The sequence below is a fragment of the Typopeltis vanoorti genome, chromosome 1, assembly GCF_054136105.1.
Source record: "Typopeltis vanoorti isolate ZY-2024b chromosome 1, IOZ_Tvanoo_1.0, whole genome shotgun sequence".
NCBI classification, from domain to species: Eukaryota; Metazoa; Arthropoda; class Arachnida; order Uropygi; family Thelyphonidae; genus Typopeltis; species Typopeltis vanoorti.
The window spans coordinates 37,474,904-37,546,992 of record NC_143549.1 but is presented as its reverse complement, the minus strand read 5'-3'; the positions used below and the strand labels follow the sequence as shown (position 1 = coordinate 37,546,992).

At 35.6% G+C, this 72,089-nt stretch overlaps 1 protein-coding gene and 1 pseudogene across 1 annotated transcript; both read right to left on the bottom strand.

Moving 5' to 3' along the window:
• Nucleotides 1-36,006: 36,006 nt before the first annotated feature.
• On the bottom strand, nucleotides 36,007-59,058 carry LOC150109900 (chorion peroxidase-like). Its single transcript, XM_090396508.1, has 10 exons — nucleotides 58,937-59,058; nucleotides 56,939-57,180; nucleotides 56,041-56,214; nucleotides 54,414-54,572; nucleotides 53,614-53,718; nucleotides 45,867-45,983; nucleotides 42,012-42,147; nucleotides 39,562-40,131; nucleotides 37,611-37,780; nucleotides 36,007-36,113 (listed from the first exon to the last, which is right to left on the bottom strand). The coding sequence occupies exons 1-10, from the start codon at nucleotides 59,056-59,058 to the stop codon at nucleotides 36,007-36,009; spliced, it is 1,902 nt and encodes a 633-aa protein (XP_090252634.1).
• On the bottom strand, nucleotides 57,563-57,742 carry LOC150109901 (U2 spliceosomal RNA; annotated as a pseudogene).
• Nucleotides 59,059-72,089: the final 13,031 nt, after the last annotated feature.

Sequence of the window (72,089 nt, the reverse complement as noted above, 5' to 3'; positions counted from 1 at the left end):
GACTAAATTTCAATTGAAGGTAAATAAGTTCAGTCTTAAAAACGATTCTCACATCCTAAACGGAATTCGAATCAGATTTTTTAAAGTGATGAATCGTTCTCATCATCCGTGATAAATATCACTTAGCCTCCACCTTTCCTTTAACGTTTAGGCTTAATGGTTTATCACGATCTAGTGATAAACCATTAAGAACATTTATAGTGTAGGTTTAACAAAAATTTACAACATTAATCTCTGTTGCGATAGTTAGTCTTATCTAAATCTATATTTTCTCTATTCTCTCAAATTGCGTGTTCTCTGGCCGATTTTTCTATCTTGTGGGATAAAAAACTAACTGGAATTTTCGGAAGGGAAACTTTGCTACCTCCAACTCATCTTTATCTTTCAAAATCCTCTCTGCGTAAAGAGATTATCAGGAAATTTGGCCAAATACTGTAACAGAATGAGAAATTCACGATGTGTACTGAAATATATGGCGTATCAGATATTGCACGGTATGATTAATACAAGGTCAAAATTTCCCTAACTGAATTCTGTTTGCTGAGTATTGTTTAGGAGCTCTCTCTCTCTCTCTCTCTCTCTCTTTGTGTGCGTGTGCGTGTGTGTGTTTCTGTATGTTCTGTATTCTTGTAAGCATAGAAGGAAACAGGAAACGCTGTGCAGCTACCCAACACTATTGTAGTGATGAAATACTATAAATTCATGACGTCAAAAAACGAAGAAGATATTTCATGTAAATATAGTCAGTGGTTGCAATTGCTATATCATGTCATACCTTTACTTGTCGAGGGAGAAAGCAAAACACCATTTTTGTTCATATTTTCTAATACAACCTTTGAAGGAAAGTAGCCGTGTTGCTCTCCTATACAAAACTTTAAACGTTTTGCTACTAATTCTGAAGTATTTTAAATGACATTTTTGTTGCTGCCATATTCTTTGTTTAATTCCAATTCTTGATGTATTTCCAAGTGGAAAACACGTGACATTTATTGGAATATGGTTTTTTCATATTTCATTTTTGAACGCATCAATAACTAATCTTGAGTGGACCAGTCCTCAGAGTGAGCGAGGGATGTTAGGTGAAATAAAGTAGGTGTGTGAGTGGGTAGGCCGAACGTAAAATTATTGATGAATAGGACACAAGCTAAGGAAAATATAATACTGGAGAAAATGTAAGTGACTGAGTGAAGAAAATATGTTATGTTTACTTACAAATGCTAGAAGCGCTAGAAATAAGAGGAAGAATTGTGAAGTCTGTGCAAAATTACTAGCATGACTGAGAGAGTTGACATAGGAGAATGTATTAATATAGCATTTACAAAAAAAAAAAAAAAATAGAAATGACAAGGGAAAAGAGAGATGGTTGGTATTTTACAGAAGATATTCACACCTATAACTCTCATCCTTCTTCCTCTTAATCATCCTCTAGAAACTGAAGTAGAAGACCTTATGAAGACTTTCCGATATCCAACTTCCTCCTTCTCCTTCTTTTAAAATAATAAATGCAGTTACTTACAGCAGAAAAGCCACTCGAAAAAGTAGCTTATTAATGTACTGCATTTATTGTTTCATTGCTGCCTTATTTTCCATTAGCAATTATATACTTGATTTAATCCTTTATCCAGGAGTAAGCAAACAAAGTTTGCGCTTGAAGTATTTTCAGGACTGGGGCAACTCGTGGTAAAGGTGGTATAAGTTCTCACTTGCCTTAGTACCCCATAATGCAAAGCACATCTCCTTGCGGACATGTATTATGCTATGCATTAAGGGAAGGGTCACTACCCAGACCGGTTTCGATCTTTATTGCCATATTTAAAGGTAAAGCCGTCTCTAAAAATTCGGACGATCCCTAGGCCACTCAATCGTGGGCGAAAGCCCGTCTATCTCAGCGTTGGCTCCACTCAGTGATGGCCTTCCAGCCACCACTACCACCGAGCAGAGCCACTCAAATTCCGAAGAAAAGCATTCACCGACAAAGCCCCTCAGCGGGCCGTGCCGGAGAACACTTTCCCCGGAGACTCAAATTGCTCCCTTAAGGCAAAAACCTTAAGAGAGCGAACTCAAAACTCTCGAATCTCTGCGCCCCAGGGGGGTAACAGCAACAGCCGAGCCTCAGTTAAACTTCATTGGTACAGCATTGCCATCCATTACCCTCCAAGGGTCTGAATTTCTGAAGTCCTTATAAGGACTGGCTTAAAGGGGCGAAGCAAGAATGCTTTTCATCTTCCCCGTTATCTGTAGAGGACTGTGTAGGGATAAAGTGTTATTGAGCAATTAAAGCTCTGATCATGGCAGGAGGGTAACAGCAATAGCCGAGCCTCAGTTAGAACTTCATTGGCTACAGCATTGCGATCCATTACCCTCCAAGGGTATTGGATTGAATCGCCGAACCGCTGAACTCTGAATTTCTGAAGGTGAAAGTAATGGAGAAGTCATATTTCCATATACGTGTTGCCAAAAGGTGTCACACCGTATTATTAAATTCTCTGAATTCGAGATAGGTTGATGGAAGTTTTTTTCACTTGGCTATGCTACGAATTATGTATTTGGTTTAATCCTTTATCCAAGTGTAAGCAAACAAAGTTTGCGCCTGAAGTATTTTCAGGCCTGTGGAAACTCGTGGAAAAGGTGGTATAACTTCTCATCAGTTGCCATTTTTTCCCATTAGTTTCTCATTGAATCGTACACAGATTGAAGAATGAAGCGTGGAGAAGAAGAAGCAGAATGAAAAAAAAATAGCATAAAAATGAGAAAAACATTTCATAGACGAAAGAATGCTACCTCCACCGTGAGAAATCACTTAACAAGAAAATAAACAGACTTGGGGGGGGGGAGTTGCCGATGCCGCTAAAAATAAGAGAAAATTAATCCATTGGAAGTAAACATAAGGTAATGGTGTGCTGGTAATGGATTTTGGTATGAAGGGAAGCGAATAAATCACATTTTATGGTGGTATATTGTTATAGTGCTGGGTGCTGATGAGGATGAAATTTGCACAGCTTAGAATTACATAATTCAAAAGTAATTTTAAGCTGTGCAATTGAGGTGCTTGGTGAAACATCCGGAAAGTTTAGAGAGCAGAAGGAGGGTTGGTGGTGGAATAATAATGTACAAGAAGCAGTGAAGGCTAAGAGGAAGGCAAAGCAGAAGTGGGACGAGCCAAGAGTGGAAGAGGATAGACAGGAGTACAGAGAGAAAAAGCGAGAATCCAAGAGAGTTGTTGCATAGGCGAAGGCCATGGCATATCAAGACCTTTATGATCAATTAGAAACAAAGGAAGGACAGAGAAAGATTTATCGATTGGCAAAATGTAGAAATAAGGCACCAAAGGACATCGCACATGTGAGGCAGATCATGTGAGGAGGAAGGGTATTAAGGAGGGATGTGGATATAAGAAACAGATGCAGAATATACTTTGGAGGGCTTTTGAATGAAGAAAATGCAAGGAGTCACAGAGAAGATGGGGAGCCTTATGAAGGGATGGTGCAGAACATTAGTAGAGTGGAAGTGAAGGAAGCCATAAAGAGGATGAAGAATGGAAAATTGGTGGGCCCTGACAGGATCCCAGTGGAAGCATGGAAGGTACTGGGGGAAGAAGGAATTGACCTGCTGTGGGGCCTGTTAATTAAAGTTTGTCAACAGGAAAATATACCTGAGGAATGGAGGGAAAGTACTCTTGTCTCCAATTACAAGAGTAAAGGGTATGCACAAGATTGTAAGAATTACAGAGGAATAAAGTTGATGGACCGGACAATAAAAATCTTATAGAGGGTTCTCGATAGAAGACTGAGGAATGAGGTGGAGATTGCAAAGGAGAAATTTGGTTTCATGCCTGGTCGATCGACGACAGATGCTATCTTTGGGTTACGACACATGATGGAAAAGTTTTGAGAGAAGCAACGGGAGCTACATCTGGTATTTATTGATCTGGAGAAAGCGTATGATAGAGTGCCAAGGCAAGAAGTATGGCGGTGTCTGAATGAGAAGTTACCGGAGAAATATGTCAGGTTGGTGCAGGAGATGTACAGAAATTTGAAGACAAGCGTTCGAACCTGCCTGAGAGAGAGAGAGAGAACGTTTTCCAGTGACAGTTGGCTTGCATCAAGGGTCAGAATTAATTCCAGGTCTGTTTAATATTGTGATGGAGGTGGACGGAGGAGGTGAGAGAAGACGCGCCGTGGACTATGTTGTATGCAGATGATATCGTGCTCTGTGTGTAGAGTCAAGAGAAGAAGTGGCAGCTAAACTGTAAAGTTGGAGGAAAAGACTGGAAGTGAGAGGTATGAGATTGAGCAGAAGTAAGGCAGAGTATATGTGTTGCAAAGTTGATGGCAGCCAGGAGACAGATCTGTAGCTGGAAGAAAATGTCATCGTCATCAGGAAGGTCAGTAACTTTAGATACTTAGGTTCAACAATGAAAGACGATGGTGAGGCAGAGAAGGAAATGGGATGCAGGATACAAGTAGGATGGAGGAAATGGAGAGAGAGAGAGATGGCTGGAGTGCTATGCGATAAGAGGGTGCCGATCAATCTGAAAGGCAAAATCTACAAGATAGTAGTGAGACCAGCTATGACGCATGGTATGGAAACTGTGGCCCTGAGAGAAAATAACATCAGCAGGATGGAGGTAGCGGAGATGAGAATGCTTAGGTGGATGTGCGGTGTGACCAGAAATGATCGTTTGAGAAATGACTATGTAAGGGGAATGGTGAAAGTTACGAACTTAGGAGCAAAGGTGCAGGAGGCAAGGTTGAGATGGTTTGGTCATGTGATGAGGAGGGAGGAAGAGTATGTGGGAAGAAAGGTCGTGCAGGTGGATGTGCAGGGGAGGAGGAAGCGCAGACGGCCAAAGATGAGACGGAGGAGGAGGAGGACTTGTGGATGAAGAACTTGGATGTGGCTACAGCCCAAGACAGGAGGTTGTGGAGGAGACTCGCCATAAACAGTGACGCTACTTAAGCGGGAAAAGCTGCAGAAGAAGAAGAAGAAGATTTGAAAGAATAATTCTACTGATTGCAGTTGGTATGCAAGTGACTGATTGTTCAACTAATGAGCAGACATATCTATGTGTTTGTGTTGCAAGAATCCAATAATATTTTGCTTCATTTTTATAGCACTGAAAAATAATCAACAACTGAACAACTGATGCCATTTTTATTAGGCTTATTCAATTGAAGCGAAGGAAGATCTAGGAAGATGGGTAATTGCATATTTTCTTTCATCTCGAAAGAAAATTGTCTATTCATAGTTTAGAATTATCATGCCAATTAACAATATGCAACAAGGGGGTATTCAAAAATACCCCCCCCCCCCCCTGGAAGTCGGGCTCTGCGACAAGTCGTTTGGGATCGCTCGCGTAAATTCGCATCATGTAAAAAGGCCGATCCCAAATAGATGGGATAAGGCACAAGAGGAAGAAGACTAAAACTAGCTGCATGCAAGACAGGGTACAAGCCAATTTGTGAAAACTGGTTTGACTTCATCAAAGAATAGAGACCAGACGCTGTTTTCTTTTCACTAAGATAATCATAGACCAATTGTAGGGTTCTCCCCCCCCTCTTTTTATTCCCTCATCTTCAAAAAATCTTATTTCCTTTTTAATCACACTTTCTAGATTTTGAATTATTATTATTATTATGGAAAAGAGTAGTTAAAAGTCTTTAAGTGCCCATTTAATTTATCTTTTAATGACTGAATATAATCAGACTCAGGTAGTTTCTTATTTTGGAAAGAATTTGAGGAACACTAATGTTCTGTTCTTCCATGTTGGTCTCTTATCATTGATTTCTGATCGTTATTTTCGGAAGAATAAGAAACACGTTTTATTGAGCGAAGTATAATTCTCATTAGCGTGATATCTATCATCTATCATCTTCTGTTTCTCGCTATGAATACTGAAGAACTAGTGATAAATTTGTACTGCGGTATGGAATAGTTTCAAAGCCTTATGCAATTCCCTGGCTATTTCAGCATTTTGATTGATACGGCTCAGATTAAAGATTTTCCTCTTTGCTTCATAGCGCATCTACTGCCACTGGATTCAATCAAGTACATGAATCTCTTTATAGACACGAGTGCAGATATACACTTATGTCTATAAGGGTCTTATTTTTGTTACAAGAGGAGATGAGCAGTTGTGATTCAGATCATGAGAAACTGTACCTGTAGGAGAATTTTCTCTAATTACACCACTGTAATTAGAGAAAATTACTGTTACGAATTGCAAACCAGTTTTGAGTTTCATAACATTTCTGGTTTTTCATATTTGTATTGCGTACAACAATTTATCACTCGCAAATTCAATAATAGTAATGATTTGTTCCTCTTGATTTTATACCCTTTATGTGAATAAATTATACACAAGTATTATTACTTTTAAATTAATAATGAAAATCCCGAATATTCAAATATCAATACGATATTGGACCTCTAGAAAAAAATTACGGGAATATTTGTATTTGAGATCCTTGAAACGTCTCCGTATTTTAATCCCTACCAAAGGGTTAAAGGCGTGAATAACATAAACACCAGATACCGATTAACATTATTGCGTTTAATAATATCATTGTATGTATATTATTAAATCGTATTAAAGTTAAAATGAATATACTCAGCTTTGTGCACGCTTGTACGCTATAAAATATATAAAAATAACGTGTGTGTGCGTGTGCGCACGCCCCCGCGCGAGTGCTTGAATATAATGTATTAGTATTACTGCAGAGTTCCGCAAGGTAACATAAATCCTTCGAGAATACCAACTGTGAGGCTGAGGAACGCTATCCTACAACCACAATCGGAGATCAGCTATCTCAATGCTGAAAAAACAAATTAGGTGGATCATGTAGTCACTATATTCATCACATGAACTAATAACCATTGTGGCCAACCCGCACGAAATTCGCCATGTTCATATACTGCGGTTTCCAAAAGCTAAGGGTGAACGACATTTTTACCTGTAGATGAAAACCTTTTCATGACTACATATATATATTTCATGACTATATATATATATACACATTTGTTTAAAAACTGAAATGACTAGAAACCGAGAAAAGTGAAAATAAAGTTTATAGCACAACTAGTTTCAGCTTGTATCATCTTTCTTCAGGTGCACATTAAAAAAGAAATAGCCAGTAATAACATAAAGGAAATCAAATACCACGAAACGCTAGTGTGTATATTTCAACGTCGAAGCGTTGAAATCTGTGCATTCAAAACTGTTCTCTCGTTGGCTTCATTGTTGGACATATGCATGCGTATAGCATCTCGCGAACGCCAGTATTTGTTCGTAACATAATCACAATCAAAAAGGTTGTAACTCAGGTTGTTGTTGAGATATGGGAGGGGGGGGTTGAGAATGATTTCTTTAGATTCTATTATCTTCCTTTCTGATTTCGTTGCTACGATGAATTAGAAAGAAAGGGACATGGACTGGTTATTACTAACACAATGTTCCAACATAAAAATGTGCACAAATTCACATGGAGAGAAGAAACAAGGAACAAGAAACGTCTCATTGACTTATGTTATTGTTGATAGTGATGTTTTCCCACTGGTGCAGGACAAGAGTGTACGGAGGATTTCAAATTGGAAGTGATCACCATTTAGTCTTGAGTAGAATAAAATTGAATTTCATGTTGAAACGGAACTTGTAAGAAAGTTTTAAAACATATAAAAGTTGAGCAGCTCTCAGACGTGAACTGTAGACTAAAATACACAAACATTATTCAAGAAAAAATGAAAGAGTTTCAGAACAGGAATCAAACCTTGGAGATTCAGTGGCAAACTCTGAAGTAAACATTGATTGATTGATTCAGTCAGAGAGGCATGTGGTGAGGTTGTCTGCAAAGATAGAAAAATCAGAAACTCCATGGTGTACACTGGAAGTTAAAAAGGCAGTGAAGGAAAAGAAGAAAGCATGTTCTTGGAGAATAAGTCAGCATGTACTCTTAGAGAATACAGAGACAAAAGTAAGAAAGTCAAACTGTAAAACTAGCTACGTCATGGGAAGACTTTGGTAAGAACATGGAAAATAAATATCAAGAAGGTGGCAAAATATTCCAGACGTTGTTGAAAACGTTGAAAAAATTTGATATGAAAACTGGATAAAAAGATATCCTTGCTGTATAGAGTAATTACTTCGACAAATTGCTAAACGAAAGAATCAGTGACAGCACAGTAAAAACACTCAACAGGTATGCAATCGGGAATATATATCCATATTTGAAATAGAAAAAGCCATCAAAAGCCTGAAATGTGGAAAGGCAACTGGAGTAGATGATATTCAACCAGAAATGCTCAGGTATGGAGGTATAAAAGAGTTACAGTGGCTGCGCTCCATAGTTCAGAAAGCCTGGACAGAGGGACGAATTCCAGACGATTGGAGTAGAGCTCTCATAGTACACATATATAAAAAGGGTAACAAAACTGAATGTGAGAATTATAGACGTATTTCCCTACTGAGTGTTCCTGGTAAGATTTATGCAAGTGTTCTTAAGAAACGGAAGCTTGTTGAAGAACAAACTGGATTCAGACCAAATAGAGGCTGTCAGGATCAAATTTTCACTTTACGACAAATAGCTGAACAATCATGGGAATATAACAAAGATCTGTATTTTAGTTTTGTAGATCTGGAAAAGGCATATGACAAGGTGCCAAAAAAGCTGTTCAAAATGCTACAGTTGTATGGTGTCAAGGGGAGCATTATATAAAACAATACTTTGTCTTTATTTGAGTCGTAAGTGCAGTTAGAATTGAAGGATGAAAATGGGTTTATGTTAAATCTGGCATCAGACAAGGATGTACATTATCGCCCTCTGTTATTTATTATCTATACGGATCACATTATGAAGGAAAGTGGTATTAAACCTGATGTGGTCTGCGCATTCAAAACTGTTCTCGCGTTGGCTTCATTGTTGGGCGAACGCCAGCATTTGTTCGTAGCACAATCACAATCACAAAGGTTGTAACTCAGGTTATTATTGAGATGTAGGGGGGGTTGAGAATGATTTCTTTAGATTCTATTATCTCCCTTTCTATTGCTACGATGAATTAGAAAGGAAGGGACATGGACTGGTTATTACTAACACAATGTTCCAACATAAAAATGTGCACAAATTCACATGGAGAGAAGAAACAAGGAACAAGAAAAGTCTCATTAAAGTAAAGAGCTGAGATGTTAATCTCAGCTCTTTACTTTTTGCGGATGATGTTATACTTAAAATAAAACCAGCAGAAGTCTGCAAGGTTCCCTGACTAAAGTGAATAACTGTTGTAATAGATGTGGTACAAAGGTCAGCATTAAAAAGACATAGACAAGAAAATGGGCAGAAACATTGAAAATATCATCTGCATTGTGAATGGAGAACTTATAGAACAAATCTCTCAGGGGACCCTGTAACCCTACAGACCACGTCCCCTGGGTGGCGGATAGGGGAGCCCACCATGTGTGTGTGTGTGTACATGTGCGTGCGTGTGTGTATATATATATATATATATATGGTGGGGTGGTCCGAATATACTGAATAAGGACTCGTGGACGAACAGGGCCATAAGGGGCAATCATCTTGATTGTAAGGGAAGCGGCACTCCCATGGACCCCTAGCTGGATCTATCCTCTCCTTCTTCTACTTTGAGGAAGACCCACTTACTTTAATCTTTCCTATAAGGCCTTATCAGCCAACTCTTCTTACTTTATGACCCTTGTGCTATTAGAGTACTCGAGGGCCATGAGGTCTTTTCATTTCTGGCCTTACAACTATGTCCTCTCTATAAACCTTACTATATTTCTTCTATAATCTACTCTTTCCCCTTCAATATACCCTATTCCTCCTATGGGTTTAAATTCGGAAGAAGGCGAGTTCAGAAGCCTTAAGGTAGCAGCCCTACCACTGAACTATTCCATCGTCAGGCTAGTCCCTGACATGGAGAACATAACCATACTTGTAAGCTGACAGAAAAAGATAATCGGATTGAATCTATGGGAAACGACCCTGGAATGGAAAAGGGAAAACGAAAATGGAAACGACAAAATATAATACACATAGCAAACTGGAATGTAAGAGGAATAGCATATAAAGAAATAGAATTAGACCAGTTATTAAATGAAAGAAATTTTAAAATAGCAGTAATCACTGAAACAAAAAAGAAATTAAAAGGAACTATGAGAACCGAAAATTTTAATGTGATATACAGTGGAGTCGACAGAGACCAAAGAGCACAAGCAGGAGTCATGATTTGGATACATAACTCCCTTTCAAAACAGTTAAAACATTATAAATTATGGAATGAAAGAATAATAGAAGCTAGAATAAAAATAAATAGAGGCTATTTAACAATAATTGGTTTATATGCCCCAGAAGAAGGAAGAGAACAGGATAATATTGATTTTTATAATCAGCTACAAAACATATATAATAAAATAAATAAAAATGATATTACATAATTTTAGCAGGAGACTTAAATGCAAGAATTGGAAACACGAAAATTAATAATAATATAGGAATACATGGAGAACACACTTCTTCTTCTTCTTCTTCTTCGCGTTATTCCCGCTTCCTATGCAGGGTCCACGTGTTACTTAGATGCGACTCCCTGTTAGTACTACTCCCAACCGACCCGTCGCCTGGTCTGCCGCTGGGGGGATATATTTTTGACTGTAGAGGTGTATGTTCACGGGGCCGGTTTGCCTGTTTGCGGGATGAAAAACGCCAGATAAACTGGCGGAAAAAACCCTACTGACCGCGCCCAAGACCGGCTAACTTGGCTATGCCTGAGGAAGATCCTCAAATTCCTCACGTCTACAACGAGAATCGAACCTGGGACACTCCTTCCCCAGGCATATGGTTGCGAAGCGCAAAGCCACTAGGCTAACCGCGCGGTGGAGAACACACTCTAAACAGAAATGGTAAAAAAATTGATTGACTTTGTAGTTTATAATAACCTAAAAATAATGAATTCCTTCTATAAACATAAAGACATACATAAATATACTTGGGCAGCAAGAGGAGGGAAATCAATATTAGATTACTTCATATTAAATGAAAAGACATCAAAATTTTCACTAGATGTTAGAGTTCACAGAGGATATGAAATAAGCAGTGACCACTTCCTTGTTAAAATAAAATTAAGATTACCACCTAAATGGCTACAAGTAACAAGAACAGAAAGAAAAATTGAAACATTTGTTTATAAAACTAGACTATTGAATGACACAAATGTACAATGGCTATATGAACAAAGAATTAACCAGTATCTAGATAAAATAAAACAAAATGAAGAAATAAAATAGAATGGCTTAATATAAAAACGATACTAAATGCAGCAGCAAATGAAAGCTTAGGAAAGACCAAAAAATTCAATAAAAGAAAAAAACTGAAGATCTGGGATGATACAATCAAAGAAATAATCAAAAAGAAAAAAGAAGCCTATCGCAAATGGTTAAGCAGTAAAAGATTAGAAGATGAAATAGAATATAAAAGAATAAGAGCCATAGCTAAAAGAGAAGTCAGAAAAAGACATAGAAAATCATGGAATAAATTTGTTTCTAATTTAGAACATGATTTATATAAAATAAGACCCAATGTATATAAGATGTTGAAACACCTAAATGCAGATACCAAAGAAAACATAAAATTAAACACTGAATTGAAATTAGAAGAATTTCTAAATTACTACACAGAACTGTGGACAGACAAATATTTTAAAAAAGACAACTGGCAAACAATTAACGAAAATGAAAAGGAAATAACTGAAGAAGAATTAGAAATCAGCCTGAAAGAAACAAGAAACGGAAAATCACCTGGAGAAGATACGCTAGGTTCAGAACTATATAAATACGCAGGAACAAGATTCAAAGGAAGACTCTTATTATTTTTAAATAAAATTTACTCAACTGGTATCCCCCCAATAGAATGGAAAAAATCAATTGTGATTCCTATCTTTAAGAAAGGTAATAGAGATGACCCTAAAAACTATAGAGGTATCAGTATACTAAATTCATGTTACAAAATATACAGCAGAATCTTAAATAACAAACTAATGAAATATTCCGAAAACTTTATTCTAGAGGTACAAAATGGATTTAGAAAAGGACGATCATGTATAGACCCAGCCTTCTGCCTAAAATTAATAATAGAGAAAAGAAGAGAATATAATTTAGAAACACATATTGCATTTATTGACTTTGAAAACGCATTTGACAAAGTTAAAAGAAACATATCATTTAACATATTAAAAGAAAGACAAATACCAAATAATATCCGAAAAGCTGTCACAAGTATATATGAAAATAATCAAATACAAATAAGATTAAATCATGAGCTATCATATACAAGAGAGATAAACCAAGGGGTCCAACAGGGATGTCCCCTCTCAGCAACTCTTTTTAATATCTACTTAAATGAAATAATAATAAAATGGAGTAAAAATTTACATCAAGGAATTAAACTTTCACCTACAGTTAACTTAAACACGCTCCTCTTTGCAGACGACCAAATAATAATTACAAATTCTGAAGATAACTTACAGAAAGCTATTTTAAATCTAAATGAGATATCCAAAGATTATGGTATGATAATATCAACGGAAAAATCAAAAACTATGGCCTTTAAAGGACAAGATCCAGCAAGAACTAAAATAGTATTAGATAACAAGATCTTAGAACAAGTGAATTCATTTAACTACCCAGGATGTATGATCACTTATGAAAATGAAAAAGATATAAACATAAAAATTGCAAAATATTTAAAAATAACAGGAGTAATTAACTCTATATTTAAACCAAACCTAGTTCAAAAACAAACCAGGCTAAAAGTATACAATACATTAGCCCTACCGGTCTTAATGTATGGAAGCGAAATCTGGACAATAAAACAAAAAGACAAACAAAGATTAACAACAGCAGAAATGAAGTTTATGAGAAAAACTGCAAAGTATACTCTATTTGATCACAAAAGAAACGAAGATATTATGAAAGAATTAAACCAAGAACCAGTAATTGAAAAAATTAAAAAATATAAACATAAATGGATGGAACACGTTCAAAGAATGAAAACAGAAAGATTACCAAAACAAGCCTTAAAGTACAAGCCATTAGGAAAAAGAAAACCTCTTAAACGATTCAACGATGACTTCTAAGGCCGGAACAGGCCATACTAGGCCTAAATCCTTGATACGTATGATGATGATGATAGAACAAGTTAAACATTTTCGCTACTTGAGCACAATTTTGAATGAAGATAGTAAATTAAATATGGAAATAAACAACAGAATCAACAAAACGGGTATGGCAGGAAGTCAATTGAATAAATATATATGGAATAAGAAAGAAATTAGTTAGGACACTAAATTAGCTGCATACAAGATAGTGTTCAAACCAATTTTAACTTATGAATCTGAGAGCTGGGCTAGAAATAGATATATTTCTAGCCCAGCTTGAAAAAACTTGACCAAAGACTAGAGAAAACAGAATATGAGAGTCCTGAGAAAGATTAAGGTAGTGAACAGATGACATCAATGGTAATATCATATTTAAAACGAGGATAGTAGGAAAGAACTCGACATTGTTAGCATCCAGTAATATGTTAGCAAGCCAATCTCAGGTGGTATGGTCACTTAAACAGAATGGGCGAGGAAAGATTAGCAAAAAACAAGAGTTCTCTGCTAGGTTGGAAGGAAAAATATCCAGAGAAAGGCCAAGATATAGGTGGATTGATACAATAGAAAGTGAATAGATATCATCTAAGGAAGTGCCTTAGACAATAGAAATATAAGATCTGATAATGTTAGAGTCTCTTGACAGGTAACAGATTGATTTGGAGAAAATTGTTGATAAGAAGTTAGTAATGGTGTAAGTTTTTCATGTAGTACTATCATATTCTGTACACCCATAAATGCTATGTCAGGAATTTGATGATGATGATGATCGAGTCGTAGTATTCATCACACCCACTTTCCGGTTTTATAACAGGAAAGGGATGGTTAATTCTTGTTTATTAACAATTTCTAAATTCTTTTTCAGTTATTTTTCCGATCGATGACCTCAAGAGTTTGTCAGTTAGCATTGCTCAGTTATTAATAAGACAATGCAATTAGAAAATAAAATATTCTAAACATTTAAAAATTAGTAGCAAAAGCTTCTAATTTAATGCTGACTTTTTCTAATAATAGTATCGAAAATGTTGTAGTCTCATAGCGGTCATGCTCGTTGTGATAATTTTTTTCTTGTTGCAAATTAGAGAGAGAGAGATGAATTAGTGACATCATATTTATAATACGAAGTCATTTGAATGTCGAAGGAACATATTTCGAAAGACATACGAAATATGTTCCATTAAAATTGGTTTCATTTTAACTGACTTTCCCTGTTTTATTATCATTATTATTGCAAAAACAGAAATAGACTGAATGAATTAATAAATGATACTTCATTTAAAGTGGACAGCTTACTGATGCAACCTTCTGACAATCAAATAAAAGAAAGTGGAGGTACCGTAGAGGACTTCCAAGGAGAGTAAAAAATGTTTATGGAATTATCTATACAAAGTTCATGAGTAAACTCTACGGGGGGAGTCGTCGAGAGAGAAAGAGAGAGAGATTTATATAAATTAAGTACTCAAATAACATAGATATCCCACTTGTTCTCTAGAAGCGGACAACTCCTGCATTCATTCATGTTTTAGTAATTTACATGAATTTTCTTAAAACGAAGAAGAGCTTCTCCTATACGCTAATAAAGCAAAATGTCACCTGAAGCAGGAAATGTATATTTATAGACTGAACACGGAGGATGGATTTAATAACGGTAAAAATGGAGGTGGGGATAATAAAGATTAACATTAGTTATTATAGGAAGAGAATCATGTGATATTATTTAGATGTAGATATACTTATGGCCAAAGCACTTGTGGCGACGAGAACAATGTGTCATGTCTCCTGTTCCGTTTATTCCATGGTCACCAACCACCTCCTCACCTTCAGTAAAAATGTCTTTATAGAGATACTTCGTTCCGTAGGCTGGATTCGAGCGAATGCCTTTTTTTTTTAACCAACGAAGATGTATTTTCTCATTACTCAAGAAGTACTATATTATGTAAATTTATAATAGTTAAGAAAATATTCAAAGAATTTAAATATATGGAGGGACACTCGAATATGGTTTATAGTGTATTAAAGCTTTTTTCTATATGATTATACACACACGCGCGGCGCGAAATACTTCAAGCTTATCGTACATTTCTTACTGTGGAGGGGCTAAATGGAAAACAATTCAAGAACTTTGGTCTCGATAGTAACATGATACTTTTAAAGTCACTTTAAGCTTTCAATAAGTAACCACAGTGGGATTCGAATGTCCAGCTTGTTAGTGGGTTGGATAAGAGTGTATTCTAATCACCCGTTACTGGGTCACTCATGGGAATTACTCCATATACTATTGCCAGGAAAGCAGAATTCCCCGCTTTTTGTTATAATGTTCCAGCATTTTTGGTACTTTGTAAATATTCTGTTCAAGACTTCCAAAAACATACAAATAAAATGTATTTTTTCAAACCATTATCTATCTACGACTTAAATTAGACTACAGTCGATTGAGAGGATGGAAAATGTGATATCGACGAGGAATTTGCGACGAGGTATTTGCATATTTTCAAAAGTTTTTTTTTAATTAGCATAACTAACTTCAATTAGTTATTAATTAATTAATTTTATTTTTACACTATAAATTATACTATACATCATTACGATTGCTTTAGGAAGATGCGATGAGTTATGAAATGAAGATCGATGGAATAATCATTCGTAAAAAATGTAAACATTACAAATAGAAAAACAAATGCAAGCACCTATTGCGGTTTGAAATCCTTTGAAACGTTAAGCAGCCTGCCTAAGCGTAACAACAACATACATTGTTGCAGTCCCTTTTTTGTTTTTATGAAAGATGAACAGTCCAATCAACAGATGCGTTATTAATTCTGAACAATATGATGACTAACTGACGTCATCGTTTTGAGTATTACGTTGCGTATAGTTTCAAAGGTTTACTCCTAACAGAATCAGTTGATGGCCAAAGGTTCGAGCTGGTGATTGGGTATAGAGTGAAATCATAGTCGACCATTGAATGATCTCTTCGCTTCGCTTGCACTTTGACCCAGAACATCGGAACACCTTATTGGGTAACCGTTTAAGGACCGTTAGGGATGTGGCGAGGGGGTCGGTCCTTAAGTGGCTTGGAACGCTTGTTGGTGTGGAGTGGGAATGGCGGGAAAAGCTACACTCACCGAGGTCAGCCGATGCATCATCGAGTTCGAATCCAGTCATCGACTCGCGTTTTAATTCCACTGACCGAGTTAGTCGGTCTCAGTCAGTGGGTGTGAGGTTTTCCTCTGGGCGCTCCAGTTTTCCCTCACGAACAAGAAAATCGACCCAAGAACACACACACTTTTTACAAACAGTTACACCTATCAGATGTAATTGTTTTTGTTAAATAAATCCAATTGTTTCATTAGATTATCACTTGTGTGTTGTGTCTAATTTCTTTTAAGTGCAATTGTACACTTTTGTTTAATATTAGAAAGATGTAATTAGTATTCGTAGTTTAAGATGGAAGGGAAAAAACGACTTTCAGTTAAATCAAATTGCGAATTATTCCATCTGTCGGCATAAAAGATCGGTATGTACTTCTGTCAACGGTAAGTTCTTTCAGCTGGTTTTCTTGATATGCTTAATCAACGTTACATGATAGTGTTTGTAACAGGATTAAACTTAAAAGTTTGAAACGGTTATTGAATTAAATGTATAGAAATTGAATTTTATTTGAATTTTGAATTTCAAACGGTGCGATGAATTAAATGTATAAAATTGTTCCACATGTACTGACTTAGCTCTAATAATCGCATGCTAATATTCTAGAGCAGTGGATCTCAATCTTCTTCAGACTTGTTGGACTCTTGTATAATTAATCATATATTTATCGTAATATACAGCTTAAACTGGATTGGCTATATTCAAATTCTCTTCGAATATATATTATAATAAGAAATTATTATTTAAATTAAGGAGATATTAAATCCCACATTATTTTAAAACCTAATGAGAAACTCAGAGATTGGAATCAGAGAGTATAATTTATTATACTATATTCGGCATGAAAGTCTCTGATTCCAATCTCTGAGTTTCTCATTCGGTTTTAAAACAATGTGGGATTTAATATCCCCTTAATTTAAATAATGTTTATATCACCGAAATGAAGCCTATTGGCTCTTTATATTTAAGTAACTTAATGGGTGCACCTCTTTGACAACTCGTATCGCAGAGTATATAAGTTCTTTTCGCTATACCCTTTGGTATTAATTTGGTCTAGCTACTCACTGATGAAGCCTCAATAAAGGCTGAAACCGGTGAGATTGCTAATATGAGTTCGCTCTCTTAAGGAATTTGCCTTAAGGGAGCAATTTGAGTCTCCGGGGAAAGAGTTTTCCGGCACGGCCCGGTGAGGGGCTTTGTCGGTGAATGCTTTTCTTCGGAATATGAGCGGTTCTGCTCTGTGGTGGTGGTGGTGGTGGTGGTGGGTGGAAGGCCATCACTGAGTGGAGCCAACGCTGAGATGGACGGTCTTTCTCCCACTATTGAGTGGTCTAGGGATCGTCCGAATTTTTAGAGACGGCTTTACTTACACAAAAGGCTCAAACCGGTAAGATTACAAATATGAGTTCGCTCTCTTAAGGTTTTTGCCTTAAGGGAGCAATTTGAGTCTCCGAGAAAAATGTTTTCTGGCACGGCCCGGTGAGCACCTGAGCGGCTTTGTCGGTGAATGCTTTTCTTCGGAACATGAGCGGTTCTGCTCTGTGGTGGTGGTGATGGTGGGTGGAAGGCCATCACTGAGTGGAGCCAACTCTGAGATGGACGGTCTTTCTCCCACTATTGAGTGGTCTAGGGATCGTCCGAATTTTTAGAGACGGCTTTACTTATTCATAAGGCTGAAACCCGTCTGGGTAGTGACCTCCCACGTAATGTAATAACAGCATACATTTCCTAGGAAATGTGTTTGACATTATGGAAAATACCAAAAATAGCGATCAGAACTTTACCACCTTTGCTGCGAGTTGCCCGAGTTTGTACTACGTACTTGGACTACTTGCATTAGCTCACGCTAGTAGTGCCAATACTTTTATAGTTTTTTATACTATATTCGGCATGAAACTCTCTGATTACAATCTTTTGGTTTCTTATTCGGTTTTAAAACAATGTGGGATTTAAAACCCCTTAATTTAAATAATTTAAATAATGTTTAAATCGCCGAAATGAAGCCTATTGGCTCTTTATATTTAAGAAATTATTATCATTAGTAGTAGTAGTAGTAGTATCCATTCACAACAACGCAAATGTCGCTTAAATAATTATGCAACATGACATTGATCAAATCACTAACTAGTTAACCGAAAACGGGATATATATAAACCCTGAAAAAACAAAGCTAATGATATCCAAAAACTCCCAAACCATGCCAATAGAAATGAAATACCTCACTATCCGACATTAATCCTCCTATACACAAAGCACTGAACCTAAAATCACAACGATCACACAGGTGAAAACAACACGCTATCTCGGACTTCACTTCGATGCTGATCAAAGTTGGAATAGCCATACAAACTACCTACACACCAAGTTTAGGATAATAGCAAGCAAACTATACCGATAAAAAAAATTGCCCCAAAACACATAAAAATACTAATCTATAAAGCATTATGTGCAAATATTTTAAGATACGCAATCACATCACATGCATTCAGCGCAGACTACAGACTTAACAGGTTACAATGATTGCAAGATAAAATAGTAAAACTGATATTCTGGGAACAACTCACACTTATGCAGGCAGCACGGACAAAACACAAAATATTTAAAGTGAAACACTTATGCCATTACACAGTCATGTTAAAACATTACTACAGCCCAATCTATAGAGTAACCAGAACAACGTATCAGATAACAAGACCACAGTCAACAAACAACATAACATATAAGTCTACATCACAACGGCAAAGCCACCTGAAACTTCTGTGTACCAGACATGATAAACAAACTGCCATTCGATGACAGAAACTTAGGGACATCCAGAGAGCTGAAACAGGCGCTATATAAATATTATAGCGAGAGTGAAAAGTAGAGAAATTCCTGTTACCCTCTCTCTCTCTCTCTCCCTCCTTCACACACACACACACACACACACACACACACACACACACACACACACACACACACACACACACACACACACACACACACACACACACACACACACACACACACACACACACACACGCACGCACGCGCACGCGCACACACGCGCACGCACACACACACACACGCACGCACGCACGCACGCACACGCGCACAGCACACACACACACACGCACACACACACACACACACACACACACACACACACACACACACACACACACACACACACACACACACTATGACAAATCCCGCTCAAAAAATACTACCAGCACAAGGACACAAACAAACACACCATGTCCAAATCCAACCCCACTTGCAAAAAAAAAAGTAAAACTGTGTAATAGCAGTTGAAGAGTCCCAAGCACATACTAACAAACAGTAAAATCAACACCTGGCTTACAACGGTATAGAAATATAACCACGAAACTACTATCATCTATTATCTTCCTCAGATAAGCTCTGTAAAGCTTCGAGGAAGAAATCAAGAAAGCCTCCCAAAGAAACAGAAGAAACAATTGTTATTTAATTATTATTATTATTATTATTATTATTATTATTATTATTATTATTATTATTATTATTATTAATTGTGTATATGTATATAAGCTGTATAAAAAAAATCACTGTGTTCTACATTTTGAACAGAACAGAAAGTGTAATAGTACGCTTTATTGTTTGTATGTAAATACCCTGTATTATGATAAATAAAATGTTATTACAGTTAAGAAAAAATTATTGAAATTAAACATATTAATATATTATTCACATGAATGATCATATTATGTATGTATACGATCATATTTTGTCAAATTATGAAAAGAAAAAAAACCTTGAAATTTTAACATGCAATGTTACAGTTTTACATTGCAATATTAACTTTAACAATAGTACACGTAAATTATGGTGATATTATAATTGTAACTAATAACACAAGAATTATTCTGTTATAGCATTGCACATTATACAAATTATAATTAGAAATTGCCCTTGAATCACAAGAAAGAAAATGTAGTATCATTGCTTAAATTCTATATCATATGTATGCAGTTTATCAGACAAAACTAAAGTATTATTATTATTAAAACATTTATTATTAGTAGTAAAATATTTATTATTATTATTATTATTATTAATATTATTATTATTATTATTATTATTATTATAAAAAATATTATTATTAATATTATTATTATTATTATTATTATTATTATAAACCTCCAGGGATTCAGTACTCATTGAGGGAGACCTGTACTACACACACACACACACACCAGCTATCTCACCTATTCTTGAACTCATTCACGTTAATTGCGCTCACAACTTCCAATGGCAATCCATTCCAATCACGCGCCAACATATGAGAGAAAAATCTAACCCTCACCTTCTTCTTAGCGGCATTCATTCTCATCTTCCAAGGATAACTCCTCTCATCCTTTACCCTCTCTCCATAAACTGAAAAATTCCATCAGTTGAAATCCTGTATGATCCTTTGAGAAGTTCGTAAGTCTCAATCATATCACCTCTCTTTCTCTTGTTTGCCAGTGTCTTCAGTCTACAAATTCTCAATCTGTCTTCATAATCAGTATTCCACAATCCTGATATCATTTTTAACACTCTCCTTTGTATTCTCTCCAATATATCAGAATCACAAAGGAAACCACAAAAATAATTGCAATGGTGAAACGAACGTTCACATGTAAAGAGAAGGATGTCATTTTGCCTCTTTACAAAGTCTTGATAAGATTTCACTTGGACTATTGTGCGCAGGTCTGGTCTCCTGTTTCCATCGGAAATGATTGCGAGGACTGACGAGATTTGAAAGGGGTTAGTTGTGATAGGATGCCATGCGGGCCAATTTGTTCACCTAACTTGTTAGTAAGTTGGGCCATCCTAGGTTAGTAATCATTAATATCATACCAAGATGAAGGTGAACTGCAAGTGCCGTCGGAAGGGATTACTCACCACCCTCGCTGAATGTGACCGCTGGATGCTATGAAGGATAATGTAATAACCGCAATTCGTTGGCCCACACGTTGAATGCGGGGCTCGTGACGTTGAGATACTAGAGTGAGTAACTCCAACTACGAAATTTGGAGATGGCGATGTTATGGTGGGTGAGGTCAAGGGACATCCTTCTCACAACAGTCTAGGACTTCATTACATGCCTCCATAAAGAATAGTCCGAAATTTCCATTGATCGCTATCAGGTACGCTTGTGAAAAGTGCTGTACGACCACAGATGCGACACCCCTCGACACTTCTGCGCATGGCAGAAGAAGCGAATCCATTCTGAAAATAGGGTAATCAATGGGTTTTGTGGGATGAGTATTTATTATTATACGTCGAAAAAGTAGCTTTTCTTTTATGAAAATTTTAGTTTTTAAAATGGTAACTATTTGTCTTGTACAATAGTTGGAGAATTTTACGTGTAAAGCAAGTGATTTCGCTTGTTGGCCACGAATTCGTGCATCGTTTTATTCCTTTCTCCCCTTCAACATGAACTGACTCTTCTTGGAATATTGCCAGCTACGGCTCTCTCTTCTGTGTTTGGACAGTATGTCTCGTAGGATGGATGCAGTCATCGGAGCGAAAAGAGGTCCTACATCTTGTAAATCTGGTCGCCATGGCTGTTTGTTCGTAACATTATTATATCCGTTGACATTTTTTCCAAGTAGTATACGGATATTATAGTGTATACAATATATATATATATATATATATATATATATATATATATATATATATATATATATATATATATATGTATATATATATTCATCCACTGATATATATATATATATATATATATATATCAGTGGATGAAAAACCAGAATGAAAATGGGAAATAAGATCATTTAGATTTTTAAATTAGATTCAGAAGTGTCACCTCGTTACTCGTTTTGTTGTTGATTATTTTCCTTCAGTGACTATTAATAAATGAAACGTAAATCTGAAGATTTTTCTTACAATCGAGATTTATACGGGTAACAAAAGAAGTTATAATATGAATGTTGTTGCGCCTCTTTCAATTTTTAACAGTACAGTCATTGCTAATGTATTAAATTAAATTTCGTTATTAGTTCAATTTTGCTGCGTGATACATCCTGATCCTATGAGCATCGCATCGGGCAGTAGCTGAATCAGGGTGGCTCGCCGTGTGTTCTCCTGCATGCATTAAAATTTCTCGACTTATTTTTGAGATATTTCTTTCATATATGAATGAAAATGCTAAAAATTTTAGAGAAGTTTGTTGCTTCCTACATTTTCTTTAATTATCAATAAATTCTTATATAATCACTCCTATCTTATGATGCATTTATCGGCTGCACTTTAATTAGTATATACGCTAATGTGTTTTTCAGTCCAATGTGAGTATTTTGAGAAATGGAAACACTCGAATTCGTGACGAAAGCTCTTAAATCCCATTATGAGACCCGCTAACTCATCCTGCCTTCTATTCTGCCGTAAGACGTAACTATTCTGCCTTTGGTTGGTGACAGTGATTAAGTTTATGAATGTTCCATTCAGAAAAGGTTACATGCTGGACTACAAAGCAGGAAATTATGACCAACTGAGGAGTATGCTGAGTTCAGTGGAATAGGATTGGTTGCTGTATGGAAAGGATATCGACAGTGCATGAGAAGCATTTAAACAATACTTAAATGATGAGATATCAGAATGAGTCCCTAGGGTTCGAAGAATAAATACAGCAAGAGTCAAATGGACGTGTAATCTTATTAAACAAGAGATTCCTAAGAAAAGCATTATGTGAAAGGAGTGCAGTGTGCATAAGGATGATGTCCGTTATCAAAGTTATAAGCAGCAGGCTAGAATATTCACAACCGTTGTACGGAAAGCAAAGTATGAGTATGAAAAGAAACCAGCATTGCGTGCTAAAGACAACCCACAATAATTCTATCGACATGCTGCAAGTAAAAGTAAAAGAAAGAATGAACATGAAAGAATAACTCTTCTAAATTCAGATGGCGTGAGGGTTACAGATGCAGAAGAGGTTGTTCAACTAATGAGTGCCCATTTTGTTAAAAGCTATCGACCAGGTGTACGCAACATTCAGTTCACTGCTACCTCTTCACTGGATGATGACACTTAGGTTTATGAAGACGATGTATTAGTGCTGTTGCACAAACTGTTAGATTTTTCTCTCATTTTATACACATTGATATCCATCAGTGTGTATAAAAAGTATTCAGCTGAATTGACTATTGTTTTGACCAGTCTGTTTAACATGAGTCTCAGAATCTTCCCTGTTCTGAAGACCTTGTGCAAATTCCATTGCACAAGGTCGGTGCAAAGAATAATGTATCCAACCATCCACTAATTAATATCTCAGGAGTGGTAGTGAAGATTTTTTGGAAAAATTGATTAGGACTCGCATTCAGAAAGGGGTTGACAGTGAATCTCTACTTAGGGAAGGTCATGTTTTAGCAACTTGCTCACATTCTATAACAATGTTACCATTGAAGTAGTTAAGGGGAATCGACACACCATGACACTTGTGGATTATGACAGAATACAGCATGGTAGACTGTTGCATAAACTGGAGAGTATGAGTTTAGATTATAGAATATTAACGTGAATAAAAGGATGGCTGACTGACAGACATCAAAAGTGGTATATCGGGGATGTGAGTCTAAAAAATTTAAGGTAACTAGTGGTGTATCACAAGGATCAGTGCTTGTTCCACTGTTATTCAATCTATACATTAATGATATTGGGAAGGATCTGACAAGCGACATACAGCTATTTGCTAATTAAATAGAAGAACATGATGCAGTGATAGGTAGGTTATCAAGAATATTGCTGATATGCAGTACTTGCAGAATGATTTGAATAGGCTGAAATTGTTGAAATGGGAAAATGGATGTCAGGTAAATGTCAGTAAATGTAAAATTATTCACATCAGCGTGATAAGATCGAATGTCATATTATATTGGTGAGATTATGCTAGGAGAAACTGATGAGGCTAGAGATCTTGGAGAATTAGTAGATAGGAAGATGAAGTTCAGGGAGCTTCGCATTCCTCCAATTCATACCCGCGACAAAGATGTGACTCGTTACATGGCACGAGACATGTGTGAATCAAATATGTACTTTTTAACAGTAAAAGCCTCTAACTGAGTGTTGACTATCAAAATAATGAGAAAAAAAGGATGTGTATTAATAGTACGGATGAGGGTATGGGAAACACTCATCCGTACTATTAATACACATCCTTTCAATGGGAAGATTATTATTAAAAAATATCGCAATTCGATGCGTTTACACAGTCGCTTTAGACGAAGAAAATCCATGAAATTAGTAATACTCTGAAACTGACTAATACTTTCTCACCATTGATTCCTGTTTACTGAGTAGGAATTTCCGTACAGGGAACAATGATTGTGATGGACTGCAACAGGAGGGGGAGTGGAAGAGCCAGTTCACGACAGGAACGGAATGCTCTGGCATACTATCTTGCTAAAAATGAAGCCATCGAATTCAGCAATTTCTGACTCTTTAACGACAGAAACAAAACTGGAAATCGTCATAGTTGATGATTTTCATAAGAAAAAAAAAAGGAGCAACTGTCTTGGAGGATTTCATAGATCTAATGAACGCTGCTTAGATGAAAACATTGCCAAGGTGGTCCTTATTGATCTGTCAGAAGCACTTGTTACACTAAAACATATGAAACCCTTCTAGCAATGTTAAGACATATTGGAATATGTGAAACTGTAAACAAATTTAAAAATTATCTGAAACAGGAAAAAATAACAGGCATCAAATCATCTCATAATAGAGAGTTACCAGTAATAAGTACAACGGTCACCATTACACATGCTGAAACCATACGATACCTTGGAATTCAGCTTGATGCAGAGTTAAATTGGAACAGCCCATAACACCTGCGCAAAGTAAACTCCAGATAATAGCAAGCGAGCTATATAGACTGAAGGATTTAGCTCATTTATACATGTACACATACACTTCATCTCGTCTTCCTTTTCCCTCTTTTACCTTACGGTGTCGAGGGTTTATTAATCATCGGACCTCAAACCGTTCACAGGATAAGGTGGTCAGCCCTATGCCCCGGTGTAGCCTATATCCTGTAGTGTTGAGTTCTCAAGGCTAGTTTGCCTGCTTTGCATGATGAAAAACCCCAGGATAAACAGGGGGAAAACCCTACTGTCCACGCACAAGACCAGCTAACTTGGCTATGGCTGCGTCACAGCGGGAATCGAACTAAGACACTCCTTACCCAGGCATATTTTTGCGAAGCGCACAGCCACCTGGCTAACTGCGCTTACACACACACACGCACGCACGCACGCACACACACACACACACACACACACACACACACTTATAAACAAGAAATTATGTGAAATTATATTAAGATATACTCTAACAACTATGCATTCTGTGCAGACTGTAAACTCTATGCAGATTAATATCTCTTCAGTAAAATTGATAAATCTGATCTTCCGGGAGCAAAAAGATGATGCAATGATACAAACACATTAACTATTAACAACTAACACAGTGCTAAAGCTTTATACGAATTAGAGAAATATAACAAGGCTTGTACAAATAGAGTGGGAATGCGAGAATGAGTCGTAGATCTTTATCGAAGTTCCACATAGATGTGGAACTTTATTGAATAATAATAATAATAATAATAATAATAATAAGCATAGATCTTTATATTTTTATATACGCAATCACTAAAAAACTTTTTATAAAGAAAACTTTCAACATATAAACATTACGAAAACAAATGCAAACAGCTATTCTTTGAAAAGGTTGAGCAACATGCTTATGCGTAACAGCAACACACATTGTTGCAGTCTCTTTTTTGTTTGGATGAAAGATTAACATTCCAATCAACAGATGTGTGATTACTACTAACAATATGATCTTCTGACTGATGTCATAGTCTGGATATTATTGGGTTGCGTACACTTTGAAGGGTTTGCTCACAATTGAATCAGTTGATGGCGAAAGGTTCGAGCTGGTGATTGGGTGTAGAGTGAAATCATAGTTGACCATCGAATGACCTTTTGGCTTCGCTATGCACTTTGACCCAGAACATCGGAACACCTTATTGGGTAACCGTTTAAGGACCGTTAGGGATGTGGCGAGGGGGTCGGTCCTTAAGTGGCTTGGAACGCTTGTTGGTGTGGAGTGGGAATGGCGGGAAAAGCTACACTCACCGAGGTCAGCCGATGCATCATCGAGTTCGAATCCAGTCATCGACTCGCGTTTTAATTCCACTGACCGAGTTAGTCGGTCTCAGTCAGTGGGTGTGAGGTTTTCCTCTGGGCGCTCCAGTTTTCCCTCACGAACAAGAAAATCGACCCAAGAACACACACTATTTACAAACAGTTACACCTATCAGATGTAATTCTTTTTGTTAAATAAATCCAATTATTTCATTAGATTATCACTTGTGTGTGTTGTGTCTAATTTCTTTTAAGTGCAATTTACACTTTTGTTTAATATTAGAAAAATGTAATCCTCTTTTTTTTTAAAAAAATACCATGAACATTAGTATTCGTAGTTTAAGCCAGAAGGGAAAAAACGACTTTCAGTTAAATGAAATTGCGAATTTCTTCTGTCGGTATAAAAGATGGGTATGTACGTCTGTCAACGGTAATTTTTTCAGCTGGTTTTCTTAATATGCTTCTTAAAGATTTATTTATTTATTTATTTTTATTATTTATTTGTAAGCTTCCTATAATAGTACAAAATGTTGAACAATCATATGTGTAACCTAAGAGCAACAGCTCATCCAGGTTACGATATGCATAAAGTTACAAAAATTTATGTAATTCATTTTCATTATATACACATATGTACATTCATATAATATACATATTACATATTATTATAATATAATTACATAATAAAATCGCAGTTAAAATAAAATTTCATCATACAGAGAAAGTTGCAGAACAATTAATTAGAAACAAAATAAAACAAAGCAGTTAAATAGCATTTAAATTTTTACCTTTCACCCATCAGACTGGATCTTTGAATACAAATATGCTAAAAACCAATAATTTATACAATTATTTTGAACAGAGCTTCCTCATTTCTGTGGGAAAATAAATATTCTTTGATTAGAGTTATGTATTTCTTTGGGTTTCATTTCTTATTTTTAAACGTAATGTGTTGAATACCTTTGGCGCTAAATAAGTAAATGTTTGTGCATTGCTTCTTTATTTGCTTTTGGAACTGAATATTTTAGGTCCTTATGTCTACTAAGGAAAGTATCTCGTTAGATATTTACGTATTCGTTGTCGTTTTTATGAATAATAATACCCTATAGACGTATAAATATCTAAGGGATAGTATGTTTAGTATGGTGTATTTATTATACATTGCAGTATCCCTATATTTGTTTCTAGTTAAGATTTTAATCACTTTATTCTGAGTCGAGAATAAAGGTTTCAGCGTAGTGCGATAGATTCCTCCCCAACGTAATATATCATATTGTAGTGTGCTTTGACCCCAGGCAGAATATAATATTTTTAGCATATTTAAATTGAAGAATCTGTTTAGACAGTAAAGTCTGTTTAACAAATCCTTACTTTATTTACGACATCGGTAATATACGGTTTCCAGCTTAAATTACTATCAATTTTTAATCCCAAGTAAGTTGAATTTGAATTTGTCATGCAATTCCAATCATGCAAAATTAATTGTGCAGTGAAGTTCATTTCGGCTGTTGTATTTCGCAAGTTAAAATTTACATATTTAGTTTTTGGGACATTCAGGCTGTGTGTGTTTGACTGGAACCAATTTGTTACTTTCAAAAGATCCGCATTCACGATGGTTTTAATTTTTTCGGCTGTGTCTGTAGAGAAAATTAGTACTGTATCATCTGCAAATGTATTTATTTTACTGTTTAGTTTAAGATTGCAGAAGTCATTGATATAAATATTAAATAAAATTGGTTCCATGATAAATCCTTGTGGTACACTGCAGTCTACTGTTTTGGAGCTGCTATAGCTGTTGTTTATTTTTACAATTTGTGATCTGGCATTTAAGTAATTTTTAAACCAGTTTAGGACAGTACCTCGTATTCTTATGACTTCTATTTTTTTTTATTAAAATTTCATGTGATACAGAGTCAAAAGCTTTGTGTATATCTAGAAATACTGCTAATGTTAGTTTTTGTTCGTTAATGGAGTTATAAACTGTGTTTGTGAAATTCAGTAGAGCATGTTCTGTGCTAAACTTTTGCCTGAACCCAAACTGATTCTTTGAAAAGAAGTTGTTTTTGTCCAAACATTTCACTGGTCTAATTTTTACCAATTCCTCTAATATTTTCGAAAAGACCGATAGAAGGGAGATCGGTCTGTAATTTTTCAAGTTATTTTTGTTTCCCTTTTTGTAAATAGGTACAACCACGGCTTTCTTAAAATCTGATGGAAACGTGCCTGTCATCAATTATAAGTTAAAAATGTGCATTAGGGGTTCTATGATGCAGATTTGGCATTCTTTCACAATCTTTGTGTTAATACCATCATATCCTGAAGTTTTGGTTGTTTTCAGGCTAGCTATAACATTTCTGATTTCGTTTTCACAAGTGGGGAAAAAATATATGGAGTTATCAAGTCTCTTGAGAGTGCAATTATGAGGGGTGGGTTTAGCATTTTTCAGAATGCTTTCACTGACTGTGGAAAAATAGTTATTGAATTCTTCAGCTAATCCTCTGTCTCCATTTTCTCTATTCCTATTGATATCTTTAAGTGTGGGGAGGTTTTGTTTGTGTGTATCTTGACCGATTAATTTATTCACAAACTTCCATTGTTTTCTGTGGTTGTCTTAGCATTTTAGGAATTCATTTCTGTAGGACTTGTTTTTACTTTCTTTTAATTTATGATGTATCAGATTCCTATAGTACCTGAAACTGTGTTCATAATATTGATTGTGCAGGTATTTGTTAAACATTTTATACACTTTATCTCTAATTTTTATGTAGTATATGATTTCCTGTGTAATCCAGGGCTTTGTTTCTTTCATTTTATCTATTATTTTAACTTTAATCGAGTCTTGTATTTTATTGTTCAATATTGCAATAAATTTATGATATGAGGTATCAATATTTGTTTCTGTCATTATGTCTTCCCAGGAGACAGTGCGTAAGTTACGTTTCCTTACTCTGGAGTCAATTGTTGTGTAGGGAATGTTTTTGGTTGTATTATCTTTTTGCTGAACTGCAAATGCACTTTAATACCGATTGGAAAGTGATCTGTGAGAGGTTGGTGCAGAACTGCTGCTTAGGTTTTGTTTCCACTTAATGTTCTCCCGAATACATGATCTAGACACGTTCTACCACCAATGAATTCTCTCATGGGGACATTAATATATTGTTCGAGTCCATGCATGGCAAATAGATCTAGATAATCTTGAGAGGATCGGCTATTCCTCAGCAAGTCAATATTCATATCCCCAATTATGAGAACATTGTCACTTCTGATCTCATCTAGACTACACTCGAGTTCTTGTATAAAGTTGGACTCTCTGTAACAATGCGACCTATATACAGCCATTATATATATATATATTATGATGTTCTAAATATAAATTGACATTTTCAGCAGTTTTCATTTTTATGTTAGTAATGTTATTAAGAGATATGGAATTTCGGATAAAGATAATTACTCCTTCGGATTTGTTATAATTTCTACATTGATAATAATTTGTAAATCTGCTTAATTGGTAGAAATCAATTTTTTCGTCTTTGGCCGAGATTGCTGTTAATATCAGAACAGCTAGACGATAATTTAAATTGTCTAGTAATAATTCAATGTGCTCTAATTTATCTCGAATACTTCTTATATTTATATGCAAACTTTTCAAGGTACTTACAGTGTCTGTGGATAAAAAGTTTCTTAAATCTACTGAATCATGACAAATTACACATTTATGAAAAGGGACATCACAGATTTTATTCTCATCTGTCATTGTTGTTCGTAATTAGTTATTACTCTCGCTGTTTTCTGGGAGTTTAGATAAGTCTTCTTCGCATCTGATTCGCCATCTCTTCTCGTGAAAGGTTTGTCCTGTTTGACCCAGAGATATTTGTAGTTGACTTCTTCTTTACATTTCTTCGCAATAAATAGTAGGTGTTTTAGGTTTCCAGTCAAGTGCTCGTTTAAATATATTTTACTATCATTAAAACTGTCACATATATCAGTTGTACTTAGTCTATATTTGATTCTTTTGTTTCCGTCCAGCCATTTGTCTCTGATCGTTTTACTTTTAAATTTTAAAATGATAGGCATTGGTCTGTTTTTCTCCCCATTAGGAACAAGATGTATAGCCTCAATATCATCTTCATTTTAGCTGATTTTGATTTTACATGCAATTTTCTTCCCTATTTCATACACATTTTCACGTGGCTCATGAGGAACACCAATAATTTCTAGGTTTGAGCTAATTGCCTGTTGATTCAAGTCATCCATAGTTTCATGAATTATTTTCAGCTCCCTACGCAGCTCCACATCTGCGTTTTCTAGTTCATAGTTCTTTGTTTTAAGTTCCTTAACTTCTTGTGTTAGGCCAGCAATGATACCCATAAAATCATCTATTGTGTGTAAGGTATATTTAGTCGAACTTCTTAAGTCGTTGATGTCTTTTTATAATTATTTTATTAATACCATTAAATCCGTTATACATATATTGTCTGCGTTACTAATCTCTGGAATGCACGGGTCATCACCCCTGGGAGAAGTTGCCGGTCTTTGTTGTTCTCCGAATTTGCAAGAAGCACATTTCCAATTTTGTTTCCTTTTTTTGGCGAGCTTTTTAAATTGGCTTTCGCTGAGATCAGCACAATAAAAGTTATAACTACTTTTTCACTTATCTGCACACTTCATAATAGATATAACATCAATACATGTCTCTTCACAAACTTTGCAGCGGATTCCCATTATGTTAGAGTTTAGTGCTTAATGTTAAGCCTATTTGTTCTAGGTATTCACCTTGTATACTAGCCCAATGGCGACCGTTGAACAACAGCTGATTGGATAAGCAATTTTTAAACTACTTGCAGAGGTTAACTTTCATAGAGTTGAGCATTACATTACCACATTAATGACTTCATTTATTCTAGGAATGTCTGATCACACATATACCATCAATATAATTGAACTTCTGCACAAACTAATAATGTAAACAGAAGAACTGAAAATTTTCCGACAAATAAATCAACAAATTGCCCTCTTGTTACAAACAGTACATAATAATGTTTGTAACAAGATTAAATTTAAAAAGTTTCAAATGGTTATTTGTTAAGTCAAGTGCGATGAATTAAATGTATAAAATTGTTCCATATGTATTGGCTTCTCTCTAATAATGGCATGCTAATATTCTAGAGCGGTGGATCTCAATCGTTTTCATACTGCCGCACACTGTGTTTCTAAAACTGGATTCTTATGTAATTAACCGCATATTTATACACCCAATGCACGAAAATTAGAGAGAAGAGTGATGAGAAGTTGATACAAAATTCCCTGCTCTGAGTGAAACGTCCCCATACTGAATGCACACTTTAAATAGGCAGATATCGGGGCTTCCCAACAGTGTACCACAATCGAGGCACATGCTGTAGGTAAATGGAGCGATCTTAGCGACTTTGATCGTGGACGTATTATCAGCGCAAGACGTCATTCGGTCATTCTATTTCCGAAGTCGCAAGAACCCTAAGATTGTCGAGGGCAACGGTATCGAGGGTCTTCCTCGAGTATATCATCAACGGATCTACTACCGCTCAGCGAGCTAGTGGTGGTTGACCACAAGCCATTTTTGAGGGTCGACGTAGACTGTCCAGTCTCGTAAAGACCATTCAACCATAGGGTAACGGCGGCACAAATTACATCCAATTTAATTGTCGGAGGTCCAAGTGGCATCAGCGAGAGAACGGTACGGCGTACCCTGCATACCATGGGCTATGAGAACCGACGCCCTAATCCTGTACCACTGTTGACAGCTTGTTATTGGGAATTTCTCCTCGCATGGTGTCGGAACCATCAAAACTGGACTTCTGTAGAGTGGAGACCAAAGTCGTGTGGTCTGATGAATTCCGTTTTCAGTTGTATCGAACTGACGGACGGTGTGGGTGTTGCGCCGACAGACGAGGCCATGGACCCTTGTGCCATGTCGGCTCTGTTCAAGGAAGTGGCGACTCTGTGATGATTTGAGGAGATTTCCTATGTGACACATTAGGTCGCTTTGTGTCCGCTGAAGTCCTTAAACGCTACGAGCTGCCAGAATGCGCTGGATGATCACCTACACACTTTCATAGCTTTCGCACATCCTACAGCCGATGGTCGTTTCAGCAGAACAATGCGCCGCTCCACCGGCCGCAACCATTCAGGAATCGCTCGAGGAACATTTATCTGAGTCTGGATCCATCCAGTGGCTTCTAAGGTTCCCGGATTTAAATCTGATCGAATCTTTGTGGGATGCCGTAGAACGAGACATCAGATCCACGTATCCGGGACCGACAATGCTGCAACAGGTATGGCTGGAATTACCTCCTGCATCTGGTGGAGTCAGTGCCTCGGAGAGTACAAGCTGTTATTCGTGTTAGAGGAGGTCCGACACGCTGTTAGCTAGGTAATCTCTAATGTTTTGTCCAGTGAGTGCATGTTATGACTTGTTATTCATTCTGATTCGTCTTCTTCTCACTAGGTAATCTTTAGACAACGCGCGCACTTGTCATTTTTTATTTTTCAGCTATTTTGTCGCAAACACAGAACTCACACTTTGTCATACGAATGAGCATATATACAACTAAATAATCGGAGCGGTACAAATATAAAACCAGCCCTATTTTTCTAGTGACGCGATTGAGTCATACGAACCTGCGTGAACCTGCACATCTCTGTGATTATTCAATCGCAGTGATTCGCGTTTTTGCGTAAACCAACTTGACTTACTTCAGTATTAATGTTAAACGTTCCTCAGGTGGTACAGACTTCCCATTTCATGAATTTGGCGTATTTTTTAGCTCCTACCCTTTCAATTCATCAAAACTTTTAAAACTCATTTCTGTAATATTGGAAAAATTTCTTAGAGTGACTTCTTAAGTCAATTGTATAAAATTGCCCCTTTTTTGCGCTTCCCAACTAATAATGGAATGATCCAATAGCTAAGTTTTTTATGCGCAACAGCAGAGCTCAACACAACACGTTCCTGTAAAATTCATTTTGAAACTTACAGAGAAAAAGAGTGATTAGTCGCAAGTGAGAATAACATAATATTTTATTGTGAATACGATTTTTCAATCGTGCGATAGAAAATCGCGAATGTGTGCGTAGCCTTACTGGGAGAAAATCGTTCGAGACCTGTCTGATCATTGTGTTCATATACATAACTGAAATGGAAGAAATACGATCACTGTACAAAATAAATAATGTTGTTTCGAGCAATCTACGTGGACTTTTGCATTTAGAATACTGAACTTTATTCAGAAATGGTAGAATGCTTTTATTCTACATACTGTGTATATCAGTTACAGAATGTTGGGTTTTTTTAAACTACTCTCCGATTATAAGTTTGCATGTGTGATTCGTAATATATAAAAATAGCCTTTAGTCAACTGAATTCAATTTGTTGAGATTGCAATTATTTTTAAAGAAAATTGAAGATTGCACTGATTATACGTGTTCTTAAGTCATCCCTGTTTATTCTTAGATTTTATAAGATGTTTGGGCCACATACTTTGTAGAATCACTAACAGCCGTCTTTCATTTCTCTTCGGTTTTAAATATTGATCTCACTGCTGGACGAAAACAGTTCCTTTTTGATGAGTTTGTTTTGCAATTATCTGAAAGTCGGTGATTATTTTTTAGCATCTTCTAATTCTCTTTCCACTTGGAGAGATCAACCTGAGGAATGTCACTGCAATTGAAGACTGGATTGCTGTTGGTATAAAGAAATAGATTCAAGCAAAAATGTCATAATAACCTATTATGTTAATAATGCACTACAACTGAAATCTTTTGAATTAAGAAAATAGTAAAAATATGAAAGATACACTGCACATATATCTGCACGCACACATTGCAGTGTTTATTTTATTTAATCTCACATAAACTGCGTTATTTGTAACATATTTTTTCTCTTATGAAAAGCAAGCCACAGCTGTAGCAGAATCACTCATAAAGTCTGGAAGAGTGTGACAAAAGAGCCGCATAACTGATGTGTCAGGACGTTGAATCGTTTAGGATTTTGAGAATTAATGTGGACCACTAACAGCTACTACACGAGAAGGCCAGGATTGAAAGGTGTCCCTTCAAAGATGAAACTGGCGGATCCTCTGGATCAGGAGCTCATATGATACACACACACACACACACACACACACACACACACACACACACACACACACACACACACACACACACACACACACACACACACACACACACACACACACACACACACAAACTACCAACAAACTACTTCCACCATGCTTGTGGCGTTGTACTTGTACCTGCAAACACGAGCTCCAGTGTGGGGGTGCATTGTGTGTATGTGTGATATTGGGATGGCTTTTGATCACAATAGAATGACTGAAATATCATAATATACACGCAAATTCCAACTACTGTGATTATGAAATTTTTGCGACAAAGGGCTTTACGCATTTTAGTAGGACAACACATCATGCCATAAGTCCAATTAACGTCCTGCTAATTTCCTGTTCTCTTCTGCTTAGAACTTCCATCTTACCTGGATAATGTTCAGGATACTTTGAACAGGCATGCCATAAACTGTTTTGTGCTGTTGGCTGCATTATAGACACGTAAGATAACCGAATGAAATTATGGAAATTATGGTATTCAGGGCTGTACTCCAAACTCATCATATAAACTCTTCAGTCTCTCTTTGAGTTTCACTACGTTTTTGTAAATACCCTTATTGGTTTTGATTGTAACTACGTCCAAATCAAATAAGGGTAGTTGTTACAAACATTGCATTCCAATATACTTAGAAGATGCTCAATGGAACTGAGATCTAGTGATTGATAAGGCTCAGTCGATTAGGCAACGTCACTATCATGTTCCTCTACCCACGTGGGTAGAGGATTGTTTCATATTTGGAAAATGAATGCAATCAAAACAGTTACATTGGAACCGGTTTTCTTCTACCAATCATCCAATGGAGCCATCCTCCTCTATGAGCCACTTTACAGAGGAGAACGCACTTCAATTTTAATGCGCTGTAGTTTTTCTCTTGAATTCTAGTATCATATTTCTGCTTAGAAAATTATTAACTAAGTTGAAAGGGAATTAAAGTCTTTAATACAAAGCTCACAATTTCACTCTATTATTCCACTTAAATGATGAATGAATTACTAAATAAGGTCAGTATAATCAGTATAACCATATATAACTAGAAATGTGGAATCCAAATAACCAAGCTTATTAAAATGTCTTTGATAATAAATTTAAATTTTATTTTTTAAATAAATGTCACTTATAAATGAATACCATTCCATAATGTTACTAATGAAATCAATGTTTCTTATTTTTTATTCATTTATCTATTTTATAATTAAAATCCATTTTTATCCTGAAGAAAAGAGTTAAGCGAAAAACACATTCAGCGTAATTGTGGAGATATTTGCAATGAAAAACAAGCATTTAAAAGAATTTGCATGTATTTTTGATTTATATACATTGAATATTTTCTTTATTGACTGTTAAACTGAATGAAATAATTTTTCCTAAAATTATCTTACCTCTGACTTACTGGCTTGAACGCCCATTTCTGTAACTTACTAACACCAGTCACCTTACATATTATGCTGGACAGAATGACTTTTCTGATTTCTTGTAGTTGGTCTGAAAAGGAGAAAAATAAATAATTAAATGTAATAATAAATACAAATTCCGTCATCGAAGTTTTACACTAAAATAGCAAAAGTTATAAACATAATAAGAGGCAGTCAAATTGTTGCCCACAGGGTGATTGCCTATAGTCTAGGCGATGGCTCTCCAAAATCTATAAGTTTTCTACATGGAGAAATGAAATGCGCGTTAGTACATTGTTTATGTGTCTAGTAAAGCAACGATTAAACATAAACGGCTTTAACCTTCTCTCCGGAATAGATTTCAATTTTTTGAATATGGTAGCTTTTTTTTTCTTTCCGCGAAGCTAATTTGAGAAATGCTTCCCTACTGTACTGGTCCGTATATTCGTCTTTTATTAGTGTTTTTGATTAAAGGTTTCACTGGCAGCTGCTTCGAACTGTTTTTTTTTTCTGTCCAGAAACCATGCAATTCAGTTTGTTCGAAAAGAACATCATAAAGTCTATAACCGAGCCCTTAGTAACAAAGTAGTCATAGGTTCATTCCGACCTCTTTATACCTGAATTGCCATAGTCTGCAACGATGCTGCTGGAACCTGAAAGAAAGAGGAAAGGGGTGGAGGAGTTCATATCTAGGAGTAAGCCCTTTGAGGTTGATCTCTTCAAAGATCGGGCAGAGATTAAAAGGGTAAAAACCCTCATTCAGTATCAAAGTTATCTTATGCGAGAGACTGGCATTTTTCATAAATGATCTCTCGGTGTTCAAGGACCACAAGGCTTCATTTCGACGAATGGGGGGTCAATATTAAAGATCCAAACTTATTCTAACCGTTATATATATATTTGGCTTTAAAATAAAGTTGGATCTTTAATTTCCACAATTTTCTGTTTATTTTACTTTGCCGAAATGAAGTCTTATGGCTCTTTTTTTTTATAAAGACTTAACAATATTTTTAATTTTTTATCAAAGAATTAATAATATCATTAATTTTCATTTATTTATCAGATAAACGAAAGGTTACAAAAATTTATGCCACATTAGCGTTGTCTGCGAGCATCAGTATTTTGGATGTCTCAATATGCATTGCAGCTACCAGCACCGCATGAATTTCCAACTTAAAACAACACAATATGTAAAAAAAAAAACTATCTTTGCATTATAAAACAATCATATTCGTCGCATCACATTAAATGTTTGTATACAGTATTTTGAACGTTGGTTCAAGTATTACATTATTCGAAATACGGGAAGACCATATTTTATATCATCATTATAAAACCTTATATATTATGTGTATTCATTTATTAGATTGAACAAAAATAAAATATTTATTACAATTATTTAAAAAAAACGGAAAGAAAGGGTGAAATATTTCTAAAAATGTTATGTCGATATAAGATTTGAATAGATCTGATTTAAGTGATGTACGAATTTTTTCCAACGATTTTTACTTTATATTTTTTCTGAAAAAACACATTCTACGAAAAAAAGAAATAAGAAATGAAATGCATTATAGACAAAAAAAAGTACCATGCGTGAAAGAACCGACTTGAGATCTATGCTCAAAATAGAAACGATCTCCCGATTTTAAATCTTGAAACTGGTGACCAATAATGCACGCAGCCGTGGGACCAACTTGTCCTCCTCGGATAAGCTTCTCAAAAATGCAGCCAACAAACAAGTCGATATCTTCAACATCGCTGAAAGGTATTTAAATATTTTTCAATAATTTCGTTTAAAAACAAGAAATGTTTATTTAAATGAATAAAGTACGAAACTAAATTTATTATCACCATTTCTAAATGTAAAGAGTAGCTTGTACTAATTTTCATAGGACTGTTATGCAAAAGAGAGGCTTTAAGATTCGACTGAAGGAACTTTTTCTAGAATTTTTAAACCGATTCGGAGAGTTAATCGATCTTTGGCGCAAACAAATAGGATTTTTCTTTTAAAAGAAACGTGTTAATTAAAATCGATCGATCGTAGAATACTTACAGGACACAAAACTGGAATTATTATTATTATTCCCTTTGTCTAACACACCGCAGAACTGCACTGAACTACAGCGATTATGAAAGGCAAACGCTGATTGAAATATGAAAAATTTCACTGTTTGTTGAAATATGAGGCATAATGTTTTTCCTTTCATATTATTTGAAATATTTTATATGGTAATGTTTCCCCATGGAAGATTCCAGTACACAGACAAGAAGAGAAAGAAGGGACGAGTTAAGAGGAGAGAGATTGTTATTGGCTTTGAGCATTCTCATATAATTCCTCGAGGAAACAGAAGTAGCTTATTATTCAGGACAGATATAAGAGGGGCAAATGAAGAAGGATAGTATGGCAAGCTGAAAACTCAAATGAATAGTCTTCGAAATAGATACAGAGTGATATTTTCTTAAGGATTAGGTATTATGAAAACTTAAATAAAGAGACAAAAGTAAAGAGATTTATGAAAAACTCCACATCCAGTTAGAGAGTGGTCAACGAAGAAGACTGAAAACAAACGAACAAAAAAAAGTAACTTATTTCAGCTTTGGAGATGTTAAAAGCAAACGACAAAATGATTTTCTCGTTCTTTTCCATTCTAAATATCTGCGACAGATCGTTAAACCGTCTTTGGTAGTAATCAGGCAAAAGCATCTTCGGAAGAAGTTTTCTCGCCAGTGCTGTTTCGTGGAATATTTGTAGCCTGAGGCAAATTATACGATTTTTAACTTCCTTGATTTCAAGAATTAGGGGATTTTTGAGAATCTACAGTTCTGCAATTCAGTACAATTTCCATAGTAACTAATTGAATATATCCTAAAATAACAAGAAAAACTGTTTATTTATATTCCAGTCGCCAGTTACAGGAATCAGTCGGCAATTAAAGAAAACGTTTCAAAAAACTTTTAAAAACGGTTGCTGAACTTGAGTCGATTTTTGGTACATAGGGAAGTAAAGTTATTTTATTTTATTTTTATGTATTTTTAATCTCAGAAATAAAGGTTTTTAACTCCATAATTCAGATATAGACTCCACATTATTTAGCTAATAACATACCAGTTAGGATAAGAATTACAAAATTGTCCTTCAAATCATCTGTAGCCATGAAATCAGCTATCGGATGATGACAGACTAAAATGGAATCTTGCTGCCACTGATTACTAAGTATTAATTATTTAAAAGCCTATTCAGTTAGAGAATAAAAATACTTTAAAGGATTTACTTATTAATATTTATTTAAATTAGGTTATTTATTTGCAAAAAATCTTCAAATAAAACTTTGATATGTATGAAGAATATGAATAAATTATGGAAAAAATTTCATAAGGAGAAAGGTGTTAACTGTGAAACTCAACTGCAACCAAATTTAATTACTGCATACATTTAAGAAATTAATGGAATATGCTCTAAATAAAATTAAATATTGAAATTTGTGATTAGAAGAATTCATAATTCAAGAATTCAAAATTCTTGTAAATTTTTGCCTCACCTGTAGACTCGTTGTAGGTTTGCAACACTCTCCTTTGTCATAATCCCGTAAAAAGAGAGATCACTAAATCTACTTATCATCCATCCATTGCACATCCGAACATACTCGACATATGGACGTAACCCATGATCTCGCCCTCTCTGAATATTTATTGCGCAGAGGTCAAGTCCGACGCTGTTACCCTTAGTAAGGAACAGGAAATTAGTAATGTCTTCAGCGAAATTGTTGTCGAACATCTGGGAAGGCTCGAGTAACATTCCTACTAAACAGCTGTCCAAAGAACCGTTGTAGAGGGGAAATGGGTTGAAATACCCGAATTTTAAGCGAGTTACGGTTGTTTGCTCGGAGGAAATCGATGATGAAAAACGGATGTTCCTTCCAACAAGAGAGTGAAGTCTGTAAGCAGCAGTTGAAAATTCGGTACATAAAGTGGGATTTACAGTAGGGGCATATAAAGTGGAGATATTACGTCTGACTCTCAAATTATAACGCCACATCTGAAAATTTCCTAGAGTCACAGGAAGAAATTCGTTGTAGACCACCATTTGTAGGCTTGCAATAACGATACGCCTGAAACAGTAAAAAAAATTATAATCGTTGATATAAAACATTTTATCGAGCGCGCACACACACACACACACACACAATATCATCTTATTAATACCATCGACACAACTTGAACAACTTTATATTGCTGGCCTGGTGGCTGAATGGTTAGCGTATTTGCTCTCTAACTAACACATTCTGGGTTCGAGACAGTCACCACCATCCTGCTTATTGGAGACCTGAAGTAGATTGGTGGTGACTGTCTCACCACCAGTCTACTTCAATCTAAGCAACTGAAAAATATTCCCGCTTCCCTCCCTATCCCGCAACTTAGCTACGTTACTTTTAGATGTAGTTTTCGCAAAATCCATAAGCCAGCTATTTTATATAATCATTTAAAACTGCATTTAATTAGCTGGAAATAAATAATTTATCATGACATTGTCTTACTTTCTTCCTTTAAAATCGATGATTTTTAGAAAAGTGAAAGAAATTTGTATTAGCCAAACGATTAAAACTAAATAGTTAATATGTCATTAACAAAACTGTGTTTATTTACTGAAATGAATAAATACAGTGAAACCGCATTGAAAATGGAAATTAGTTTAATAATTAATGTATAAATGTTTGCTTATATCTCGTATAGCAAAGTTAGTATTATTATTATCATTATCATTAGTGCAATAGGAACAAGAAAGTACACATTCAACAGAAATCGAATATAATTACGTCACAGAATGGCTATTATCAAGTCCAAATAAGTTATTGTATAATTTTCTATTCTATGCACATTCGATACGGCAATATTAGAGTTATTTTCATCTTTAATTGCTACAATAATGATATATAAAATAGTTTAGAACTATTTACAGCTGCTTTAGAAGTCTTTAGAAGCCTTGATTTGGAAACAAAAGGAATAAACATAAATGGAGAAAGGCTGCATCATCTGAAATTTGCAGATGATGTGGTCCTAATAGCACATAATCTTTAAGATCTAGAAGAAATGCTAATTAGCTAAATGAAGCCTCCAGAGTAATTGGATTAAAAATAAATAAAGAAAAAACAAAAATAAAATAACGATGAATAAATACGTAAACCAAAGAACTGATTGAAAACCATGAAATAGAACAAGTTACTTCATATGTATATTTGGACCAATTGTTATCCTTTGAGGATTGCCAAAGAAAAGAGATTGAATGAAGGATTCATTTTGGATGGATACTTCTGGGACAAATACCTGGATGAGATCTCAAACAGGTGTCATGGATATTGTAAAATACATTAAACAGGCGAAGTGGAGATGGTCTGGCCATATTGCCAAATGCAGTGAAGAGAGATGGACTAGAAGAACAACAGATTGGAGACCAATGGATGGAGTAAAACGAAGAGGAAGACCGAGAAGAAGGTGGGGAGATGAACTGGAACAAGTTGCAGGAGTGAGATGAATGGGAGAGGCAGAAAACCGAGTGGTCTGGAAAACCAAGGTGAAGACCTCCGTCCAGCAGTGGACAGAACCAAAGTTGATGATGGTGAAGAAGAAGATTAGAAGGGAAAATATTATAGATCTATCAATATATTATCGTCAGTTATAAAAAGAAACGTTCTACCATGCTAGTAAATTTTCAAATTTTTATTTTATATTTTGCTATAAAATACACATGAATATTTCTCTATTTTTGTCATATATATAAAAAATTAATATTTACTTCTATAATTTAATAAAAAATATATGGTAAAGTATTTATATGTTAACATAATTTTATTATTAAATTGATTTCCATTCTAACTAATGAGTCATTTGGTATGGTAAATGAACCTAAGAGGTAAATTTTTCAATTAATGTGACAATAAGAATCGAGAAGTTTCTTTTTTTATTTTATTTTTGTATATTATGAAATACTTACCTCGCTTCCTGGAAGATTCTTTCATTGTCCCATGATGAAAAACGATCAGAAAGTTCTCTAGCAATTTTGTTGTGATAACGGTGAAACATAGTCTGCACAGATGTCAACATTATTTGTTGATTCACCCGTATGTCGCCTATCCATAAAAGGTAAAGATTATGTTTCAGCAGTAATAGTAATTTACATACCATTTATATTACAGAGAACACTGTGAGGTCTTCTTTTAACTGTTTCGTTTGTGGTTACTGGATAGTTAGTTAATTTAATTTGTGTTTAGTAGGTGTTTGGTGGATGTACTACACTTTAAATGCTGTTCAAAAATGTAAGTGGTTTTTCTTCAAATGATAAGCATTTAACCACAATCTGCAATGCAGCTCGGGAAAAAGATTTATAAAGAGCTGCGTAGAAGTTAAATGTTTATTATTTGAAGAAAGGTAGAATTTCTGCAACTAAATGAATTTTCAAAGTCGCGTGACATAATTTAAAAACAATGCAAAATCCCTTTAAATTAAGTACGCCGTTCGATACAGGCATCTATAAATTCCTCTCCTCATTATCAGTTTTGTCGGTTATTATCTACAAATGTGGAAGATCAGAAAATTTTACTGGACAGAATCATTGGTCTACAATAGAGTTTTTGAAACTTTTTTTTGGCAGCGACCAACAATAAAAACTACATTTTACATGTATATCCCGATCCAACACGCATCCCACCATCACCATCAAATTTGCTGCAAACAGTTATTCAATTCAGTCAGAAAATCTTGCGGACTTGTACTTGATTTATTTAGAAGTATGACATGATTTGTATACAATAAAGGAATGAGATTAACATCTCCAATTTTGATATCGAGTTTCATACCGCTTTCCTTCATCATGTGATCTATATGGATGATGAATAACAGAAGGGATATTGTACATCTTTGTTCTACACCTGATTTAACATCAAATCATCTTCCTGTACTTACTTCATTTGTAACTTCTGACCGAGAACTTAAATAAAGACTAGTATTGTTAAGTATTGATTTGTATAATGTTCCGTTTACACATATAACTGGAGCTTTTTGAAGAGCTTTTCCCTGGGTACGTTGTCATATGCCTTTTCCAGATCTACATAACATAAATAGAGATCTTTGTTATATTCCCATGATTTCTCAACTATTTGTCTCAAAGTGAAAATCTGATCCTGACAGCTTTGTTTGGCCTGAACCCAGCTCGTTCTTCACGTTACTCTTTCCTTCCATAATCCTTCTCAGTCGTTTCTCAAGTGTACTTACTAGGAACCCTCAGTAGAGAAATACTTCTGTAATTCTCAGAGCTTTATTTCCATTTTTTGGGACGGATGCTATAAGCTTTACTCCAATCATCAGAAATTCGACCATCTGTCTGGGCCGTCTGTATTATGGAGTGCAGCCACTGTAAGACTTTAATACCTCCATACTTCAGCATTCTGGTCGAATATCATCTACTCCTGCTGCCTTTCCACATTTCAGGCTTTTGATGGCTTTTCCAACTTCAAGTATGGATATGTATTCCTGATTGCATACCTGTTAAGTGTCTTTTTTAATGCTGTGCTATCACTGCTTGTTTCATTTAAGAATGTTTTGATGTTGCTCCATACATCAAGGATATCTTTCTCTGCAGTTTTCATGTCACCTTTATCATCTCTAATTCCTTTTACAGCACTCTTTCCTCCATTTTTGAGCTTTTTCAATAACCTCCAAAATGATATTTATTCCACCTTCCTGATATTTATTTTCGATTGTCCTATCAAACCCTTTCTCTGAATTTTGTTTAGATACTTTTAGACGGTGCTTCGCTTTCTTATATTTGTCTCTGTATTCTCTAAGAGCACAACATGACGTTCTTGTCAGGAACTTTTCATATGATTTTTTTCTTTTCTTCACTGCCTCGTTGACCTCCTGGGAACATCATGGTCTGATTTTTCTATCATTGCAGACAATCGCACTACTTGATATTTATAAATTCTCTGGGTGAATCAATCAATGTTTTCTTCGTGGTTTGTCGCTAAAACTCCAAGGTTTGATTCTTGCTTTCAACCCCTCTCATTTTTTTCTTGAATAAAAGTTGAGTATTTTAGTTTATAGTTCACATTTGAAAGTTGCTGAACTTGGATTCGTTTTAAAAACTTTCTTACACACTCTTTATTTCAATATTAAATTCAACTTTATTATGTTAAACTGGAAGTGATCGTGATCACTTCCAGTTTCACATCCTCTGTATACTCTTGTGCCCTGAACCAGTGGGAAACATCGCCATCAAAAATAACATATTCAATGAGACTTTTCTTATTTCTTGTATTTTCTCTCCATGTGAATTTGTGCACATTTTTAAATTGGAACATTGTGTTAGTAACAACTATACAGTACCATGTTCTAAACAGAAATACAGCAGGCACTTATCATTATTAATAGCCTTGATGCTTTCTCACTTTTCTCAAAACTTTTCTATATGTCTGAAAATAATTTCCTAGTCTTCTATTTAGATCTCCAACAAGAACCAACTTTCCTTTTTCATTTCATTAGAAAAGGAAATGAAATTTCATTTCATTTCCTTTTCTAATGCCTCAAAAATCCCTCCATATCTTCCATAGAAATATGTGGAATCATAAGCACAAATAAGTCTCATCGCCCGCTCCCCCATACCGATATTTTCTCAACTCAATCTACTTGATATTGGCTGCCATTCAGAAACATTATCTCCATCTTTAATTTTTTAAAACTATACCTTCTCCTTCTTTTCCCAAATTGTTATTGTCTGAATATTACATTTCGTATTTGATGCTTAAAAAAACTCACCTGACTTTGTCCTCTTTGTTTCAGTCACCCCTATTATGTCGATCTGGTACTTATTCAATTCTTATGCTAGTTCAATTCCTTCCCACTTATGTTGGTAGTACCGCCTTGAAATTTGTTAATGTTGAGTTGGGAAGTTTTTCGGGATTTGTTCCAGTAGCTGACTCTTTTTGGTTTCTCTGACGAAACGGGGGGGGTCTTGTTTATCAGGGAGACGCCCCAGCTGGCATGAAATTGTGTGATGCTGTACAATCATTTTACATTATGGTTGAAGCCAGTAAAAATATCATTTGGTCGGCTAAATCCCAAATTGCCTGCCCATCCTCGTTCGTTCAGTATTCAGAACGAATACCTAACGGGATGCACCATGAGAGAGTGCGAATTGGTCAGAAATCCTGGTCGGTTCTTCGCATTCTTTAAAAGGATGCTACGTGGAGTTATCTTCAGTTATACAGTTTTGACCCTTAAGCACCCAAAAATACACATAGGATTAACTCTACACACACACACACACACACACACACACACACACACACACACACACACACACACACACACACACACACACACACACACACACACACACACACTAAATTTAAACAAAATTTTCACAAAATCATACGTGTCATTACTACATATAATAAGATAAAAACAACAAACACAACAAAGTTAATATCAAATCAAACATTACTTTCATTAACATTAAATATAACAAAGAAAAAAAACTCAAACATTTTTGAGTTTTTTTTTTCTATTTTATAAAATTTTATTAAATATTTTATTTAATGGCACAAATGTGCTAGCAATAAAAGATAGGAATAAGCAGCTCACTACCTAATTTTTCGGAAGAGAAATGCAGATATTCCCGTATAGTGATAAATATCCACTCACAAGAGACCATACTTCTGTATATAGTACAATAAATGAGTAGCTTATTGTGCCACTAAATATAGTAAGGATATACTATTACAGTTTATGTGCTATATGTACATAAACTGTATTTGGGCAGCTGTCATTATTAACTAAATACTAAACTTACCAGCTCGGAAGCAAATTTTGTTTGATTCTACATCACTACACTCATCATTGGCAGCATCCTCACTTTGAGGCAAAAGCTCACCACCATCTGTGCTGTTTGTTACTTCTAATAAATAACCTGCGGAAGAACAAAAAATTCTCTCATATGATATGATTCCCTACGAAAGTCGATCAAAAGATCTGGGGACTGATTTTTATTGCATTATTCGCTTTAATCATTTTCTTCTTCTGTTGCATTTCAATGTATTCTACGACAATGTACAATGTTAGTTTGTGTGAAATTTTGAATGGTTTCAAAATTTCACACAAACCTGGAAAGTTTCAACTGACTCTCAAGAAAAGATATAAAAATGGGCTTAGATTTTTTATTCAAATTGGAAATAAGCGTTTTCACTCTCTAAAAAAGTTACAAATGAGGGAACCACGATAACTAAGTATTAAAGCGTGTTGAAACATCAGAGAAATTCAATCCTACATGACCAAATAAGTTGTATATTTCCAACACTCTTTAACGAATATCGCGCTTGATTAGGCATAATAATAAGAATAATAATAAACTTTGGGTTGACTACAGTATCTTTCATATGATAATCACTTTAATGCTGAGGAAAATTGTCTCCTCAGTTTCCGCAAATCTTTTTCGTTGACAATGTACTCTCTAAAATTAAAGATAAAAATAAAAAGAGAAGCTTAGGAATTGTCTATACTGTACACTGAACATCGGAATTGACATCAAACATCTAAGGCTGTTTACCCTCTATGGCTGTATATTAATTACAGGCGGGCGGGGGGGGGGGGTAGATAGACAAATAAAACGAGTTTTCGAGAAGAGAAATTTTGCAACCTACGTATGAGACGGACTAATTACCCTCTGCTAAAAATAGAATATTACTATACTTTATACAAGAACTTGATTTATAAATTGTGTTCTCGCTTTAAGAAAAGCTATATCCGATGAACATCATGCCAAAAAGGGGTTTCTTTATTGGCACAGGAATCCCCGTGTATATCATTTCGGTAGGAATTATATCATTGATATCTATATTCAACAAGAGATTTGTTATTATGGTTCTATTATATTCATGATTATTACTAACATTTTGAAATAAGGTAAGCTTGCTATTTTCATGGTAATTTACATTATATACTCGCTTTTGTTTATAAAATACTGAAGATATAAATATAATAAAAATTCATTTAATCTAAAATAATTTATGAAATATTATTTATATTATATTTCTATTAATAAAATTATTCTAATATTATATATATCCTTTTTTATTAGAATATAAAGAATTTATTCCAAAAACACCTTTAGCTTACTTTGATAAATGTTAACTATTAGGCGTAACTTGTACAATTTATTGTATATATGTATATATATATGTATACGATCATTTGTTCGTCTGCTAAATTGTTCCTTGCGTACACTATTGGACAGGTAGTCATCACATCTAAATCCTCCTAAATATATTTGAGAGGATTTAGATGCAATTTGATTGGTATAGATATATAGAGGTAAGACTTTGATTTAGATGCAAATTAGGAATTGTGGTGATTTCTGAAAAAGAAAATATGTCATTGGATTTTAACGGTAGCTATCGCAGAAAGCAAACCTGTGGGAAACTTTACCAGGTGCATTCGATACAAAGGCATGGATTTTGATTGAGATTCGCTCAGCGAAAGGTAAGGTTTCGCTATTAATTTTCCGTTTTAGTAATTGACCAACCTCCATAAAAACCTATTAGACGTAATTATGACTGAAATAGACACCGACGCCCTGATAGAAATACTAGACAAAAGTCTGGCGCTAAGCCTACTCAAAAAATTACTAAAAAAATTTGAAGTGGAATGGCCAGGTTACTTGAACCTGTACTCCACAACGAGGGACGATGAGGAAAGCGAGGATACTGCTAATACAGAGGAAAAACTGAATTTGGTGGTCTCATTCCCCCCCTCCCCCTCCCAGGAACAAGGAGAGACCCACCCGCGGAAAATACGCAAAACACAGACGACAGAACCACCCACAAATGAAGGTATGGAGTAAGATGGACAAAACTCTGACCCTCCTGACTTCACTAAAGAGAAATTGCCTCCAATTATCTTAAGAGAAAAGAACAGGTGGACGGAACTAAGGGCCACTATGACTAGTTTACAAATAGCATACACAACAGCAAAGAATTTAAACGATGGCATCAAAATCCAGCCTGCCACTATAATGGACTACCGCAGACTCACAAAGGAGCTAGACAATAAAGGTGTACAATACCACACCTTCACCCTCGACTCCGAGAGGAGTCTGAAGATGGTTCTCCGTGGAGTATCAGAGCACATACATACAGAAGACATAGCCGCCGATCTCTGCTACCAAGACCTACCACTCTTCAAGGTCAGCAGAATGACCAGAGCAGACAAAAGTCCGATTCCACTCGTCTTAGTAGAGATCCAACAGGCATACAAAAACATATATGACCTAACATCGATTTGCGGGCTAAAAATCAGCCCAGAACCACTAAAAAAAAGGACCTCATCAGGACAGTGTCACAGGTGCCAAAAGTATGGTCATGAATACAAGTGCTTAAAATGCGGTGAGAGCCACCCCACAAACACCTGCACCAAGCCAAAATCCACCCCCGGCTAAATGTGAAAACTGCTGGGGCCCGCATCCAGCAAACTACAAAGGATATATACAACACCCAAAAAACAGACGATCTGCTCCCTATACTAATCTACAAAAACCAGTAGCAGTAGCCCCAGCTCCTCAACCCACCAGGGGTCGACAAAACACGATACAGAACCAACTGCCTCAACCAGAAGCCCCGATCGAAGCAAACCTCAAACGGCAGACGAAGACCTACGCAGATGTAGTTCGCTCAACAAAGGCCACTCAGGAACAATACCTCCCAAATTTAGCAGCCGTCATCACAAACTCCCTCGCAAATATGCTGCAAGACTTCAGCAAATCTAACCCCACATCGGACTCCAGAAAAAGATTTCTACAAGAAACCCAATCCATTCTAGCAGCTCTCATAAATGCATAAAAACAAAAGCACCCCAGTTTCCCTACAGATCATCGCTTGGAACGCGAACGGACTTAGAAACAAGATTCTGGAACTCCAAGAATTCGCAGTGAGATACAATACATCCTAATAAACGAATCCCACTTAAGACCAGCAAACAACCCCAAAGTTAGAGGATACCACCTCCACAGTAACCACAGAATAAACTACAGAGGAGGTGGCACCGCCATTTTCATAAAAAGTCACATCGATCACCACTCTGTAACCAGCCCCTCAACCAGAAATCGAGAGCTCACAGGAATAGTAGTACCCACTACCTCAGCAGGGAAACTAACACTTTATGCAGCTTACAACCCTTCATCAAAGAATCTACTACATTCAGATCTGGATACCGTCCTGGGCAATAAAGAAGAAATCATCATTGCCGGTGACCTAAATGCGAAATACTCTGCGTGGAACAGCAAAACCGCCAACAGAAACGGCTACACGCTCTTTAGCTACTCCAGTTCAAATTATGCAGTGGTGGCAGGCCCTGCAGAACCAACACATCATACTACGTATGGAACAGCCGACATACTTGACATTGCTATCCTACAAAATATTAAGCTACAGTATAGCTTAATCTCTTTAAATGAGATGACATCCGATCACAATACAATCCTGCTCCAGCTGGGAAAGCAAGAACAACTACTGCCTCCCCTCACTCCTTCATCTCATGGAAAAAACTACCAGAAGTACTATTGGAACACATTGGACCAGTCCCTCACATCAGATCCATAAAAGAAATTGAAAATGCTGTTAAAAGCCTGACTCAACAAATCAACACAGCCATAAAGGTTGTCACCTCTACCAAAACCACTCTTAAGCCAAACCGACTACCCGAAGACATCATGGATTTAATTAGGGACAAAAACAAAGCAAGGAAAAGGTACCAAAACACCCGTGCACCTCATGATAAAAAGATCCTCAATAAACTGAACAATGAAGTTAGAGAAGACTCTTAAAGTTCACAGGAACGAAACATTGAAAGCAAAACTAGCCTCTATATCACCCGGCGAACACTCCATCTGGAACATATTAAGAAGCCTCAGAAACAAAAACAAATCTCTTTCCCCACTCAAGTCATACAGGGGCCTAGTACACATGGACGCAGGAAAAGCTGAAGAGATAGCAAAGAACCTAGAAAAACAGTGTAGCCCAACATACAACAACTTGGACATCAAGCATGTCTATAAAATCCACCTCCATGTCAGACGTGCACTAAAACTCATCAACACCTGCAACAACAAACCTGCAACCACCTCACCATCAGAAATCTATGAAGTTCTAAAGAAGCTAAAGAATAAAAAAGCCCTGACCCAGATGGCATAACAAATAGAATAATTAAACTGCTGCCCCGAAGAGCTGTTGTACATCTCACCACCATAATCAACGACATGTTCCGATGTAACTATTTCCCCAGCTATTGGAAAGTCGCAGATGTGGTCCCAGTGCATAAACCAGGTAAAGATGCACACCTGCCTGAAAGCTATCGACCCGTCAGCCTAATCTCAAACTTAGGCAAAATTGCCAAAAAAATCATCCTCTCCAAACTCCAAGCCTCAGTAAACGAGTTAAATATCCTTCCAAAGGAACAATTTGGCTTTAGACAACATCACAGTACTACTCAACAAATTCATAGGATAATTGAGTACATCCCACCGGCTACAATTGGCACCAGCACACTGGAGCAGTTTTCCTCGACATAGCGAAAGCTTTTGATAAGATATGGCACTTCGGATTACTACACAAACTCATCTCAGCAGGCATACCACCAAGAATCGTCCACCTAATTAAATCTTACCTCCAGGTCCGACACATACAAGTTAAAATAAACGGTACAGTTTCAAGTCAGCGACGGATCTCTGCGGGAGTTCCCCAAGGTTCCCTACTGGTACCGATCTTATTCTTGATATATATGGCAGACATCACACACAACCCAATATCATCCATCTTAGCACTCTATGCGGATGACACAGCAGTACTTGCCAGATCTCTCCGACCACATCTCGTCACTAAAAAAATGCAAGACAACTTACCAAAAATAGAACAATGGTTCTCCAAATGGCGATTACAAGTGAATCCCCAAAAGAGTATAGCGATACTTTTCACCAGAAGATTGGCAACTCCCAAGGGGGGACCTTTATCTGTTCAACACCAGAATCCCCTGGCAAACAGAAACAAAATATCTTGGGGTAATTCTAGACAAAAGATTAACGTTCAACCCACACATCAAAGCCTTAGGCGCGAAAGCATCTAAAACCATCGCACAACTTTACACTCTAATAAATAGGAAAAGCAAACTAAATATCAGAATAAAAGTACTCCTCTACCTCCTGATGATCCGCCCCATAGTGACATATGCATCTCCAGCCTGGAGCCACACATCCAACACCAACACCCTCAGGCTACAGAGAGTGCAAAATAAGTGTTTGCGCATGATCTTGGATGTACCGTGGCTTGTAAGGAACGTCCAACTGCATAGAGATATAAACATCCCTTACATCTACTCCTTCCTACTAACTACAGCGGAAAAATTCTTCTCCTCAAAGATCTCTACGATCTAGTTAAACAGGCAGCAAACTATGACGAAACTGACCTTTTCAAATACAAGAGGCCAAAAGTCATCCTAAATACTAGCAACAATGACTAATCTCCGTCCCCCCCACACACACACCAGGGAGAGTTCACAGCTCATAAATCTTTATTCGTCCTCCCTATCAGACAATGGGGAATAAAAGCATCTTGCTTCACCCTTCTGGCCAATGATGGTATGTTATGTTATTTATTGTATGCATAACTTATAAAGATAACTTGTAAATACAATATTAGAATATTATAATATATTAAATGCATAACTTATAAAGACAATATTAAAATATAAAGCATTTTTTTCCAAAAACAACTTTATTTTAGTTTGATAAAGGATTATTATTATTAGGCATAAAAACTTGGAGAATCAACCATGAGATGTGGTGATTCAGCCTACCTCCGCCGCTTCCTGGAGCAGGAAAGGTACTTACGGGGAGAAGAGCGGTTCCTGAGGAGATGGTGTGATCCACCAACCATCTGCCAGATCATACAGGGGGGAATCCGGTTGTGTCTGCACCTATAACACCTTCAAGTTGTAGGTGTTGACGCTATCTCGATCTTCCTTCCTGATCAGCGTTTAACCCACAGGTAGGTCTAGTCCTTTCACAGTTGAAAGTTTTTCTGTCCCCAGGTTGGGGTTGACCTGAACAAACCCGGACTGCGAAGGCCAACATCGAGGTGGTCCCAAGCCCTTTTCAGGGCGGGGTCTTCCGGGCCAGGTCATCTCCCTTCTTTTCCTGGTTATACTGTTCTGGGTTTGCTCGGCAAACTCATTCCTCTATAGAATTGTCTTCCACATAGTCTTTAGATTTATTTACACTTGTTAAATTTGCTTAGTCTCTCCTTTTTTTTTCCTTTTCAGGATTTTTCCTTTTTAAAAGTGAAAAATCAACGACCGTTTTAGAAGAACCCCTGAGGGGTCAACAGCTAAAACAGGTCAGCTGAGGCCTCTTTCATCTACTCTACTACTATGCACTCTATCTTTATTTCCTCTCCTACTATCTGCTGACTCTCAGCCTATCTTACTCCACAGGCCAATGATGAGATACGTTGAACTCACAAATTATTAATGGATGGCAATGCTGTACCAATGAAGTTTAACTGAGGTTCGGCTGTTGCTGTTACCCCCCAGGGGCGATGAGATTCGAGAGTTTTGAGTTCGCTCTCTTAGGGTTTTTAAGGGACTCAAATTGCTCCCTTAAGGTTCCTTAAGGGAGCAATTTGAGTCTCCGGGGAGAGTGTTCTCCGGCACGGCCCGCTGAGGGGCTTTGTCGGTGAATGATTTTCTTCGGAATTTGAGCGGTTCTGCTCGGTGGTGGCGTGGGGGTGGAAGGCCACTGAGTGGAGCCAACGTTGAGATGGACGGTCCTTCGCCCACGATTGAGTGGCCTAGGGATCGTCCGAATTTTTAGAGGCGGCTTTATCTTTAAATATGGTAATGGATGGCAATACTGTGCCAATGAGGTTTGACTGAGGCTCGGCTGTTGCTGTTACTTCCCCGGGGCACGGAGATTCGACAGTTTGAGTCGCTCTCTTAAGGTTTTTGCCTTAAGGGAGCAATTTGAGTCTCCGGGAAAGTGTTCTCCGGCACGGTCCGGTGAGGGGCTTTGTCGGTGAATGCTTTTCTTCGGAAAATGAGCGGTTTTGCTTGGTGGTAGTAGGTGGAAGGCCATCACTGAGTGGAGCCAACGTTAAGACGGACGGTCTTTCGCCCACGATTGAGTGGCCTAAGGATCGTCCGAATTTTTAGAGACGGCTTTACCTTAACATATGGCAATGCTGTAGCCAATGAAGTTCTAACTGAGGCTCGGCTGTTGCTGTTACCCTCTTGCCATGATCAGAGCTTTATTAGCTCAATAGCACCTTATCCGTACACTGTCATCTACAGATAACGGGGAAGATGAAAAGCATTCTTGCTTCGACCCTTTAAGTCAGTCCTTATAAGGATATAAGGACAATTTATGAGTTGTAGTCCGGTCCCACGGTAAAGAATATAAATTAGATTTATGTAAAAGTTGGAACAGAGAATGGAAATAATGTTGCAAAGTAAGCAATGTGATTTTTAGTTTGTATTTTGATCTCATGATGTCAGCTTACCTGTTCCATTTTGTTGTCGGAGTCCATTGGTTTCTTCTTGGGTACTTCCATACACTACCGAGCCATCGATAAACATAGTCACCTGATTTATTTGAAGTCTTGGACCTATACATATAAAATTTGGTTCTACTTCATTAATCAAAGCAGGAACAAGCGATTTGTTTTAGATATTATTATTATGATTATTAAGAGAGACGGAAGTCTATAACATTTGATAACAATGTTGTTATGATGCGTTAAAGATATTAATGTTGTTATGATGTTTGTGAATGAAGTAGATAAATTTTGTCAGCTCGAGTGAAACCATCTTTTTTTTTTATTGGAGATCTGAAGTAGTTGAAAAACGTTCACCTATACTCTCCATTAATAAACTTATTCTGATCAGTTGCCTCAAATCTTTGTTATTCATTATACTGATAACAATCACATCTGTGTGCAGTACCTTCTTCCTCACAAGTCTGATCATAGAAATCTGTTCATTTGCAATCTAAATTCTAACGATATCAGTTATTAATTAAGGTTCCGATTTTGAGACAGTGAAGTATTTCAACACTATGATGTCTGTTTAGCACAAAGATTTTATTATTATTATTATTATTATTATTATTATTATTATTATTATTATTATTATTATTATTATTAGATTTACTTTTGTCTACATGTAATTTCTTCAAAAGAGAAAAATATTTATTTTATTTTTAAAAAAAATATGCTTAGCTTTGGAACGTGATTATTTAATCGCGATTTATCCTCTAAACTTATGATTTTACAAGACAGGAGAAAAAAAAAAAGCAACTTACCTCCACTCTCACAAAATGGACAGGGAGCAGAGCGTACGAACTCTATGCAAGTTTCGTTAAATGGCAAATAAAAAGTATCGTTCGCAGGCACTTCAATTGGAGCGCATTGTTCTGGTGCATTGGATTCTATCGGGCAACACCGAATAACTTGGTTATCATCTGAAAAGAAATTTAAATGACGCTCAGTCAAGTGTTTTTTGGCAGTGATGTAAATAAGAATGAAATTTTGTTAACGATAAAGTGGCTACTCATCGTTTAGCAGAGTATTTCCGAAATTTTCAATACTTACCAGGTACCCTTTGAATATTTCACCCGGCGTATCTTCTCTCCCCCCCCCCACCCGCAAAAGCAATTTGGGAGAAGTTATAAGAATATTTCATTCAAACACGAATAATTATAAAGTCATTTGTTTTTTAACATTTGCTTTATAATGAATTAGAAACCTGTGGAACGATTTTTAATTATTAAATACTTTTTAGTTATATGAGTCCAATACATTAGAAAATTATGAAATTTAAATTTTCAATTAAAAAAAAATATGAGACGAATGAAATTGTCATACATACTGTGCCAAGAGGTACATTTTGTTTTAAAACATCTTTTAGATTTTTTTTTAGTTATTGAAAAATTATACAATAAACCTGCACTTATCTTCGACAATACGGCGACAAAATTAAAAAGGAAAAAAAGTAATCAAATTGAAGAAGTGCCTTGAATCCCCTTAATGATCTTTCAGAACCTTCTGAAGGTACGCATAACATGGCACTAGTAGATTTTTCAATGAGCTACTAGTACCATGTTATGCGTAGTAGATCTTTCAAAGATTAATTATTCATCTTCTCAATCTGTTTAATTATTTCAAGGAAAGATTCTCTTTGAAGAAGTTCCACACCCCTCCCCTTCCGTCAAACAATAAACAATGATTTCTTAAGTCTCAAAATACAGTATCCTTCCATTCCTTGAAAAGAAAAAAAAAACGCTAAAAGTTAGTGATATGGATTTATATTTTTATCAAATGCCAGTAATGGCTTCGACAAATCTGAGCCTTTCTTTGGAGGTGACAGTTTGTAAGATTATTGAAGTAAAGAGGGACACTTTAAAACTAATGAAGTCCTTTACCTTAAAAATCTTGCATGATATTTTTGAAGCTCTTATTGGAGTTTATGTTTAAATTTATAGCAAAAATTAGAGTTTTTAATACGAAGTACTTTTTTCAGTTTTTCTTTAAGGATATAAGTAGACTCACTTAGGTGATAAATTCTTCGGCCTATTTAACAAACAAATATAATTAATCAGAATCTAGACAGCTTTTTTACAGCGTCCCTATGTATACAATGTTTGTTATACCGTTAGCTCTTCCATTTATATGGATTTTGATTCTGCTTTTTTTTCTATTATTGCACGATAACGAAAAACTCAGCTGACTAGAGGTTTGAGCTAGTATTCATCGCTCTGTATGAATCCCATGAAATAATTTAGTTTAATCCCGAAGTATATTGGAAAACTTTCACCTCTAGAGCAAGACCTCAGGATTAGTTAACCCATAAACCGCCATCATATGAATGTTTTATAATTGGGGTTTATAACAATTCGCTTTTATTAATAAATAAGCAAGCTATTTTTTTACCTGTTGTCGACGTTGGTGTGAAGTTGATATCATGGCTTATGAGCTGTCCAAACACCATATAAGCTGCAGTAGTGGGTGCTGGTTGATCCACATCTGGGCAAATCGTTCGAGAAATGTAACGAGGATTTGGAAGTGGTTCGTTGTTCAATACTGATCTTCGAAAAGTAGATATGCCTGAAAATTAATAAATGGAAATATTTTCATTGAGTTTAATAATTAAACTAAATAATTTTAGTTGCCCATTAAATAATTTTAGTTTAATAATTTAAATGAAATAGTTTAAAGATAATACGAAATATTGACTATTTAAGTGTCTTTAAATAATCTATGTAGTGGACAATAAGTTTACTCACAGGAAAAAAAAAAAAGCTAGTTAAGGCTAAAAGAACTTCGCTTTCTCAATAATTTCCCTAAAGGGAAGTAAAAAGCGTTTGAGGATTTATTTATATTTTTTATTTAGATTTAGATTTTGTCGCATAAATCAATAATATTTTATATTAACTCTATATTAATATATAGCAAAACAACTAGGGAAGAGAACCCAGTCAGATAAACTACCAAGAAGGAATACAAGCACGCGAGTACACAAAACATGCAGGTAATGAATCTCATCCAGAGGTATGAGACGGGCCCCGCCTACCACCGTTTATTGGAGGCTTAAAGTGGTTTGAAAAAGTTACCTGTAACCTTTAGAGCAGGCTTTCTGGACCAGGTAAAATAATAAAAATACTAAAGGTTATTAAAATTAATTAAAAAACAAATAAATAAAAATCTTTAGCTCACCGACGCCACTATAGGTTTTCAACCTACAGTACAGTGGCGTCGTAGTTGCTTTTGCAATAATTTTAATCAAACGAAACATAAAGACTGAATTTAGTACGCAGTTCTTGAAACTTACCGTTAGCATAACTTGCAAGAAGCCACCGACCGTAACATGTATTCGATTGTCCCCAAGTGGGGTGTCGTAAGTTGTTGCAAGATCCATCTGTTGTTCTATATCTGTAGGTGCTGCTGCAAGTGCTGTTCCATTGGCCAATACAATGCTTGTTGGTTGGGCGCGCTTTGGATTCCTCATCAAATTCTGTTTCTTGTAGTATTTCTTGTAGAATTTGCTGTATTTTATTCCAACCTAAATTAAGTCTAAAACAATACACACATACGCGCAAAAAATCAGATAAACTAGCTTAGTGATAATTCTTCACATAATATATAATAAAATGTAGAATTTAATATTATAGTGTTATATGAAAAGTTAGGGATTTTCTAGAGCACCGTTTAGCAAACTTTTCTCTCTCTCTCTCTCCCTATATATATATATATATATATATATATATATATATATATATATATATATCAAACTGATATTTGAAAGGCGACAAATGCTTCTGGCTTGCAACCTTTTGCCATCAGTTGCCTGATATTGCACAACCTTTTAATCAAACGAAACATAAAGACTGAATTTAGTACGCAGTTCTTGAAACTTACCGTTAGCATAACTTGCATATATATATATATATATATATATATATGAGGTTTATGAGGTTGTACAATATCAGGCAACTGATGGCAAAAGGTTGCAAGCCAGAAGCATTTGTCGCCTTTCAAATATCAGTTTGATATTTAATGTATGGCCATATCAGATATTTTGCCAATAAGAACAGATACTACATTCTTATCTTTGCCGAACGGCCGAGATAAAAGTGTAGTATATCAATTTAATATCTGATTCTGGCCCAAAGATATTAAACTGATTTTGGAAGGACACACACGCACACACACACACACACATGTATGTGTGTGTGTGTGTATATATACAAGACAAAACAAAAGAGCGTAACAAAATTAATATCAAACATGAATTTTATTTAAATTTAAGTAATGATAATGATAATACATAATGATAAACAATTCCCCACCCGAGGTGTATTAAAACAATACTGATACTGCAATTAAAATTTAATCGGAAACATTCAAACTAGTACATATTTAAAACATTTTCAGAAATGCGCCCCTTCAACACGGGAAGGATTAATATACCGTCAATCCTTTTAAAGAGAAACGCGGGTTGCGACTTTTATCCTCTGAAACGTTTTGAACGACAAATTCAAAGAGATGCACTCTGGTCGAGTACCGCTGAAGCGATTTCACGGTCCAATAACGGGTTGCCATCCGTAGTTCGGAACTCAAAGCATACAAGCATTTATGACTTGCAATATCTGAAACAAAAACCTTCAGTGAATAGGAAAAGTATTAACTTTTATTAAATTGAATTATATATAGTAAAATTATATTACTTTATTAATTGTAATATTATGTTTAATGTGTTTTCTTGATTAAAATATTTTGCAGTAACGGTTCCTTTCCTTCCCAATAATTTTTTATGAAAATTTTTGTAAAGGTTCCGCAACCAAGAAATATTTTAATATTGGTTCCGCTTTTTCAAGCATTTTAAGAAACACTGCTCTAGTCGAAATGTAAACGGTAGTACTAGCAAGTATTCGTAAGACAGGAAGGAAGTTCAGGTTTTTCGAGTCCCGGGCGAGTCTGTTTAACTTGTTCAGCAAGATCGATCTGGTGCGGTCATAACGAAATCAATTTCTATTAACTTCGATCGTGTAATTAAATTACTAAGTAATCTTAGTAAATATTGAAGTAAAAATTATTCTTAAATTACATTTAATTCAAGAATAATAATAATAATAATATTAATAATAATAATTGGATAAATAAAATAATCATATAAATTATTACTGCAATGTAATATGCAATTAATATGAAAGATCATTACAGTTCTTTGTTTGAAAATGTAATGCGTCACTGATGACATTGTTATTATTTTACATGCGTAGTTACCAACTGCATTATCTTTTCCAATTAAATAAAAACAGGGACTTACTTTCTTCGTAAATATCGAGCTACAAATTCGTATACTAAAACAGCGTTTTCCTTGGCTTTTAATGTTAGCTTTTGTTTTAAAGAAGGCTGATGTTTACAAGTTGCTGTCGTGTTACAAACCATTTCTGCTTCTGAAAGAAACGAAAAATTAATTGTCTACTACTTAGAAGAAAAAAAAAAAAAAGAAGATCGTGCTTTGTAAACGAAAAAAAAAAAAAACTGCAAATGATTTTTTTTTAAAAATGTACTTACCTTAGCTGTCATATCAATCTGTCAGCAGTTGCCTATTCTCAGATTACATTCTCACTGGCAGAAACATTTTTTCTGCATAACTCACAGTGGACTCTTCAACGTAATCTTTTCGATCTTCCTCAAGGTGGCTAATTCATAATTTTCATTCTCTGGACGTGTCCACACCATAACACGTGTTTCCATCTTCTCCATGACACACTTTTCAACTTCCGTCTTTGTTCGTATATATGTAGATAGTGTAAATAACTTCAAAGCTCATTATGATAGACACGTTGCTGGTTGAGTAGGCCTCACACAATGGATCTATTGAATCCATCGAGATTACCGAAATAATAATAATAATAATAATAATAATAATAATAATAATAATAATAATAAACACAATTAGAGCAATTAATTCTTGGGCTATACCAGTGATCCGATACACAGTTGGCATAATAAATTGGACAAAAGAAGACTTGGACAAACTGGACCGCAAAACTAGAAAACTAATGACAGTGCATCATGCATTACATCCACGAAATGATGTTGACCGGTTGTACCTACCTAGGAGAATAGGTGATCAAAATCTGCTGCAAGTGAGACAGACTGTGGAAGCAGAAGAAGAAATTGGTTTAAGAAATTACATCGACAATAGCTCTGAGCCAATGCTTCAAGCAATTACACAAGACGGCCTTCTAAAAGCAACAGGAAACAAATCCGATTACAAAAAGGAACAACAAAATAACCGATATGTGCGCTGTAAAAATAAACCCGTGCACGCCCAATTTCTTCGAGATACGGAGGACAAAATTGAGGTGAACAAGACGTGGCATTGGCTACAATACGGATACATTAAAAAAGAAACAGAAGGATTTATTCTAGTAGCTCAAGAACAGGTATTACAAACTAATGCAATCAAAGAAAAAAATTTTGAGCATCAATAATAACAGCAAATGCAGATTACGTGAGCAGAAAGATGAGACTTTAGAACATCCAATCCAGCGGTTCCCAACCTTTTTCGAGTCGCGATCTCATTTTATTGAGGCAAAGTGACCCGCGACCCCGATACATTAAAAATAGGCTTTTTAATAGGGTAAATGAAAACACATCGAAAATAGATTTTTCAGTATAATATAATTCAAAATAATGTTAACTTACGACATATTTAATGCCATGATTGAAATTGTAACTCATTAACAAGCTTAAAAATTCGCGGTTGAGTTTTCTTTAATGCCAACCTCATGTCATTCTCAGCATTCATTCTGTTTCTTGTTTTGGTTTTCAATTGAAGAAGCGTTGAAAATCCACTCTCACAGAGATATGTAGAAACAAAGGGGAGTAAAACTAGAAACGCAAGCATGGTGATGACCGATACATAGCACACCAGAATTGAGTCAGCAGTTTTTCATCAAATAAGTTGCGTGCCGAGGAATCGTTCTGCAGATCCAAGAATTCATTTTCTACTTCATCGGGGATGCTGGCGACATCAAGGGCAGCAGAGAACGGATTTCGTACCAGCGCAGCTTCTTCTTCTGTCAGCTCAGGGAAATAACGCCGGAGTTCGTTTTCAAGAGAATCGAGACGCCCAATAATCTCTTCTTTCAAATTGCCATTTATTTCACCTTCAGATTCGTCTACTAGGATGTACAGTTTCTCAAACATGGCAATGTTTCCTAGATTTACTTTTCTTCGCCAGTTCTGGAGTTTGCATATCAATGCCCCGAGATTATCTTGAAATTCGATAATAGTTGTTTCCTTTCCTTGGAGTTTCAGGTTAAGCCTATTTTGCTGTTCTAATGTGTCTGCTAGGTAAGCAATTCTTCTCAACCAAGCAGACGGCTGTTAAGAGCTCCAGATTTGATGTAATTTACATTTTTGATCACCGAATCAAGTGCTTTTTGCAGGGAGCTGGAAGTCTTACAGGCAAGAGTATCGGTGAATCATACAGTGGATTTCCTTTGTCCATTCTAGTCCTCCAGTCAAAAAAAGTTATTTATCTTCTCCATAATATCTTCTCCTTTTGTAGTAGTTTCAAGTACAACTACAAAATAGGAACTCTTCTTTGATGCCTTCTAAATTAATATATTTCACGAAGACAAGCAACAGAACATGAGCTTACGTCCGTTGACTCATCTACTTGAAAAGAAAACAATGTCAAACTTTGATTTCATTCAAAATCTGCTCTTTAATGTCCTTGGACATGTATGCTGTACGCCTTTGAATAGTATTATTAGACAGAGATATTCGTTGCATCTTTACTTCGCTGGAAACCCCAAGAATTAACTTTACCACCCTCAACATGCAAGGTTTTATGAGCGTTTCTCCAATTATGTGAGGTTTTTTGCTTGGCAATTTCCAATGCTACTTCATATGATGCTTGCAGTAATGCTGTCTGTTCTTGATGTAAGGTTCCTGTTTGATCAAGTCTTTCACATTTGCAACTAGTTTCATACCTACGAAAAAACTCTAAATCCTTTTTAGAATGTTCAAAATGCTTCTTCTGTAAGTGACGTAACAGTTTTGACGGTTTCATAGACTCAGCACTGAGAACAACTTTGCACAAAACGCATTGTGGCTTCACTATTCCATTGTTAGTCAAGTAAGTAAAGCTATATTTCAAAAAAAATCTTCTGAATATTTATGTTTTCTTTCCATGGGGAGGGATTTCTAAAAATATAAAAATATATATTTGAAACAATTTAAATAATATAATACAAATGTGCACAAATAATGTAACAAAACAGTTCAAATAATTATTAAACGTAAAGGTAAAGCAAAAACATTTATTTGAGCTTTCACACTTAAGATCCCAATTAAGCAAAAAAACTGGCTAGAAACCTATTTATATTATTGAATTTGTAAGAAATACTATTGAAGACAATAAAGTTACGTGAAAAATTTATTTCAAAAAAATATTTTCAAACGTACACTGGTGTATGGTATAGAATGTAAATCAAACATTGTTAAATCCACATCCGTAATATTACGGGCAGTTATTTTAGTTAGAAAACAACTACATGAAACTACAATTATCCAATTCAAATGTCTGCGTTTGTGTGATAAATGCGAAAATTACGTACCTGGACGTTAAGTGGTTTTAATTCACAAAAAAAAAAAAAAAAAAAATCAGCTAACGCCTTTTATTTCCTTATAGGGAGTAGGCGAGACCTTTTATACCTTATCTAGCTTTTGGAGACTGAGTGAGCAGTTAAGTTTTAATTCATAAAAAAATTAAAAAACAATTTTGCGTACCTTTCTAAATAGTGTTTTCGGGTCGCTGGACGGTGACGAGTGAAAAGCCCGATCTGCAGATTATATTTTGTTAGCTACGTAGTCTGGAGCTGTTGGCGCTGCTACAGTGACGACTATGGTGTCTGGACCTTACAGCACTGCTCGGCTCGTGGTTTTCTCTTGGCTGGCTGCTCGGCTGACCAAAGAAGGGAAATAACGCGATGTGTTGGGCGTCAGATTCCTGGAAGCGGGATCATTCGATTCGTGTCGACATACGATTTATTATATTTCGCAGAATTCGCTGGTATCGAAGAAAAGCCGTTGCGGCCCGTAAGAAACAAGGCTAGGCACTCACTGCGCATGTATCGCTAAGAATCGACCAATCACAAGCCGAGCCCGCATTCCGTAGAGCCAATTACCGAACTGCGCATGAACCTGGACCTCGCAACAAGCTAACCCGACGAACGAAAGATCAGACGTTTATGCAAAAGAAATCTCTGTGCAGGACGCGATGACGTGATTTTTTGTTTTCCCTTTTTAAAATTTTCATAGCTCACCACTGCCCAGATACCCCACAGAAAACCCTTCGCTACCCCATTTGGGGTCGCCACCCATGAGTTAGGAACCACTGATCTAATCAGTGCCTGCAGCAAAATAGCTCAAACCGACTATAAATACTGCCAATGATCAAGTGGTCAAAATAATTCATTGGCATGTTTGCAAAAAAAATAATCCTTTCCTACTTCTGATAACTGGTGGCAGCATAAAATAGAGACTGTATTGGAAAACGAAACAGCAAAAATTCTCTGGGACTTAAGAATACAAACTGACTGGCATTTGGAACACAATAGACCTGACATCACAATTATCGAACATCGACAGGTTTGGATTATCGATATTGCAGTACACAGTGATAACAACATTAACAACAGAGAACTGGAAAAAAATTACTAAATATCGAGATCTGGCAATCGAAGTTGGCCGACTGTAACTTAAACACACCATAGTCATTCCAATAGTTATCGGTGCACTTGGTGCAACTTCAAAAAAGCTATCCAACTATTTACAGCAATTAAACATCAACGAAGTGACCTCATATGACCTACAAAAAACAGCATTACTTGGAACAGTTCATATTTTACGACGCTACCTGACGGACTATTCTTAGATTCTTAGGTAGAATCTGAATTATTCTGCATCACCAGTCAAATTTTTGTTTATATGATATCTTGTTTTTACTGTATATCAATTATGTGGATAATAATAATAATAATAATAAAAGACAGATGCAATAACACAGGATATATCGGCAATTTCACTTTGATCAGACCTTTCAGACAAATATATATATATATATATGTATATAATAATAATAATAATAATAATAATAATAATGATAAGTCAGATAGAGGGCGCTGTGTAGGCATACGAACGGGTGCACGATGATATCGCTGCTCCAGTTTTTTATAGTTTTAAAGTGGTTCCAACTCCTGTTTTAAGTTGAAAGTGCTCCCAAGTAACCCTACTTATCACGCCGAAGACAGTGATATAAAATTCAACGAGATCGGCTAAGAAGAAACCAAATTTTGAAGTGTTGAAAAGGGAACAGACAGGACCGTAGTCAACAACGAGCGAAGAACAAAGGACGTCGCCATCTTTATAATCACGCCATACTGCCTAAAGGAAAAAAGGTGAGTCATGAAGTGTATCAAATGCCTGGAGGATTTATCGTCCAACGGAAATAATATAACTTGTACGAAATGCAGTAGGATTCTACACTTAAAATGTGCCAGCTTTTCAGAAACAACTGGGCAACATAAATATAAATCCCATGTCACACGCGAGGAATGGAAGTGCGTACTCTGTTGGAAGAACAAAGAAATGCACCTAAAGCACTGGAGGCAAAATCAGACGACGAACTGAACAGACAAAAAAATGCAGGTGAGTCCTATAATTTCAACTCTTTAAATATACCAATAGGAAACGATCTAGAGAGAGACCATAAAAGACAGCTTAGGCCTTGTGCAAGAACTCTTTAATAAACAGAACGAACAAATAACAAAAAAATCTTGCGAATATGAAGATTTGGTAAAACATAATAATTTAGCAGTTACAGAAGTGTTGCAAACAGTAAAATACATTAAAATATGCATTAACGCACTAAATGACAGGCAACACAATTTGATGAAAGAGATACCCGAACTCCGTCAAGAACTTCATTCTCTAAAACTACAATACGAACGTTTAAATCAGCAACAACATAAAGAAGATCTTGTGATAAACGGTCTTCCAGAAACTGCACCTACAGAAAACCTCAGAGACGTGGTTATAAAATTAGGCCATGTAATTGATATCCCCCTACAGCTTAACGACATTCAGACCGTAAATCGGATTCCTAGGAAGAGCAAAAACCAAGGCTTGCCACGACCTGCACCAGTCCTAATTCGTCTTAAGAGCAAGTCCACAAGAGACAATCTCATAAAAGCCAGCAGGCAGAAAAAACCAGTTGCCAAGGACTTGAACGCACAGCAAGACAATACACCAATCTTCATATCCGAATATTTAACACCATTCTACCAGAATCTGTTGTACCAAGCAAGAAAAGCAAAAATGGAAAAAAATTACCAATTTTTGTGGACCAGAGATGCCAAGATATTCATAAGGAAGTCACAAACTTCAAAGCCGATACAAATTAAAAGCACAGAAGACATAGAAAGGCTGCCACTGTGAAAAAAAGTATAAAAAAAGTAAAAAAAAAAAAAAAATATATATATATATATATATATATATATATATATATATATATAAATCCAGTATCACCCTCAGATAAGCTAATTACAAAGTTTCGAGGGTGCAGTTGAGTTACATCCCCGTAGTAGTATTTATCAAACATAATTTACTTAACATTCTGTAATGAAAATATTTGTAGTAAAAAGAAAATCTGATAGTAACATTTCAGTTATATATTTAAATTTAAAATTATATATTTAATTTACATATTTAAATTTAAAAAATTACCATTATCTAAACTGGAACATAAGTAATATTGTTTAACTTGCGAGTTATTAAGCATGAAGTATTACTATGATTATTATTAATGGTAATAATACACGCTTTTTACTCTTGTGTCAATGAGAAATTCTACAAGTGATAATGATATTACGAGTAATTATCATTTTTACTGAACCATTTTGCAAGAAAAAGTTGCATTGTTGTCTAAATTTTAGTATATTCATGTAATTATTTGAGAGATAATAAACTATTATTATTAAAAGAAAAAAATTATTATTATTATTATCCGAACTATATAATTGGATAGCAAAAAAACTATGTTATCATCATTATTATGGAAATTTCATTATATGCAGCACTTGGTGCTGAACCTTGTAAAATAATATACTGAATATTACCCAAGATGATAATTGTATATATGTAAATATTTGAGAGACCAATAAAAAAAATTATTATTATTATTATTATTATTATTAAAAAATTTATTCTTCTTCTTCTTCTTCTTCTTATTATTATTATTATAAAAAATTTATTATTATTATAATTATTAATCTGTATAATCTTCATTGTTAATATTAGAAGAACATGTGCTGTAAATACATAATATAATGGCAAAAAAGTATTATTAAAAATTTTAATTGAAATCCAATGTAAAATTTACAGCACTTAGTGCTGAACTCTGTAAAATTATAAGGTGCAATGTCTCACAAGATGTTTATCGTATGTAAAAATATTTTAGCAATCAATAAATTATCATTATTATTAAAAAATTATTATTATTATTATTATTATTTACCTAGATATGATAGTACTGACTTAAGAAGGAGGACGATGATAGCAAATGATTTCACGCGCAGGCTATGTAGAAGATATGGATGTGAGTTTTTAGATATGTGGGATGTTTTTCATGGCAAAAAGACTTGTATAAGAATTATGGCCTGCACTTGCATTTACTTGGCATCAGAAATCTGTAGAAATTACTTCTTGGTGTGAGCCAATACAGAGAGTCAGGGAAACTAGATCATCGAGGGAGGAATGGGATAAATGTGTGTGAAAGTTCAGCTATGGTATACAAACGTGAAAAGATATGAATGGCTTTGAACATGGTTATGCATGTGGCGAAGGAGTGGAAAAATATGCTTTGGGTTCGGACCTGTTAAGTATGTCTGGGGAGGAAAAGAGAAAATTTTAGAACAAGATCAAATAGATTGCATATCTAATTATAAGAATAAGCTAGGTTGTAATTTATTATGTCTATACACAAATGCCAGAGCATTAGAAACAAAGGGGTTGAGTTTGTTGCTTTATTGAATATGATGTGGCCTAAGATTGTTGGCATTAATGAAACCTGGCTATCAGAATCAGATATGGTAAGTGGGATCGAGTGTAATGGATATAGTATTTTTAGGAATTAGGAAGCGAGGTGGAGGATTGCTGCTAATAATATCGGATGACTTAAGTCCAGTCAGGGTAGATATACAACACAACAATGACGGTAACAATGTCCCATGTAGCGATGAGTTTGAGTCTATCCGGTGTGAAGTGGAGGTTAACAGAATGAAATATATGGTAGGGTGTTGCTACAGACCTGGCAGCTCAGTTGTAGGGGACGAAGAAATACATCGCCAATTTAGTTTTATGGGTATCGAGCGAATGACCATTATGGGTGACTTTAATTTTCCAAACATTGATTGGGTAGAACAGAAATCTCATGATAAGAAAGAAGGGGGATTTATTGAATTGTTGCGTGACAACTTTCTCAAGCAACACGTGAAAGAAGGAACTTGAGGTCAAAGAGTATTGGATTTGCTCAGCATCAGAAGGGATCGCTGTTAAGAATATGGCTATTTTACCAGCAACTGGTGACAGTAATTATGCTGTACTTTCTTGGGAAGTATCTAATTGTATTGAAGCTCCGATTAAAACAGACTACATGCTGAACTACAAAGTTGGAAATTATGATCAACTTAGAAGAATACTATCTTTGTCCCATGGTATCTGTTACTGTTGCATGGGAATCTTTGAAAAAGTGCTTGAATGAAGCGGTATCACAATGTATCCCTAGTGTTCGAAGAATAAATATTTTGGAAGTGAACTGAATGTGCAGCCTTACTAAGCAAGAGATCTCCACAAGAAGATGACGTGGAAAGAATATCGTGAGAATAAGAGTGAGAGGAGTTATGAAATATATACAGTTCAGGCCAGAAAAGTAACGAGTATTGTGAGAAAAGCTAAAACGGAGTATGGAAAGAAATTGGCCATGCAAGATAAAGGCAATCCAAAAGAATTTTTATCGTTATGTCGCAAGCAAAAGAAAGAATGAATGTGGAAGAATAACTTTATTGAATGCAAATTTTACGCGAGTGTCGGAGGCCTTTCACACATTTGTATAACTTGAGTCTCAGCTCTGGAATGATACCACATGAATGGAAGGAATGTGTGGAAGGAGTGCTCACGGTTAATAAATGCTCACTTTGCTAAGATATATCAACCAGGTGTATGTAGAGTTAGAGGTTCATGAAAATGAGGTTGAAGAGCTCTTGCATAACCTGGATAAGAATTTGTCAATAGGGACATATGGAATATCTGTCCGTTTGCTAAAGGAATGTTCAGCAGAATTGGCTAGGCCTTTCACACATTTGTATAACTTGAGTCTCAGCTCTGGAATGATACCACATGAATGGAAGGAATGTATAATAGTTCCATTGCACAAGGGTGGTGCAAAAACAGATGTGTCTAACTACCGACCTATTAGTATCTCTGGTGTGGTAGTGAAGATTTTAGAGAAGTTGGTAAGAACTCGCATATAGAAATGGGTAGACAAGCATTCTATACTCTTCAGGGAACATCATGGGTTTACTAAAGGAAGGTCGTGATTTAGTAATTTGCTCATATTTTATAACAATGTTACGGCCGAGTTGGATAAAGGGAATAGATACACTATGATAATGTTGGATTTTTCTAAGGCATTTGATAGGATATCATACAATAGGCTGTTGTAAACTGGAGAATATGGGATTGGAATATAATCTTGAATCTTGGACTTGGATCAAGAGATGGTTGACAGACAGATATCAAAAAGTGGTGTACAGTGGGTGTGAATCTGCCAAATTTAAGGTAACCAGTGGTGTACCTCAGGGTTCATTCCTTGGGCCATTATTGTTCAATCTATACATTAATTATATTAAACAGGGTCTGTTATCAGATCTGCAATTGTTTGCTGATGAATGATGCAAAGATAGGCAGGGCAATCAGCGATGCTACTGATATTCAGCAATTACAAAATTATTTGAATAGCCTGGAAATCTGGGCAAACGAAAATGTCTGTCAGTTTAATGTTAGTAAGTGTAAAGTTATGCACCTTAGGCGTGATTAGAGATCCAGCTGCATATTATATTAGCTGGGTTATGCTACAAGAAACTGAAGAGGCAAGGGATCTTGGTGTATTGGTGGATAAGAATTTAAAGTTCAAAGGTCACATAGCAAAAGTTGCAAATACAACTCAGAGGATAATTTCTATGTTGAAGCGAACCTTGACATGTAAGGATGAGGAAGTAATTTTGCCTCTTTATAAGGCTTTGATAAGACCATACTTGGATTACTGTGCGCAGATTGGGTCTCCCGGGTTCCAAGGGGATAAAAAAGCTGTGGAAAGGGTGCAAAGAAGAGTTACAAAGATTATATCCGGATTATGGGATTTAGATTATGAGTACACATTGCGAGTATGTGGATTACAGATTCTGGTTAACAGGAGAAAGAGGGGTGATATGATAGAGGTCTATAAACTTTTGAATGGGTGTTATAGCATTTCAAATGATGAAATGTTTCGTTATATGGAAGGCGGGAAGAGAACACGGGGACATCCATGGAAGTTAAGGTTGTTCACAGTCAAGAAAGGGGTAAGAGCTAGGTTTTTCTCCAAGAGAACAGTCAGTGAGTGAGTGGAATAATTCGCCCTTAGGAGTGAATTTAGTGTAAATGAATTTAAGGGGAGGTATGATAGCTGGGTTGGGTAATTTACAGCCTCCCTCGATGAGTCCTTGACTCCCTGGAGGGCTCAGATAATAACAATAACAATTATAATAATAATAAGTGTTCCTCAGTCCATCCGTGCAACTCTCATATTTTGTCTGAAGTTATCTCTTATATTTCTTTCTCAGTTACGTCTATTAATCTTTATGCTCGCTAAATCGATGCACCTCCTTCTTTGTTTTCTTTGAAACCTTGCGACTCCAAAAAACACCATTCATAGTCCTAATAACTGCACGTGTTTGTCCTTTCCGAAATGCTACATGTATTTCACATTGGTCGGCCAGACCTTCGATCATAGAAATCTTCTTTGAGCTATTAAATTGCTTCAGGATTAATACTGATTCCAAACACATAAATATTTATTATTGACAGAAAGAAAGAGATTTTAATCAATTGTAATGAAGTGTTGAAAATTGGAATATAAGTGAGAGAGAGAATAAATCTGTCGATTATGTTAACTTTAATAATATATTCCCTCGTTCATAATTGCCAGATAATCTTTTAAATAGTTTGGTAAGGAATCAAAAGAATTCGGAATAACGAAATATTTCTGCAGAATAATTCTTGAGTATTTCGATTATTTATTTCTTATCGTTCTCGACGATGCCCTTTGGCCGGAAACCTGGGTTCTAATCCCATCTAGGAAGAGAAGAACCTTTATCAGGGCTGGAAGTTTCAAGTGAAGGTGAGTTAGCCGGTGTCATACAGAGGTGGCCGGGTTTCTCCGCCCGGAAACTTGGGTTTTTCATCCCACAACCAGGCAAACCAGCCAGGAGAACACACACCATTGATTGTGTGTTCATTCTAAGCCTTCGCTATGGCCGTAGTGAGTCACGGCCGTTGTATCATCGTACGCTAATTAAATAATCACTACCACTGCAAAATCGGAGATGCGTAATTTCTCATACTCGCACTGCTAAAAGTACCCTCGCATATTCCGTATACTTCAAAAAACCAGACAGTCTATAATTATTGCCATATAGCCATATTGTAAGAACACTTTTATATAATACGCTCACATTCACTTGCTTAAAATCTATTCATTATCATCTGCTAGCGGTCCTTAGTGATCCTTTGAGTTCCACCAGTTTTCCACTTCCAGAACCTTAATATCTTGGACCGAGTCTTCCCATCTCAGTTTATCTGTTCCAATTTCCTTACCCAATCCCCTTCTGGTCTGATATTGAACACCTTCTTAACTGTCCTGTTATTATCTATAAGTAATAACATCCCAAGCCAAAACTGCTCATTAAATAATTCATATGGTTTGAAATATATCTTTTCCTCCACATTCCATTCTGAAACCTATTAAGCTAATAAATTATCATTTCATTATAGCTACAAATATTATTGCTGTTTTATTATTATCAGTTATTAAGCTACAGAAACATGGTTCATGATCTTTCAGAAATACCAGAGAAGTCTCAAAAAGAAGAGCGCACTTACGATTTTTATAGCTTCCATTTCTGAAAAATTTGAAAATTATTTTAAAAATTTACATGCGTTCAATTTATTTCGCCTTTTATATGAAATACTTAATTATAATTAAATCAAATGTTATCATTCCCCCCCCCCCATTTTGTGTTATCTTTCAAAAATCGATCGTGGCGCCATCTGGATTTGCAGTTCAGAAAAAATGGCCTCCGCAGTTAAAAAAATGGTTTTGTTATTACTATAGTTCTGTTGTTAAAAATATCAATGCGTTTAAATATCACATATGGAAAATACAGGAAATAACATCTCCCCACTGACCAAAATACACGTACTGGTCACTGAATTAGAAACTTTTATTTTACATATGCGACTGACAATACCGATCCTCTTCAATTCCCTTAAGTTTTATTGTGGCTCAACTAACAAATAAAAAATATTTATAATTTTTCTTAATTTTCTAGAAGATATGGGGCAATCACCTAATAAAGGTTTTTTTGAATGATGATAATAATTTTAAAATACTCGAGGCAAAGCCAAAAAAAAGGGAAAAAAATCGATGTTTTTCTCTAAAAATCATCGATGTTTGTTTGCCATTCCTAATAAGCTGTATTTTGCTGCTCTATTGGTCAATATTTTTGAGTGGCTTGATGACATTTGCTGTTCATATGCTGTTCGGCAGTGTAGTTATATTTATATTACCTTGTCAGAAAATTTAAAAAGATACATTACTGAATTTCGTACTTCTTATATTAATAAAAAGGTAATAATTTAAATTCCAAATGATTTAAATATTAATATTTTATTTTTAAAATTTTATTATAGAATATTTTGCAGCATGACTCTTGAAGATAAACAAAAGCGGAAGTATATCGAAGAACATAGAAATTTTAAGGAAGAATGGGAAGAAGACTATGCTTTTATTGAGAAAAATGGTAAAGCATTTTGCCTCATCTGTCGTTCAACAGTGAGCAATTTCAAAGTAGGGAATTAAAACGTCATTATGAAAAATTGCATCGCGAGTTTTCGTCTCAATATCCAGAAAAATCTGAAATACGAATTAAAAAGCTTAAATCTTTGAAATCTACCAAATTAACTTCATTACAAAAGTTTACTGAAGAATCTAAAACTGTAATAGAGGCTAGTTTTAAAATATCATGGAACATCGCACGTGCAAAACGGCCTTATACCGAAGGGGAATTTATTAAGCAAAA

Bases quoted from the DNA above. Each gene is read 5' to 3' on its own strand.
- LOC150109900 (XM_090396508.1), bottom strand. From the start codon at position 59,058: ATGGTTTGTAACACGACAGCAACTTGTAAACATCAGCCTTCTTTAAAA. The intron at 56,215-56,938 runs GTAAGTTTCAAG...ATTAATTTTCAG, and splicing joins TCTTGCAAGTTATGCTAACG to GCATATCTACTTTTCGAAGA. The intron at 42,148-45,866 runs GTAAGTTTAGTA...TTTTATGGATAG, and splicing joins CAAAATTTGCTTCCGAGCTG to GCGACATACGGGTGAATCAA.